Source organism: Limanda limanda, chromosome 1 (assembly GCF_963576545.1).
Source record: "Limanda limanda chromosome 1, fLimLim1.1, whole genome shotgun sequence".
NCBI classification, from domain to species: domain Eukaryota; kingdom Metazoa; phylum Chordata; class Actinopteri; order Pleuronectiformes; family Pleuronectidae; genus Limanda; species Limanda limanda.
Window position 1 is genome coordinate 22,087,258 of NC_083636.1, and position 50,763 is coordinate 22,138,020.

A 50,763-nucleotide genomic window follows, 5' to 3' on the forward strand; every position below is an offset into this window, starting at 1 on the left:
ATACATTTAGCAAATAACCCAAAAAACTGGACGACATATTGATAGATAGATAAATAAAAAGGTGGATTTAAATACAATATAAACAAGGTGAAATTTCCGGGTGGATTATGTGAGAATCATCGAGTGGTGAATACACACATGGATCAAAACATTAAATCATATGAGAGGGAACTGGTCTAAAGTATAACTCTGCTCAGATCTCACTGATTTGCTGCATTATAAAAGTTCAGTGCTTCAAAAGATTAAATTAGAAACTAATTCATTTCTGATGTATATTAACAAATGAAATGTGTAGATACCAGTGAACTTCTCTAAAGCTTCATTCACTTCTAAACACACGAGAAACTTTTATCTGAAGTTTCCAGGTCACATAAATAATTCATATGTGAACAACCTGTAGAGATGTGAGGAGGAGCGTCTTTATCAACATCACATGCAAATGAGGCTGCGCGGTTCCTCCTTCGTCATTAGCTCCATGTCTGCGTCACTCTGAGGCATATCTCAGAACATATTGTATACCTATAAAAACAATAGACTGAAAAATAAAATTGCGCTTTTATGTACAATATTTTTAACACAATTACCAGTTATTCAATAAAGTGGATGTGAAGATAATAAAGATAAATTATAATTTATTGTTGAACCTGTTTTGTATTGTGAAAAGTTTCCACATTGAAACATCAGGACTCCATGAAACATAAGAAATGAAAGATATTTGTATTAATACGTGAAAAACTATGTCTCATTTACTTTTTGTTAAATAGTAAATAGGCAAATATATAAGTATAATATTAGATTTAATTAATGAATTTACTATGACCGCCTTTGATTTAATTATATTCTAACCTTTTACCCATTTTTACATAGTAGGAACAAAAATTGATTTGTGTTTAATGACCAAATAAACCCTCTTTTCTTCTATTAGCTTTTATTATGATCAGAAATAGAAGTGGTATTAAGACATGAGGCTGTTTCTGTGCTGCATTTACTGAAGATGGAATTTACGTGAATGTTGACGTCAAAGCAAGTTTTCAAAATAAGTTTGTATTGTTAAATCTGGGAGTGAGATGATCAGGTTTTTTATTTGATCTTTATTGTTAATCAGAAATTGTGTTTATAGCAGTCTGATAGAAAGTCACTGGCTCCACCCAGTGGCCCAACAATGAACTACAAGCGCTCTCCACAGTTAAAGACACAGTTGAGTTTGTTTCAGTTTATTTCGTAAGTCTTCTGCATATATTATTAACATTTTAACAAACAGGATTCTTTTTTGTTAAAAACACAACGTAACATTAACGGGATGAGGTTTAACATGTGATACACTTCAACCACCTATACACAGAGAACGGCAGAAAAAAATTTGGCTTATTCAGACCAATTTGGCAGCGTTGTTTTGGGGACGGTGTCAGTCGAAGGGACTTGACAGACGGAGGCAGCTCGACGCACGACTCACACTCACAGGCAGCAAGTCCACTGACTCCACACAGAAGGGAAGCTACCTCCTCTACTGTTGGCAGAACACATCATCATGGGGCGGAATTCAGTCAAAACCATGCAATAAAAAAAGAAGAACTACCATAAAAAAAGAGACCAACACTTGTATGTTTTCCTACAAACACTTGCTTTTCAAGCAACTTGTTAAAATGCTGTTAAAGGTGGATTTAGTTGAGATGAACTTGTGGATCAGTTTGTGCCTTCAAGTGTTTTTCATCGATATGATTCAGTTGCAGAAAAAATAAAAACTTCAGAAGAGTTTTCCCACATTTGTGAGAACTGTGAAGACTCGTGTGTCCAGAAGACACAGAAAGTTTCTCCTGAAATGTTTTACAAACCTTCAACGAAACAAAGCAGGAAACTCTTACTGATGTTTTTCTGTTGTGTGTCAGGATCCCTTTCTCTCTTTTATCAGGACTTCTCTCTCTCACGTCTAATTAAGAACAGATGAGAGAATTTGAATGAAAAGTGACTGAGTTAATTTTTTACCTGGCAATCACAAGGAAATGAATGGTTTATGTTTCTCTTGATAATAAAGTAATCAAACTAATTAAATGCTCCACTGTCACACATCAAGGTTTGCAGTCCACACCCTTGTTAAAGTAGTTGTGACCCTTGTTTGGTTGAATGAATAAAGATTCATTTTTAAAAACCAGTAAAAATAAAGCCACTGAACTGAAAACACGACAGAAAAGTTTTGTTTTGTGAAAGCGACGATTCCCTGAAAGGCACAAACTGAGGCAAGTGAATCACTGATGCATGAAAGTGAAATCTATATGCCTGAAGAATGATTAAGTGTGTGTGTGTCTGTGTGTGTGTGTGTGAGGTATATGGAGGATGCTGATAGGACGTCAGGGATAAGGCTGGATATCTCCCATCTACACATTACATGGATTAGCAGCTTCAAGGATTCACAGAACACGATTCACAATGACAGGAAACAGGGTTGAAACAATAACATTGGAGTTACTGTAAATTCTCAAATTTATTAAATTAAATTTTTTTTATTTTATGTTACACAAATAACGTGTAACCTTGACAATCCAGGAACTGGTTCCACAGCCAGTTGATGGTAATTTATCAAGATCATGAATCTGACATCGACCGGCTCTGACACCAGACGAGTTCCGTGGGATTCACAAGTAGATCTAAAGCAGTTTTAGACGTGAGGACCACGTGAACGTTCCTGCACAGAACCGAAGCAGTTTGAAAACACATCCAGGTGAAGCTACTTCAGAAAACAAGGCACAAATCTAACGTATCTGTAGTTTCTCACTTCTTCAAAAACATCTGGATGAAAAAACAGATTTGATTGCAGCGTTGATTACACATGTCCCTGCTCGAAACAAAACAAACAGATAAGTCAATATATTATTGTGTATAAAAATAAAATAAATACTCTAATCTTTTGGTTCATGTCACTGAGCGTGAGATATGTCGATGCTAGCTACCATGTTTGTTTGGATTGGAAACAGTCACAGCTCATAAAACTTGTAAAGAATAAAAAATATATAAAAGGATAAATATTTCTAATTGTGCAACAGACGTTATATTTTTTCATCCAAATGGTTTGAAGAGGATTCTGGAAATACCTGCAGCTGTGGGAGTATTTTTTACTGATTGTCTACGTTTTTATAAAGATTGTATTTAGAATATCTGAGGGTTCGTATTTGGACTTTGGGTTTTGGAACTTGTTAATGTGTTTTCACGGTGACACATGAGGTTTAGAACAAACTGGAACCCAGTGTAAGATTCAGCAGAGCAGGCTGTAAACTCAGCAGATTAAATAGTGGAACCTTCTGGTTTGTTCATGTTTCAATTAAATACAGAATTTTCTTACATGTTTAACCTTCATGAGGACAAATCAAATGTTTGGATTTCACTTACTGACCAATTAACTACTGGTATTTTTAAATCTGTTTACTTTGTGTGTGACATTTTAATGACACATGATCATTGCTTGTCTTTTATTTGAGAATTTACAGTATTTCACCTCCCACTCACTCATCCTCTCCGACGTGCACATACGTACTCATGTCACTTCTAGTTGCTCGACTGATATGTAGGAGGAAGTACAAAATAACAGCAAGAAGAACAGGCCACACAAAGGTAGAGAAAACTAAAGACTTCAGGTTCAAGCCCCTGAACGTAACAGTAGAAACCAGAACACCGCTCGAGAAGTCCCACAGCCGAGCCGAGCCGACGAGCTTGTGGTGCGGCCCAGGGCGGAGACCCAGAATGCATCTGGCTGTTCGGCCCCTGGGGGGGTTCTGAGATAGGCTATGGCTTTGGCCTTGGTTCGAGCAGGAGGGAATGTAGTTGAGGAAAACTTAACTTGAACAAATCGTCTTTTAGCAACAACCACACGTCTTCATTCCCTTCACGTATTTTTTTTTCTCTCCCCTCATCTGACTTATTGTTTTAGAAAAATAGAAATCAGGAAAACATTGTTACAAAAATAAACCAAAAAGTTTGTCCAAAGTCTACATCCACACGACAACTCCACATAAATATCCACTGATATTGCACAGCAAGAGATTTCTTCTGATATGAAGTAAATCACTGACACTATTTGTAGAAAAAAAGAACATTTTAGGACATTAACATAATCAAAAGTTGCATGTCCTGGCTCGGTTTGATTTTTCTTTTTCTCCAGAGAGACAAAGCAGCACGACCCCAGGCCCTTGTACATCAGGCAGATTGATCCTCTGTCCTCACAAAGGAAAAAACAACAAAAGATGCAAGAAAAGAAAAAGCTTCAGAAGTATCACTGGTGAATTTTGGTTGAAGGCACAAAGTTCCAAAAGTGGGTGTTCGACGCTGCAGCAGCAGTGTGTTTGATTCCAGGGGGACGGGTCCTGTGGTGAAGTGTCCTGATGGTCGGAGGACAGGGCTTCGACTCTGAGGAGACACAAGAGACAACAGCATGAAGACCAGAGCTAGGAAGTCACTGGTACAGTTTGAAGATACTAATATATTACATGAGGAAATATGCACTTTCAGATGTAGTTCATTTATAGATCTTTTATTATCATTGAGCATCTTTGCACATCTGTTGTTTGTGATTTTATTAAATTGTGAAGTTTTCCAGCCTCGAGTGAAGACAAGCAGCTCTTGTATTAGATGAAGAGGTTCTGGTGAAATGTCTGGTTTCTGCACAGTGATAGACAGCCCCCCCCCCCCCCCCCCCCCCCCCCCCCCACCACCACCACCTTCTCTAACATCTTCCTGGAAGTTAATCCTGCTGCAGCGGCAGATGGTCCTGGGAGCATCCCTGGCTGTGCCCTCCACAGCTCCTGTAGTTATGAATGATTGCACGGTCTTAGGCATTAAGTTGGATCAGTGTAATCCACGACAGCATATGCAGCAGCAGCTCGCTGGGACAAATCCAGCAGGAAGGAGAACTTTCCCTTCTTCACTTCCCAGCCCGACACTCTCCAAGGAGCTCACATGACACCACACACACACGAGGTGAGGAAGCATGCCACGTGTAATCCCATCATCACGTCACCACACACACATTTTTCTTTATTTACTCTGTACGTTTATTCTTAACGAGATATCAAACAGGTCAAGTGGATTTTGCTCACGAGTCGTCAGCAGCAGGTTTTTTTTAAATCAGGACACGGGAGGATTTAAGGATTTCGAACCAACCAACGCAGGAGGAGGAGAAATGGGTGAAAATTACCTGAACAGGTGAACCAGTCCCAAGCTGCTTTCATATCGCCAACCTCTCAGGGGAACGAGAACCAGAGGATACAAAAGAGATTAAGCTCTCGTAGCTTTTAAGCCTTTTAGTCTGAAAGAAATGTTCATTTGAATGAACTGAGTGAACTCATCGTCCTTCTGGGAACACGCTAAACTAACGAGTGCGCTGGCTTATTTACCTCTTAAATAAATATGTATAATTGTAATTAAATCAAATAAAACGCAGCAGCAGAATAATGAACCAAATGTCCAGTGAATGAAACTGAGGAGAGAAGGTTGACGAGCTGTTGTCTCTGAATCGATCATTAACTTGTTAGCTGCTGCAGGGGCCACGTGTCGGCCATGACACCATCGACCACATGACATACATGAGGCCGTCACTCACGTTCAGTCAGGAACTTCTGCTTGTGAAAAGTGAAGAATTACTTAAATTTGGGGAAAAGATTCGATACCCCACAGGTTCTCTGTGCTTGTTGACGGGCAGCTGTGGCTGAGGGTCGGTAATTCGTTCCCCAGTCTTTCCCATCTGCATGCCGAAGTGTCCTTGGGCAAGATGCTGAACCCCGAATTGGCCCCCCATAGAACAACAAAAGTGCTGTGAATAGATGCACTGTATGAATGTGTGTGTGAATGGATGAATGAAAAAATTGTACTGTAAAGCGCTTTGAGTGGTCATCAAGACTAGAAAAGGGCTATGTAAATACAAAACCATTTACCATTTGTTTCTACGTCGGCGCGGCTCAGAACAGAATACTGTCTGATGTACTGGTTTGAAACGAGCATCCTGGTTTTTCTATATATGACCTTGACTGAGGGTTTCTCTCTGTTACTACAGAAATAATATTCATGTATAAATTCTAGGGTATTAACTCGTAAAAGAGCATTAATGTTGTTGTACTTTTAGGTCAGTAACCTGACTTGTTCCTGAACCACTGCTGGTTGAAGCACTTTATAAATACTCCACCAGGTGGCGCTGCAGGACTTCTCCTCTGAGTGAAGAAGCTTTGACAGTTTGCTCTTGTTCAGTTTTGTCCTGGAAACGACTTCATGATCAAGAATTGAGTTCCTGAACCTCCTGAGGAAAGAAGCAGCTTGTGTCAGTTCACATGGAGACGAGTGGGATTCTGGTTCCTCTGGTTCCACTGGTTCTTCTGGAACATGAACCTGTCGTGAAGCAGATTCAATGCACTTGTCTGTTCTCTTGAATTGTTTTTTGGAAACTACACAGTGAGAATATCTGCATAGAGAAAAGTGTGTGTGTTTGTGTGTGTGTGCGTGTGTGAGTGTGTGTTAGATCTGATGATTCATTGTGAAACATCACGCTAACCTTCAGTGTGTTTTTTTTCACAGAGCGAAAGATTTTCTTTTACTTGTATTTTTCCTTTGGTTTCTCGTAGAAAATAATTTATTTGTGGTTGCCATGGTTACTTTGACCTTGACTGTCAACCTTTCGAGGGTATTTTATTTAAATCTTTAGATTAAACGTCTGTTGAAGTTCACCACATCAGTTTTTATACTTTGAGATATAAATTACTGTCGAGCTTTAATTAAATATGAGGAGACGGCAGCACAATAAGTAGTCGAGGTGGTGATAACCACAGATATGAACACTAGATATCTCGGCCGCGTTGCCGGCCAACGGAGACGAACGTCACCACATGGCGGCCATCTTGTTGCGGGAGGCTCTCTCACCCATAACATTGTGTTGGTAGTGGTAAATAACCATAACTTGCTCAATTTTCAACCGATTTTGAAACGGTCTGGTTTGTTATAAACGTCAGAGATGTAGATATGACACTGTGTACTTATGAATAATTATGTTATTTTCTAAAAAAAAAATTATAATTTATGCAGTGTCATAACTACATCTCTGACGTTTATAACAAACCAGACCGTTTCAAAATCGGTTGAAAATTGAGCAAGATATGGTTATTTACAACTACCAACACAATGTTATGGGTGAGAGAGCCTCCCGCAACAAGATGGCCGCCATGTGCTGACGTCCGGCTCCGTCGAGCGAGATATCTAGTCTTTATATATATCTATGGTGATAACAGTAAATAAGAGGCAACCAGAATATTATTATACAAAAAACAATAATGTCTATTTAAATGAGAAAAGATATTAACTATAATTATAGAGAATAATGAAACAGTTTCCTCCAGATGTTGATGATAATTTGCTTTAAGACCAGTAGAATGTGAGGGAACCTGATGATGAGGAGGAGGTGTGGCTGTGGGATGTGTTTTGCAGCAGGACCCTCGCTGACCTCGGGCTGTGAGGATGGCGGCGGATCACGTAGCGCTGAGCATTATGTACTTAATGACAGACACCGCAAATCCTACAGCAGGTTCCAGCCGCAGTCAGCACGGTGCTGCAGACGACTTAGCCTGAGCCAAAGTGTTTTTGTGACCGCGGCACAGACACGAGCGCGGTTTTAAAAAGGATCTGTTCACATGTCAGACCTCAGCCGAGGAATAGAAATAACACACGTCTCAAATCTGGAGGCAGAAACTGACCGTATCCAAATGTGTTCTCACACCCAACCTACATAATCCCCGGGTCTGCCTGGTTCCTGCAGAGACGGGAATTATGGGAAATGTGACGGTGGCACTTGAGTGGAGTCCAGCTGTCACAGCGACATGTTGACAGGAGCACACGGGGCTACATGTTGGTGCCGAACGGAAACAATAACACGATGGACTGAACGTCTCTTCCTCACTTCATATCCTATCGTTTCAAGATGATCTTCACAGCTCTGTCTCCTACGCCTCCTCCCAAACGCCTTCAATCACAAGTGTCTATCATAATGAGCATAAAGAATAAAACATAAGCCCACAAACACTAAAGCCACAGACGTCATCAGGATCCCAGCTCTGAGAATCACACGTATCTGAACCAAATCTATCTTGTAAATGAATTGATTCACAGGCTGAATGTCGGCCTGCAGTTGGAGCTCGAGGAGAAATGACAGAATCATAAAAACCAAAGGGATTAATCCTCTGAACTAGATTTCATCTGTGGAGATATTTCACTCTGGAACTGTTCAGTCCCGGCCGACACATTGAACCTTTCAGGAGAAAGTCCAAATAAACAGGGAAAGTAAAGCTTTGAACTGAGTTTCATACAAAACAGATTAAAAATAGGGAAAATGTACAAACACAATCCTTCAAAATAAAAGTCTCCACTTAATCCGGAGGAATTAAAAAATGTCCTGTTCATAACTCGAAGCAACAAACTACATGAAACTAAATGTTGAGACGTATGTTTGAAGCTTGAGCTACATGTGAATCCCGCGTTCGGTTTGTGAAACAAATCTTTGGCCAGATTCGTTTTTTTGACCGTTTGAGATGAACGACGCTGACACGACTTCACAGCCTCGTCCTGCTGAGAGCGAAGTGTGAGGGAGGCGAGACGTCCTGCTGCAGAGACGTCCTGATGCAGAGACGCTCAACAGAGTCAGAGTTTGTCCAACACCAGCGACGGAGTGGCACAGACTCTGCAGCGGTTTCAGTGTTACATCACCGAAATGAGCAGATCACAGAGTCATGCCTCTGAGTTACTGGGAGCGAGGTTAGGTAACAGGACAACACTCGAGTGAAAGCACCACGGAGACAACGCTCTGTGTCTATATAGATCCAGAACCCTAACCCTAAATACATATATATTATCTTTCAAATTCAAGTTTTAATACTTTCTGTACTAACAACGGAGTTTCTCAAATGGACAAATCCTCAGAGTGCTCTGCAGCTCAAAGGCTTTTCAGCCTCTTTTAGCTTCTGGTTTGTTTTGACTTCAGAACGTGCTCGGCAGCAAACAGCAGCTCGACATTGTTTCCTCTCGTCTCCGTCGGTCTGACACACTCTGTGACCGGCCTCCACAGCCGCTGGCCTCGGGCTTTATTGGAATCCCTGTGGTTATCGGCGGGCGACAGATGAAATTCAATCAAGCAAGGCCTGCTGTGATTGGCAGCTGGGAGCATGTGACCTCCCGGGTCTGCTCTGATTACTACAAACACACTCCCTCACATTCTGTCTATTTGTGTCCCGGGTTGGACATGGTGAATATTATTACTGAGTAATTAAATCTGTGTGTTCATGCACGGCTGATGTGGCACATGCAGTCGAACGTGACGCTGAAACATCAGGAGGAGAAAGTGTTGCATGACGCAGTTGTGCCTCCTCGTCTGTGAATAATCAAACAGGATTTTCCCTCTTTAGGTTCTAAAAATAGCTGCTAAATTCAGGAGGGGGTGTTACCATCGGTCCTCTCAGCCGCGGGTCGCATCCTCAGGAACCAGAGAATGTGTCGTTGAACAGAGAATAAAACACCGGGAGAATTCACCAGTTCATGAGACGCTGCTCAACACGAGAGAGACAATGTTACTGTCTCCGGATCTTTGACAGAGATCAGGACCGACCGTGAAAAGATCCGCCTCAGCTTGACCTTTGGTCGAAGCAAATTCGTTTCGCCGCCCCGACAAACGCCGAACACCCGGTTGTCCCTGGACCACAGATCTGTGTGGACGTGGGCGCCTCGCAGAGGGGTCACCCGGGCCCCGGGGCCCCGTCAGGCTGCCATCGCTCCGAGAGGCTCCGGCCTCACGTCGCAGCTGCAGCTCTGACATCTGGTTCAGTCTCAGTCTGAGGAACCTGCTGCCTCGTTGAGAACTGGTTCTCTATCTGGGTTCTCCTGGTTCTCATGAAGCTCACGTTCTGATGGCTGAGCTGAAGTTAAACGTCCCAGTCACGTGTTCTACTGAACCATCATAACCAGCAAACGGGTCTCATTCATAGAAGTGGACCTGTCAGGTTGAAAATGGTAAAATGTTAAAATAATATCAACAAATCTCTGTGATACAATAAAGTGTTTCATTGGATCTATTTTCAGCTGCGGATTAATCTACATTTCAGCCTCTGGGGCTGAAGGAAGGTGTGAGTGGGCTCGAAGGTTTTAATGCTAATACACCATTTTCAGATTGTTAGAGATGAACTGAGTGTTATGTGTCAATGTGAATGTGTTTAATATGAACATATGTGTAATCAATCGTCTTCTTCTCTACACAGATGCAACACGTAGGTTGAGATTTAGATTAAAATTTGTTCTTAAACAGAAGAAATCAGTACTTCCCACAGAAGATGGAGCCAGAATAGATCTCGTGTCTTCTCACCTTCATAACAAAGAACAGATGCTGAAACAACGTGTGAGAATCACGACGTCTTTAACGCCGAGCAGCGAGTCCTCCCTGTTCCTCAATCTGCTGTGACCTCAACATGGAAATACTTCCATTCTGTTTCTCACGGTTTTCCTCTTCTTGTTTCCCTCCTGCTGCAGTGAAGAGAAAAGTCTCTCAGGCAATGATATGTTAGTTTGAATAAACCCACATTTACCTTTGTGCCCACGGCCCTGTCTTCTCTCCTCCTCTCTCTCCTGCCCACGTATTATTTAACAGCTCAATCTGACCTCTGATCTGTCAGACAGACGGTCTGCAGCTCGATGCTCGGCCCGGCTGCCCGACGTGTTTTCTGCACACGCTGACCTTTATGTTCCCACTGCTGCTTGGACGAATCAGCCGGCTGCGTTATGTAAACACGTCACGTTTCCACGGAGGTCTGAAGACTCATGTGCCCGTGTGATGCTCACAGCACGTTGGTCACTTCACTACAGTCAATGGATTTCCTCACTTGTTTCAGATCTACCTTCTAATACCATTCATTCATTCATTCATCACATTTTCTATATGAGTCAAAAACCTTTATTTGTGAAGTTAAATAAAAGATGTAAACAGATGTTCAATCTTTTCCTAATTGGCTCATAAATGAATCTGTGATTAGTCAACATTTCATTAACCAATCAAATATTATGTAAAATATATATTTTCAAAAGTAACTTAGGAATATATATATATATATATATGAAATTTGTACTTGACCTAATAAAACGATGCATGATTTAAAAACTAGTTTCTGAGTGACTCAGACTCCAGAGACCGAACGCTGTCTCTGGTCCAACAAAAGCTTCTGTAGCATTGCTGACATGTGATTGGCTGCTGGCAGCAGCACCCTGAGGTGTCCTCATCATCCTCCTCCTCCTCTTCATCATGTACACATTCACTAGGTGCCGTGTTGCCCGTGGCCAAGAGCTGCAGAGCTGCACTCAGAGCAGATGATGCAGAAGATGGCAGCGGCCGCTCATGTGGAAACGTTGCATTCACTCAGTCTGGTTAGATAACGCTCTTCCTCTTTGTTTGCTTGTTTTCTGCTTATTTGATTTTTCTCTTTCTGCTCGTAGAATCCCCCCCGTCAGTCTCTGTGTCCTCTGATAGAAATGTTCTTTAAAACTTGTAATTTACTGTATATTTATACCACTGACTTAATCAACCTTAAATTTACCATTTTCAAATGTTATCTTACACTTGTCCTCAGACCATGAGCATGAGGACAAGTGTTCGTGTTTCTGTCCTGGTTTTCTTCTTTTCTAATTCCAGCACTACCAGTTCACCCATGGCCTCAGGCGGAGGAGGGCGGGGACACCGAGAGGGAATAATTAGCATTTCACTGGAGTGAACATATCCTCGATGATTTCCACTGTAAAGATAACTGCTGTTCTCGCAGGCTACACAATTAGGTTATATAAGCTCCTGTGAGTCGTACATGTCACAGACCTCGAGCCATCGGAGCAGCTCATCTGAAAACCTTTAATTATCACTCGCCACTGAGGCGTCACTTCCTTTGCACACGCTGCACGAGGATCAGGTTTAAAGAACCCACACGAGGATGTGGTGACTTCACGCTGACACGTTCTGCTGCTGAGTCGTGTCACACAAAGCAAAGTGTATTGATGTGTGTTTATTATATAATATCCAGCTGTTAAACTGTGGAAAGGATGATGTCATCGTCATCACAACGAGAATCAACTTCTCACCTGAGCGTCACATGATGTCATCACCTTCATCACGAAGGAGGCTGTTGACAAACGCAGCTGCAGCTTCACTTATATCAACACAAATACAAGTATTTACAGATTTACTTTATTAAGAAGACGAGCTCAGGCCTCAGTATCGTGGTCAGTGATTGACAGATGGTTCGTCCAATCACCTGCCAAGGATCTAGAAACCTGCCCTTCTCTAAAGGAGCCGTCACAGATAAATATGTATCATACTATTTCTAAATCACTTCATTAAACATGAAGTCTATGTATTTGTAGAATCCTTTTTTAATTCATTACTTTAACGATAACTTCAGCTTAAAGTCACTGTCTTTATATACAGTCACTAACCCTGACCCTCCTCCAGTAGACACCAGATCACACCTGATGTTCCTCAGGCTCAGAAACATAATTCATCATCATAACTTTGTCAATTATAAAACCTTGGATGTGTTTTTCCCCAGAAGCTTCACATTCTGCCACAAACGCACAAACACACAATCACACGAACACACAATCACACACACGTCTCTTTGTCTTTCACATCGTCAGCCAGGACGAGCTCAGCCTCATCTTTGCTCTCTCCCTGCTCTCCAACTTTTTCGAGCAGCAGTGGCGGTTGCAGCTGAGGACTGACAGTGTGTGTGTGTGTGTGTGTGTGTGTGTGTGTGTGTGTGTGTGTGTGTGTGTGTGTGTGTGTGTGTGTGTGTGTGTGTGTGTGTGTGTGTGTGTGTGTGTGTGTGTGTGTGTGTGTGTGTGTGTGTGTGTGTGTGTGTGTGTGTGTGTGTGTTATGTAACTTCATCGCTTTGTCTCTCCTGCTTCCAGCGCTCTCCCAGCCTGTGGGAGCAGAGCAGGGTTAGAGGAGCCGTGGAAAGAAGCTCACGCTAATCACCGCTCCACGTTTTCAGATCCCAGCCTCGTCTCTGCCTCCTCGTTCAGGGACTGGAGCATTAACTCCTAAACCTTCACCCAGCTCTTTCCATCCGAGCGCCACTTATTTACTCCAGTCACGTTTTAATGGAGCTAATCATGGTCGACGGTTCAGTGGAGTGACAGCAGTGTGATTAGTTGAGCTGCAGCAGCTCCTCAGGAACATTTCTTGCATTGCTTCAATGTCACGCGAGGCGAGATGCCCCCGGATTAAATGCTTTTATGAGGGTAAAAATAGAAGCATGATAATGCATCACATGTAAATACTGTACTTCTTATGTGTGTTTATTTGTCAGAATGGTGGAGAACGCCCTGGCCCCAGATTACAGAGCAGTTTGGATTAGTCATGGATCCGCTCAGACCATCGCTCAGCTCGCAGTGAAATGAGATGTCCATCAGCGGCAGTTGGGTTCGCATGCAAAGTTGCTTTTTAATCTATTCCAAGTTTTTGAGGACAGAGCTTAAAAGTTTAGGCTCAAATCCTGCCGAGATATTTTAGGTCAGAGAAAACATGACAGAGAAATGATTTATGAATTTGACTTGAGCGAAAGAAAAACCTGCACAACAAGAAAGTGAAACGTTCAAAGTGTTTGTTGATTATCAGTAAATATGATTTGTCTTAAACCAAACGAATAGAAGAGTTTAACTCGTCCACCAATCAGGAGATTTGGGTTCTGGACTGGTTGTTGTTTTAATGACCTCTGGAAATGGACATTTAAAAATACTTGATTGAGAAGTCCGGCCTCAAACATTATGTGTCTACAACAACTGTGAGAAACATGGTGAGATGGAAAGTTAGAATTGACCCGTCGCTGCTCTGGTGACGGGGGGGCGCGAGCAGGTGGAGGTAAAAACTTCAAGATGCTACAGACGAATAAAATATACAAAGTACCAGTAGCCTCAGAAAACACAAAGCACCTCTGTCTTTAAAGGAACCAGGTCCAGTCCAATTCTGAGAAGGATTCCTCCGGAACAGGGGTCAGGGGTCAGAGGTCAGGGGTCATTAATCAACTCTCCTTTCTTCAACAGAACAACCTTCTTGATCCTCACCAGTCTGGATCAAGTCCACTCAACTGCCTCCTCCCTGTCTCCTAGCACCTTGTCTCCTCTGTCCTCATCCTTCTGGACCTTTCTGCTGCTCCCGTACTGCGAGCGACAGCTGTCAGTCAACGACGTCCCCACTGTCTGCTGTCCTGGCTCCTGGTGGGAGGAGACTCCTCAGACCACACCTCGATGAAGAAGTATCTGAGTCTAGCTCAGAGGTGGGCAAACTTTTTGACTCGCGGGCCACAATGGGTTCCAAAATTTGACAGAGGGGCCGGGCCAGGAACAGATGGATGGAGTGTTTTTGTGAACTAATATAAATGACATTTAAAAATCATTACATGAAAGGATTTTGCCTTTACCAAGTAGCATAGCACTTATTTGCAAGACCATTTAACAAAAACCCGCCTTCAGAAAAAGGCTTGCTAGCCTTTGCTATTTCGAATGCCCCCCAAAAAACATGCCTTGGTAGAATACTCTTTAATCGCAGTTTGTCTGTGAAAAAAAATGTTGCTGAGTCTGTAAATAAGTCGCCAACCTCTGAGCTGCAGCAACCCGTTCTTGCGTTGACTGACTTCGTAGCAAAGTGACGGCTGATGTTGTACTCTCTGTAAACTGCGACAGTTTCTCGGCATATCAGGCATACAGCCTTCGATTGGACTTCAGTGAAAAAATATTTTGTTGTCGACTCCGTGTTAAAGACTCGGCACTCATTGTCCACTTTTTGTTTCCTTGATCCTCTCATTTTACAGAAGGGCTCACAGGGCAAAGGGAAAAAGTGAAGGGAGATCATGTGCCCTTTCGAGCCCTATACACCACACTCCCTGGCAAATTTAATTTAGCTGACGCTTTTATCCAAAGCAACTTACAATAAGTGCATTCAACCCCGAGGGTTCAAACCCAGAACAACAAGAATCAAGAAAGTACGATTTCTTCAAAAATAAAGCAAAACTACAAAGTTCTATAAGTACGTGCCATTTAAGTGCTACAAAATTGTTAGTTTCCAAAAAAAAATTGAAAAAAAAATTTTTTTTTAAATTTTATTTTTTATTTTTTTATTTGGACAAGTTCGGCGGGCCGGATTAAAAAGCCCAACGGGCCGTATACGGCCCGCGGGCCGTACTTTGCCCATGTCTGGTCTAGCTGCACTAACACGTCGCTCTCAGGTTCCTGCAGCGGAGAGCGAGGAACCTCCTTCGTCTCCGTGGCCTGAGACCTGTCAGCTCATGATCTGTCATCAGTCTTTTCATCTGACTCTGTGTAAATGTCTGATTATTGATTGGTCGAGTTGTTTTTATGTTCTGAACGCAAAGCCTTTCAGTCTTTTGACCAGAGCTGGATATTACCCATGATCCCCTGCCTCCGATAGCAGAAGGGCTGCGGCTGTAAAAAACATTCTGATGAACATCCTGTATTAACGCTGATGTAATGTGGACATGAAGGAGCAGCTCAGGACCTCAGCAGTCCAACACCTTGAGGTTCCTCCTTCATAGAGAAGTCATAATTCAAGTCACAAGTCAGATTGGTTGTTTCCACGTTTCTGTGCCCGACGCCGAGCTGCACTCATCTGCCAGCAGCAGACGAGTTCCTCTAATTGCAGCTACAGCGCAGACACCAGTTCACCAGATTACTCGGCAGCTGAAGCTCTGCCAGAATTATTGGAGTATTGGACGGTGTCCCAGGGGCTTGTGGGTAGTCCTGTTATATCTGGCTAATTGATGCGTCCGGCAGATAACAAAGGCTGGTGAGCCGATCAGGAGGAGATTGAGCAGTAACAGCTTTACAGGGGTTAGACTGTGCGGCCAAAAGTATATGGACACCCATGTATCACAGCCATGTGTATTAATATAACACAGGACGATGCAAATCTCCATCATAGACTTCAGTGTTAAGAGAAGAGCCCAAAACAGAAACACACTCACCGTTATATAAATGTAATATAAATATAACGTTTGCATCAATATAACGTTTGCATCAAGCTGAGCCAAAAGATCTTAATGAAAAGATCTTAAGAAATGTTATTCATTTCTAAAAATTAAGATTGAGGAAAACAACTTCCCTGAGCTTCCCTGAGCTTCAAATAAACTTTAGAGGTAAACTAGAGGTTCTATGAATTTTTTAAATGTCTGTAACATCACGAGAAGTTAAGATGCAGTAAAATGCTTCATAACTGAAGCTGCTGTCACTTCCCATCTGTGCTTTGTGATTGTGAGCATTTGGCTTTGTTCATGCTCGTGTTGCCTTCAGCCTCGATTAACATCTATACACTATTCACATCCGTCACTTCGTCCGTCGCTGAGGAACGCAAACCAGGAAATACAATGGAAACAGGAACAGAGAAATAAAAACCAGAGGAATGAGCGACTCCGACCAGAGGAGAAGTGACGAGGCTGTAATTACTCAGTGAAATCATATGAAATTAATGAAAGATGCAGGCGAACAGGAACATTGTCTTTTGGTCGACTGCGTCCAGATGCTGCACCGCTGGCACCGTGTCAGCGTAGGTGAGGAAGCTGCAGGACAGATTCTCGTCCTGCAGCTTCCTGCAGCTTCCTGCTCACTGACAGATGCTAAACGACTGATTCCTTCATGGGTATAAATCCACAGTCTGTGGAGAACAAGAGGGAAATTAACAAAGAAAACATATAAACCCCCTGAAATTATTCATGATGGATGAGGAGGTCAGAAAAAGCTCCTTGTTGATGACTCGGCAAAGAAATAGAACTGAATTTGTTTTATTCTTCACATTTATTTGATCTCATCCTCATCCTTATTAATATTAATATATATCATTTATGGAATTTCTTAATTCCAGGAATCATTTATTTTCCCTCAAACCTCTTTTCTCTCACAGGAAACTTGTGCTCAAGTCCCAGATGTAAATGTTTGTCTCCACTCAGAAAAACTACACAAATATTTGACTCCTTCTCTTCTGCTTGTTTGTTCTCAAACTCAAACTCCTGCTCTGCTGTCAGAGTTCTGTGAAGTGAAGCCGTGGAAGTCCCTGAACCAACAGGAAGCAGGTGTGACTGACGCTTCTCCTCCCGACAGGAAACCAGGGAGCGCAGTTCTCTGAGGGCGTTTACGATATTAAGAGGATGAGCGAACATGAAGATACTGGAGCTCAGAGTCTCCAACATGTGACATCTAAACAGGTTCTGTAGGAATCATTGGCCTCAGATTATTATTAGACATGATTCCTCTTCTGAAACGAATGTGGTGGAGTCAACCATCAGTCTCAGCTCATGTTAAATATCAACATATAACTTCACGCTCTTTATATTTGCTTCTGTAGAGTTTTGACGATACCAGAGAACTTAGGAGCTGATGTCGTGTGACCTCGTTTTGTTTGATGATTTACCCAGTTTGTGTTGAAGGGAATTCACATTATTAGGTTGATTATGTGTAAGATGATCTGTGTGTTAATACAAATTTAATGATCATACCCTGTTTCAATCTACTTCTGCCAGGTTTGTTTCTTCAAAGGAATCTACTACTTGTTACAGGTGTGTTATATATATATATATATATATATATATATTATTGATATAGATATTTGTATTATAAGGGTTTTACATGTGGATTCTGATGTCATCACAGGGTGTGCATTTGTTGTATTGTTATAAAGTCCCTCATCCGGTCTTGACTGACTGACTGAAACCAAAGGGAACTAAACTCTAATGGAATTTGATCTCTTTCCACCTCTGGTCCTTGAAAATGCCTTCGTCCCATGTCTCCGATGTCTCTCAGGACAGACGAGCAGGACGCTGCAGCTGCTGCAGAGGAAACCGTCACAGCTGAGGAGCCTGTGACTCCCAACACCTGATAGATCTGACGTCCACGTTCACCAGTGTGAGGGGAGATCGCTGCAGGAACGCTTCACATCGGCTTTCCACCAAAGTTCACCGTGCAATGTTACTTCATTTCATTTATGCATTGCTAAAAACATATATTCACTACCCCCCCTCTGCACAGATCCAGAAGCACCCACTCGTCTGTGATGTTCGCTGCAAAGCTCATTGTAATCTGCTTTGAAAGATTTCCAACTGGTCATCCAGGCACAGAGGTCAAATACAAACTCAGCATTCATTTGTTTTCCAACAGAATCTGCTCTGCTCAGGGGCGGGGGGGGGGGGGGGGGGTGGAGGGGGGGGGGGGGGTGGAGGGGGGGTCTATTGAACAAAGTAGTTGAAGTCCAAACTCAGACTTGTTCAACATGGACACAACCACAGCTTCTTAGTCAGAGGTCACAGCGGGGTCTGGGTTCGAGGCCCAAACTACCAAGCTAAATTCAAAATCCAAACATTCACTACAAATATATTGTGTGAACGTCTATACCAATATATAAATAATACAAATCTCCTGGATGCGTTCATCCGTTTGGTTTTGTTTTGTGTAGAAACCCAGATATACTGAGTTAGACATTTTATATTGTAAATCAAGTTTGTTTAGTATTTCTACATTTCTCCAAGTTAGTGCCAAAAAGACGCATTTATGTACTTATCTGAATAATAGTTGATGTATAAAAAATATCTACAATGAGCCAATATTAACTGATGCATCAGCATTGATGTAAAGACGGCTGGTTCCAAAAAAACAAAGTGATGCTCTTCAATACAAATCAGATAAATATAAGAATAAAGCAACAGAAAATGTAAACACCAAAGTTAAAAGCTCTCATAAAGGTCATTGGTCACTTTCCATCGCTGATGACACAGTTATATAACCAGGGTTATATACAGAGGAGCTGTCCTTTCAGCACCGGTGCTGAAGTTAAGGATTAATATCAGAGACAAACTCACATATCATTCAAAGCATTTTAGAGAAACATCTCCTGGGCACTAACCTGGTGTCAGTGTGGCTTCTTCTCTCCAGGTGGTCTCTGCTCTGTCCTCCTTTCTTGGCTCATTCCTTCACTTTACTTCCACAAGGTCCTTTACTTCTCAGAAACTCCAATGATGATAAACAAGGCTGCTGTTGCTCAGCGTCTGGAATCCAGATCCTCTGAGAGCGAAGCGACTCTCAGCTGGAAAAAGGGAAAGTGTTTCACTTCTGTGACAGAACCTGAGCGAAGGAAAACAGGCGTCTGCGTCTCAAAAATATACTTGTTTCTTTTCCTTTTTTCAAAATCTGCAATAACAACGTATTCCAATTCATAACTAGTAGGCGTGTGGGATATATGTACACTTTTGCGGCAACTTTTCTTGTAAACATAATGACTAAATGTAGGGAAGGTAAGAAAAAACAAAATTTGGCTTTTTCTCGTGTTGCAGAATATGGACTGTTTCCTACATTATGTACAAAGAGTGCAAAGAGTCGACCCCTGATAACGGTCCTGCTGAGTTAAAGGGCCTCCGTGTCACGTGCTCCGTGGTTGGGTCAGAACTCTTCACTAAGGGATGTGCTCACCAGATTGAGGCGGATTAAAATGTGCTTTTTATAAATCAACCCCGTCGCTCTTAAAACTTTTCAGGATTGCGATGTGTTGATCCTCCTGCGCCATGTGCAAAGACTTAAGAGCCATTAACGGGGTTTATTCTACAGGACTAGCGGCCTCAGCGTGTCACAGTGGGGGGTCTACAGGTCCGTCTCCCGTGTGTTCAGGCAGAACGCGTACAGGGATCTCTTGAAGTCCAAGCTGCTGTTGGCCTTGATGTTCGCCTTCTCTCCGGTGGCCTCGTTGTCCTCCGCGTCCTGGGACTTGTTGGAGGATTTACTTCCTTTGCGCTTGAGCTCGGGACTCGCTCGGCCGCTGTTGGGCTCGTCCTTCAGGGAGGACTGGTCCTGGTCCGTCTCCCGGTGGTAGAAGTAGTTGAAGTTGGACACGATGACCGGCACCGGCAGCGCGATGGTGAGCACACCGGCGATGGCGCACAGGGAGCCCACGATCTTCCCCCCCACCGTCACCGGCCTCATGTCCCCGTAGCCCACCGTGGTCATGGTGACCACCGCCCACCAGAAGGCGTCCGGGATGCTGGAGAAGTGAGACTCCGGCTCGTCCGCTTCCGCGAAGAACACGGCGCTGGAGAAGAGGATGACCCCGATGAAGAGGAAGAAGATGAGCAAGCCCAGCTCCCGCATGCTGGCCTTCAGGGTCTGGCCCAGGATCTGGAGCCCCTTGGAGTGTCTGGAGAGCTTGAAGATCCTGAAGACCCGCACCAGGCGGATGACCCTCAGGATGGCCAGGGACATGGCCTGCTGCCCGTTCTGGTGCTCCTGGCCCTGCTGCTCCGCCAGCTCCGTACACACTGTGATGAAGTAAGGCATGATGGACATGATGTCGATGATGTTCATGACGGTCTTGGAGAACTCGGACTTGCTCGGGCACGCGAAGAAGCGCACGAAGAGCTCGAAGGTGAACCAGATGACGCAGGTGGTCTCGATGATGAAGAAGGGGTCGGTGAAGGTGAGGGACGGCCGCGGCGAGGTGCTGTTGTCCAGGCGGTTGGTGACCATCAGCTCCCGCTCGTCCCGGAACTCGGGCAGCGTCTCCATGCAGAAGGTGATGATGGATATGGTGATGACGAGCACGGACACGATGGCAATGCCCCGGGCCGGACTCGAGCTCTCCGGGTACTCGAAGATGAGCCAAACCTGCTTCTGGAACTCGTTCTGGGGCAGCGGCTTCTCCTCCTCCTTTATAAAGCCCTCGTCCTCTCGGAACCGCTCCATGGCCTCCTCACCCAGCTGGTAGAACCTGATCTCATCCGCAAACACGTCGATGGACACGTTCACGGGTCTCCGGACCTTCCCTCCTGACTGGTAAAAATACAAAATCCCGTCAAAACTTGGTCTGTTGCGGTCGAAGAAGTACTCGTTCCGGAGCGGGTCGAAGTACTTGATCCTCTTGGCGGGGTCTCCGAGCAAAGTGTCGGGAAACTGGTTGAGGGTCCCCAGCTGGGTCTCGTACCTCAGCCCGGCGATGTTGATGAGCACCCTCTCGTTGCTCTCCGTGTCCATGTGCATGTCCAGCATGTCCTCGTCGAACAGATGCGGACTGTGGTCCGCGCGTAAAAGCGCATCCATGGTGTTCTCTGAGCAGCTGAAGGTGCTGTTCATGTCGTTGATCTTCCACGAGCTGTGGAGCGGCTGCAGCCGCGGCTGGGGACTCCCCCGGGTGTTCAGCTCTTTGCAGAAGTCCTCCCCGAGTCCAGTCTGCACGAAGCCGGGCTGAGGGACATCCAGCGCGTTCCGGCAGCTGTCCTCCGCATCGCCTCCTCCTCCTCCTCCGCTCCCTTTGGCGCCGCCGTTCTCAAAACTCACCAAGGCGATCTCCATTCCGCAGCCATCCACGGTCACTGTGGCGGAAACACCCGAGACCTGTTGATCTGAGACGCGGACATCGTCTTTCCCAGGAGATCAAGAAGTTCAGAACCAGCTGCAGCAGGTGGAGCAGAGGGAGGAAGCGACTTGTGCGTCCTGCAGCTTCTCCTTCTCACATGGACGCACAAGTGCTGCTGCTGCTGCGTAAACCAGCGAGGGTCTGAGGAAGAGTCAATACTAAAACACAAGAGAAGAGGAGGAGGACCCGGATGAGAGAGAGAGAGGGAGAGAGAGAGAGGTGGGGGGGGGAGAGGTCAGGAAGAATCATCACAGTCTCTCTCTCTCTCTCTCTCTCTCTCTCTCTCTCTCTCTCTCTCTCTCTCTCTCTCTCATGAACGGTTCAGATTTTCATTACATTCTATAATAAGAGGAAAATGGCCTCAGCACCAAACAGCCAATCAGAGCTCACGTTTGTATTTATAAGCTTTATAATCATATTTGTTCAGAACAGGGATTTTTGTTGATTCTTGAATTTATCTGGGCTAAGTAACCATCTTCTGTTCGTACACTGTTTAGTCCAGATTTATTTTATCAGACGTCAAATGTTTCTGTACGTGATTTATGTCCAGATGACATTTGATGTGTTGTTGTGTTATGACTGCGTTATCGCCCTTGTGGACAGGAGTGGAACAGCTTGTTGAATGAATGAACAGGTGAGTCGTCTCAACTCATTGAATTAAGTTCCTAAAGCAATACAACTAGAGTAGAAATTACATATTACATATACTATTAAAAAAACAGGCACCAAATAAAACATTTATTGCAAATTTCATTATAATTTGGAGCAATTTGTTAAATGAAAACTGGACTTGGCGACTTGAGAGATTCAGAGAAGTTTCAGATTCTCCTGAGGATCATGTGATCTGATCAGAAGCTGCTGAGCTGCTATGAAACTCTTATTTTACTGCTATAATTATTTCATGTTCTCTCGTCTTATATAACTTCACTTCCTCTCTGTGTGTTTGTCGCTGCATCGTTTTCAAAACGCAGCGACGTCCTTAATGCACATGAATGCGTCTCCCTACAGTCCCAACACAAAGACCTTCCACATCATCAGGCCCATGGACGCTCTCACTGAGGGTCTTTTTGTTGTCTTTGTGTCCTCTCCTCTGTGGACGGAGGCCGGGCCCCGGGGCCACGCTCTGCTGCTGGGAGGAGATGGAAGGAGTCTTTCTCTAAAACCACACAAACTCAAACTATCTGAGCGAACAGCAGCTCTATGGTTCAGCTCAGAGACACGTTCATGAAGCCGAGTCCGTGCAGGTGCATTTTTTACTGATACTCACAGAATCTGTGTAATTAAAATAACATGTGCTTTCACAGTGATTTATACTGTGGGACCTCAGGCACTTCACGTGTCGCATGTGTGGGTCTGTGGTGAGTTTATGTCCATGGAGCGCAGGTATGACTTTTAACACACACACACACACACACAGGAAGTGGCTTTACAGCTCTGCACATGTTTGCAAATATTATCACTGCAATAATATTCCAATGTACTGAGCCTGTAACTGAGGAGCATACAACCTCCACTGGCTTCTACAAAAGGACAAGCGAACACACACACACACACACATACACACACACACACAGAGTGTGTTGGGTTCTAAAAGCAGAGAAGGTGACCTATTTAAAAGGTTAGTTTCTTCGCCCTGTGGGTGGATTAGGAAAACAAAGCACGAGCACTATATTTATCCTTTTCCTTATCTAATGCTCCAGCCTCATCATGATAAGAACTATGTGCATCTCCCCGCCCCTGGATTAGTGCACTGTCCTCAGACTACAGCCGCCATGAATAATAACTCGCCAACATCCATCTCACTCTGTGACTGGCCACTGGCAACAACGCAACGATTTCACGCACTGGATACAGCCATTAGGACCTTTTCACAATAAACTTTATGATATTTGCTGCGCGGACGCCACCGACGGCTTCTCAAGCATAAAGCTGCAGATTCCTGCAGTGAGGTTTTAGAGAAGCGTCAGAGAGGAGGAGACGAGAGCAGGAAACCAGGACATGCTAATGCTCAGTGTGTGTTCATGTGTGTGCACAGATCAGACATGTTTTCATGAAGGAAACAGGATCCTTCACATGCAGCTCCAAACAAAACAGGCATCATGGAAATGTTATATGATTTAAAACTGGATCAGTTACAATGATGTTGTTTTGTTGAAGTATTTTTCATGAATAATTTAAATTCAATAACTAAGTAATTGTCTGAAAGGTTTAAAAGATCCAGTGAAAATCAGGAGTTCATCACATCTGGACAAGAAAGGTTCATTTAAACTCGACATTAAAATCACACAGGAAACAACTCATTCTATTCCAGGGGAACATGAAGCTACTGGAGGCCGATCGAGAGTGTCAAGAGTGAGAAACCAACCTGGATCTGGATCCCGGACGAGACCCCACTTGTTACACACTGGCTCAGGTTGAAGGTCACAAAGCTCAGCAGGCGCTGTATTTATTTTACAATGAAAACTAACTTAAAGTTAAACATGGTAACCAGTTCTGTGTGTGTGTGTGTGGGGGGGGGGGGTGTATAGAAGTAAGAGCCATAAGTAAATGCCACGCTGTGATGTCCATGTGGAGGTGGACCTGGTGAGGGGGAGGTAATTCATAATTATTTTTTAACCAATCTATAGTTTGATCTTTGACCATGAACTTTTTATTTTAGAATATTAAATGTGTTTGTGTAAATAATATAATTTCCCCTCCCTGTTGAGTAGAAACTAAAGTATCAGGTGGATCATTAAAAATACTTTGTTACTTTACAAGGAATAAAGCAGTTTGTCAAGTTTGAAGGAAAACTGGTGTTTACGTAATGTGTGTGTGTGTGTGTGTGTGTGCGTGTGTGTGTGTGTGTGTGTGTGTGTGTGTGTGTGTGTGTGTGTGTGTGTGTGTGTGTGCGCGCCCCACTCTGTGGTACTTGAGGCCTTGGTGCCAGTTTGAAAGGGAAACGGTAACCATAACAACAGGTAACCGTAACAACCAGCATCTATAACAACTGCAGCTCACATATTAGCTGAGTAATTACAGAGGCAGAGTTCCGAGCTGCTGCTGATGCTGATAACAACAACAGAGACAAATCAACAGCTTCACTCCACTGAAGGTCAGACCTCACACACACCACAGACCAACAATAATCACACACTTCGTCAGTCAAACATCTCCTGTTTCCAGTTTCCAGGACAGTGTGAATGTAAATAATAGAAAACTCATGGGACTGTTCCAAATCAGCAGCAGCTAGCAGCTGTTAGCAAGTTACCACAGGAAGTGGTCATCACCTCAACGTGTGTGGACGCAGTGAAGACCAGACCAAGGGAGAAGCAAGAAGACACAAGAACTCAGCTTCACTGATGGAAAACGTCTTTTATTTTGCCTCTGATGTGTGTTTCTGTTGTTTGAAGGACGTGGACATGACGGGAGCTGGACGCATCAGATCCTGTGAACGGAGCCATGCTAGCTGTTTCCACTTGTTTCAAGTCTTTATGCTAAGCTAACCATCTGCAGAAGGAAGCTTCCTATTGACCACGCAGACACCAGCTGTGAATCAATATGAACATTGAGAGAAGAAGACCAACGTGAAGATGAAAGTCTGTTTCCTGAACCTGTCGCCGCCACTGCAGAGCGAGCGCGGGATAGCATCATTATTAGCAGGCGTTGCTACAGTAGCAGTGAAATGTCAGATTTGGTGCATGTGAGGAGACGAGTGGCGCTAGGAGGCGAACAGTAGGCCTGAGTCAGAGCCTCCAACGCCTCAGGGCGCCTCACCAACATCATCATCATCATCATCATCATCATCATCATCATCATCATCATCATCATCATCATCATCATCATCATCATCATCATCATCATCATCATCATCATCATCATCATCATCATCATCATCATCATCATCATCATCATCATCATCATCATATCTGTGTGTGTGTCCTCTCCGTGTTTGACTCTGCCTGCACTCGTCTGTGTGTGGAATGTGTGTGTGTGTGTGTGTGTTTTGGGGCTCAGGGCGGCTGCATGGAGAGAGTGGCGTGGAGGGAGAGCGGGAGAAACGCTGCGATGAGTTTAAGAAGTCTTGACAGCAGATGCCTGCATAATAACACACAGAGAGGACATGTGCAAGCAGGAAATCAAGGACACCACGTCATGCGTGCCAGTCATTTAAAGTCACAGTTTCCTCCTGCTGCTTTAATGCACGATCACAGATGCTGCTAAATGGATTTGTAAACCGGTGCCGTGGAATATAGCGGAGGAGGGATTTAAAACACTCTGTGTATTTTGATGAGGTCGAAGCGGCGTTGCCAGGGAGAGGACGTCTTTCTAAAGATTGGTGATTGGTGAGATTTGTCGGCGAGCGGTCGAACAGATGCTCGTGTGGAGGAGGAGGCCGAGTTCAGCTTCAACCCAAACAAGCGCAACGTTCATTCGATGTGAAGCTGCAGCTCGTTCACATTCACACTCGGAAAAATCTGAAACCACTTGAGTGTAAAAATAAGCGTTCTCCATGGCGGGGGGGGCGACCCGGTCACATGACGTCCTCGCTCCTCGTCCAGGCGTCTTCGGGCCGTCGTCCTGCAGAGGAACCGCCTGAGCTCTCACTCTGGAGAACCGACCACCAGAGCCAAGATGGCCGCTCTCTAAACTCCACTCCTCCTCCTCACGAGTGTGTTTCCTCTCGTTTCTATCTCTGTGAGGACCGGCAGAGACATTACTTAAAGGGTCAGTTCACACAATGTCAGACTTTAGGGAACCTGAGGGCCCAGACATCACAAGGCCCATGAACAACACACATTCAACTCCGTTGCTGTAGTTTGATTAATAATTAGTTTTACAAATTGATATATTAGTCATAACTTTGTGTTTTGAGCGTTGTGACCTCACGTGTAGTTTCACAGATGCAGACGAATGTAATTATGTGTCGTGTCGTCTCATTTGATGACATCACGTCACATTGTGTCACTTGACATGTTGTCTTATATCATATTTTCTCACGTCGTACATTCAGACACGTTTCATTTCATGTCTTATTGTGTCGTCTCTTCTCATATCATGGTGTCGTGTCACATTGTGACATAATCCAGCTCTCTGATACACAACATCAGATGTGTTACATTATGACAATAATAATAATAATGATAATAATAATAATAATAATATTAATAATAATAATACTGACAATAATAATAATAATACATCTATTGAATCATGAATCACATTTCTTTTTTGGTTTCAAACTAAATTATTTTCATATAATCATTTAATCTTTTCATATTTAACATCACCATGATTTTCCTAAAAAATAACTTCAAGGTCAAATCAACAGTTTCAACTCAACCTGAACATTTAACCTCAGGAACGTTTCTCCAGTGAATCCAAGTGGAGATTCAGGTTTGGGTTCATGTCGGCCACAGGGGATTTATCATGATGAGGGTCCTCACAACTGTAGAAGAACGTCTGTGTGTGTGTGTGTGTGTGTGTGTGTGTGTGTGTGTGTGTGTGTGTGTGTGTGTGTGTGTGTGTGTGTGTGTGTGTGTGTGTGTGTGTGTGTGTGTTTGTACTGAATGAGCACTGAACTGTAAAATAACTCTGACTGGAAGAACTGTGGGCTAATCATCGGCCTCCACTGGTCACAGTACCTTACCTCCTCTACACACACACACACACACACACACACACTCTTGAGCAGGGCTTCCCCTCCTCCATCATATCCACCTCAGTGTGTCTGCATGTGTTCAAAAGCCCTCAGGATCCCAGATCACCAGATACAAAAAGAAAATCTCTGCTTGTTCACAGCAGCATCAGAGGATATTAACAACGCTCACACACACATACACACACACACACACACACACGCGCGCGCGCGCGCACGCACACACATACACACGCACAGCTATACACACAATAACTCAACAAAGGCTGCAGGGGAAGAGAGGGGATTACAGCCTCAGAGAAATATTAACCACAGCATCAGCCTGCGTGGTTGCAACACACACACTAACATACACAAACACACACACACACACACACACACACACACACAATAACACACTCATGCATGTCATGAGAGAGGTGCAGGAGGGGGTGAGAGAGGAGTCATTATGTGTGTATTTGTATTTGTGTGTGTGTGTGTGTGTGTGTGCTGTCAGGAGTGCCGTTGAGCAGAGCGATGGTTCAGTGTGATGGGGGAGGGGGGGGGGATTGTGTCGAGGGATTTTAATTGACAGCTGTCCAAATCCCCAGACAGATCCCCCCCCTCTCACTGGGAGTGGATGTCGCTCGTCCTCCCTCCCTCTCTCTCTCAGACGAGGGTATTAAGAGTGAAACGCATTAGGAAAAGTGAGGTATTAAGAGTTTTCAGCTCTGTGCCTCACACACACACACAGACACACACACAGACACACACACACAGAGACCTATAAAGTGTGTGTGTGCAATTTTAAGCCCTAACATATTCAATCCATACACACAATGCATATTGTTGGTATGACCGGAGTAATGTACAGTGCTGTGGTCAGTTACAGTCTTCAGCCTGTTGGTGGTGCTGCTGAGGTTCTCAGCAACACGGAGGTCAGAAATCAGAATATATATTTATTAATTATAATGAAGTGTTTGACATCTGCTAATTCATTTATATGTATTGCATTGACTAGAGGGCCGGGGGTTTGATCCCCAGAAGCTGTGTGACAGTGTATGAAATTCAAAGTGTTGTTTATAGAATCTGTGTCTACACGAGTAAAAAAGAGCTTTGGTCGATATCTACACATTTATCATTTGAACATTTGTCAGGATCCTCCTCTAATTCCATCGATGCTTTATTGGGTTAAGAGCCAATAACCCGATGAGATCAATGAGTGATTGTCTGCGTTGATCAATAACTCACATTAGAGAAGCAGACACTTAAAGGATCAATATGATGAAGAGCTGACTTCCTCTTCTTCTTCGTCTCTTTACGTTTGGCTGTGGTATGGAAACCCAGAGGGACAAACACAACCACTAACCACAACATCAGAAGAGTGACTTACATCATCTCAGTGAACACAATGATACTTTATCATGTTTAAAACATCCATCTTTTATACTAAATTTCCTCTCATAGTAGAAACATTGAGCTAAAACACCTCCCCAGGGCCGGGTCTAGACAGGCATGTATGAGGGGGCAGCCACAAATCTTGAGGGGGCATTGTGCTTTATTATATTATTATTATTATAAATTGGGATTTAGTTTGAGGGGGCACAACATTTATTTGAGGGGGCCAGGCCCCCTCTTGCCCCTGCCTAGACCCGGCCCTGCCTCCCATCATTTTATACAAAAGCTCATGGGTGGTTTCTTCTTCCATGAAACCTGAGGATCAGTAGATCCTGAGTGGTGGGAAACTGGGATGAAGATGTGGTGACCTGCTCCAGAAGCTCGGACTAAAGGTTTCAACTCTGAGAACGGAAATGTTCCGAGATCAGGTGGAAGCGTGTGTAATGGTTCTGAGCATATTCAAAATCCTGTTTGATGTGTGATGATGTGTAAGTTTGAGTTTGTTAGAAACCGGACGTGATGGTCGAGTCCCCCGAGGTCCCACATGATGTGAAAGAGAAATTATATAATGACTCTGAATGCAGCCGGAACACAGTGAGAAGAAAGGGAGGCTAAACCTGGGAGTGTGTGTGTGTGTGTGTGTGTGTGTGTGTGTGTGTGTGTGTGTGTGTGTGTGTGTGTGTGTGTGTGTGTGTGTGTGTGTGTGTGTGTGTGTGTGTGTGTGTGTGTGTGTGTGTGTGTGTGTGTGTGCGTGTGTGCGTGTGTGTGTGTGTTTGTGTGTGTGTGTGTTCTCGCTCTGGTTATGAATTAAATTTGCAGGCCAATGTTTCCTCATGCACAAAAAATCTGTGCTTCCTTTTCTTGTTTCTCTCTTGGGGTGTGTGTGTTTACATATATGTCAGTGTGTGTGTGTGTGTGTGTGTGTGTGTGTGTGCCTATGTGTGCCTGTGTGTGCCTGTGGTTGTGTGTGTGTGTGTGTGTGTGTGTGTGTGTGTGTGTGTGTGTGTGTGTTTGTGTGTATGTGTGTGTCTGTGTGTGTGTGTGTGTGTGTGTGTGTGTGTGTGTGTCTCTGGAGTCATCTGCCTAAACGGACGCTTTACTTTCACATTTGTTGCAATATGTAGATATTTATAATTTTAGAGTCTAAATAAGGTCATTAATAAAATTGTGAAGTTGAATTACAGATTTTAACAACACACACACACAACAGAGAGTGTGAACAAAGATGGATGACATCATGGCTCCCAGAGGGAATCCAAAGTGCCTGTATCGCCCCCTGGTGTCTGGCTGCAGTACAGGTCATAAACCCTGCCTCCTCCATGTCAGCAGATCATATAAAAACGTTCAGGATCAATTCAGATCATCTTTGTAAACATAGAGTCGGGCGCGTGTCTTCATTTGATGTTGTGTATACGTCGTGTTCCCTCATTGAGCAAAATGCCGTCTGCCCCTGCAGAGGTCAGAGGTCAGGAGTCCTGGTTTGATTTTTGTGGGCGGGAGCTGAATTAGTTTGAGAGGAGCCAGCAGGAGAAGACTGTCCTACTTTCTGTCTCATTAAACAGGTCAAACATCCGGGACGTGACTCAGCTCGGCGGAGGGACAGCGAGACGAAGACAGAACAAGTGAATTTCACTCAAACGGCCGCGGCACCAAACTCGGCCTGGAGGATTTTCTTGGCCTTATTTTCAACGACCAGCGTCTTTGTGTTTTTATCAGATTGTATTTTTCTTATCGTCTATAAATAATCACTAACACCGGAGGGGATTTCTCTCTTCCCTCATTTAATTTCCTCTCTCATCCCTTGTTTCTTCACTGTTCGTTATTTTTCCTCCCTCGGTTTTTGACATCGCCTCTCGTCCTCTCACCGGTTGGAGGGTTACCATGGCAACCCACAGTGGCGTTCGCCTGTTGCCAGGGCTCGTCTCCATGTGAACACACAACCCTCCCACCGTGATGTGAAGGGTTGTGTGTTCCAGAAGGTCTCTCAATTTTTTCATAGAAAACGTCAAGGTGTGGTGACGAGCAGCGGCCACAGGGAGGCGCCGGAGGGTTTCTGCCACAGGCTGTGGACATAAAGAAGAACAGTGACGTCTATGAGTCATGTGACAGTGAAAGTGCTTTTTGTGTCTTGTAAATGCAGATTTTGTTAAACACAGACATATCATTACATTTTATATAAAATAATAAAACTATGTAAATGATAATATGATAAGTAATGTTTCATGTTTGTGTTTATTTAAGATCAGACTTTAACTGTAAAAAAAGATCAGTTTGACATTTTGGAGAATATTAGTGTTTGTCTTTGGTCAAATATTCAGATTGTGTTTGATGTAAAATAAATATTCTTGTGCTGTTTTCAGACATGAACTCCTGACATGTTCCTCACATGTTCCTCACATGTTCCTGACGTGTTCCTTGTTCCATTATTTTGAAAAGTGAAGCGTCTCATTTGGACGCCCTTCCTCAGCCTCTGAGTCAGTCCTGTTCTCTGCTGACGTTGAGGTGACACCAGCTCATTCAGCTATTCTGTCCTCTGAAGGAAGTCCTCCAAACTGTGCTTTTGTCCTGAAGACCATTGTTTTGACGTATTATTCATAGCACCTATTTTTAGACTTCTGTCTCCGGCCTTAAAAGGCAGTCAGATTCTTACAGTATGTGCACTTACACAAGCACAAAGCCAGTAACCGCTGTCAGTGCGAGTTAAAGACACGTCGCCCTGTCCCGTGGACGGCCTCGCTGCAGGGCGGTGAGACAACGCCAAGCAAACCAGAGACAGAGGGTAAAGAGGACAGGCTCGTGTCCAGGACCTGGAGGCCGGACGGCCAGAGGACGAGGTGGACGCACCTCAATACACGTTTCATAAAGTGGTCGTTAGAAACTCAGGAATCAACATCATCTCCAGCAACTTGGATTTCTCACCTCACTGTAATAACCTCAATCCTGCTCTTGTCTCCATGTTTACTTCAGATTGTGAATCTGGATTTTCTCCATGCAGGGAATATTTGTGCCTCATCTGCCCCCTAGTGGACGAACATGTTTGCGCAACTCCAACAGTAAATTCCTCTCTTTATCTCCTCAGACACAGTTTGTTAAATGTTATTCTGCAGAAAACGTTATTCATACCTTTTATATGTTGGTGCTCAAGCTCATGTTAGTGTTGGACTGTTGTTGCTTAGTAAGCAGCTCTGAGTTTGTTGTGTAACTGTGTCGCACCAAACACACAAACACACAACACACAGTCTCAAGTGACTAAATCAGCTGTTAGGTTTTGCACTTTGCACTTTGCACCTTGTAACTCGAGTGGGTGTGTGTGTGTGTGTGTGTGTGTGTGTGTGTGTGTGTGTGTGTGTGTGTGTGTGTGTGTGTGTGTGTGTGTGTCTGTGTGTGTGTGTTTGTGTGTGTGTGTGTGTTTGTGTGTGTGTGTGTATGTGTGTGTGTGCACTGCAGATCTGTATCATCCATCATTTAAAGGCCTGATTTATAGAGCTTTGTTTGGTATCAATCACTCAGCGACTCCCTGATCACTGCTGAGGTGTAAAACCACAAACACACAACACACAAGGAGGCAGCGTCTCCACACGTGTGTGGGTCTGTCAGCAGGATTACACAAAAAGTCCTAAAGCAAATCTCTGATCAACCTGATGGATGAGACGGAGCTCGGAGATAAACTCCTTGAGCAGCTGCAATAAATGTCTCGGTGTAAAAATAAGTTTGTCCAGCTAGATGCAAATCATCGGCCTCCTTCGTTTGTGTGAAGTGAACAAGCTGATGACCGGTTGTGAGTGTGAGAGACTGGAGGAGACTGGTGGAGACTGGTGGAGACTGGTGGAGAAAGGAGGAGACTGGTGGAGACTGTTGGAGACTGGAGGAGACTGATGGAGACGACTGACAGGCAGGAGAACCTGCTGCTGGGGATGAATCTCAGGTGAAGAGGATCTGGTGGAAGCAGGTAACAGATGAAACATCAGCTTCACCTGTTTGTATCTGTTATTATTAAAGCATCTTCACTTCCTCTCTGTCTTTGTTTGTGTCCAGAAATCACTGAACTCTCACAAAAAAGAAATCTGAGCCAGGAATCAGAACCCGGAGCTGAGAGGCTGGTTGGGGTCGGGACGTCCAATTGGCTGGAGGTCAGAGGTCGGAGGTCGCGACCCTCTGATACGTCTCCTCTTTCTCTGCTGGTGCAGTCCAGGACTCAAGAAAGTGCAGATGTGAATATTTAATGAGTTCATATGATCCATGACAGGAACAGGACACCAGCAGCTCCGTCACCAGGCTGCCCGCTGACTGCAGCAGGGGCTCCTCCGCTCGGGGGTCCTCTCTCCGAGGGGGGGTCCTGTCCACTTGAGTTGCTTCTGTTTGTCTGCACACACTTTTGTTCCTGTCGTCTTGTGTTAACGTCACAGAGGGAGGGATGGAAATACAAATACTCCCTGTGCTCCTTCGTGAATCAACTCGTTTCAGTCTGTGTTTTTAAAACAAGGTTAAAATGAGAGGATCTGGTTTGACGTGAGGAAGAGGAGACGCGTCGTCCATCCCACTGAAAACCCTCATACAGCCACTAGAGGGCCTCGTCTTCTCAATGTGAACATGTGTTTTTTAACAATGGATTAATGATGTCATATTAATATGTGCTGTTATCATCACTGCTGCTAATAACACAGTGAAACTATGTGTATCATCGAGTGTAGATGAATAACTGTTCCTGCCCTCCCTTCTCTCTCTCTCTCTCTCTCTCTCTCTCTCTCTCTCTCTCTCTCTCTCTCTCTCTCTCTCTCTCTCTCTTCTCTCTCTCTCCCTCTCCCTCTTCTCCCTCTTCTCTTCTCCCTCTTCTCTCTCTCTCTTCTCCCTCCTCTTCTCTCTCCCTCTTCTCTCTCACTCTCTCCCTCTTCTCTCTCCCTCTTCTCTCTCTTCTCTCTCCCTCTTCTCTTTCTTCTCCCTCCTCTTCTCTCTCCCTCTTCTCTTTCTTCTCTCTCCTCTTCTCTCTCCCTCTTCTCTCTCCCTCTTCTCTCCCTCTTCTCTCTCTCTCCCTCTCCCCCAGTTCTCTCTCTCTCTGGCCGTGGCCTCTTCACGCTGTGAGTCCATATGGATCAGGCGTTGCTGCTCAGAGCCCAACGAGCCTCCTGCTTGTTCTCTGCTGTCTGGTGACGCCCGGGCCAACCGCCCCCCCGCCTCCTCTCTCTTGAACACAGGGACTCAGGTGAGAGCTGGAACACTGCAGTGGAAAATGAAACTGGAGGAGACGGCCGGGCCGTGAGGTTAGACTGTATGAGCGAGATGGAGGATGATGCCGTGCACGTGGGCGGGTGAGTGGGTGTTAGCAGCTTGTGCCAATGATGCATCACCTGAACCCATGAAACGATTTCCAGCTTCACAAACTCACGTGATGTCGCTGAGCTTTGAGCAACACACACATTCCACATGTGTTACCATACAAATTACGTTTGTTTGTTAGTCAGCAGCATCACACAAAAACTACAACAGGTTTCTACAGAGCTGCTGGAAGATGTGACACAGGTCGAAAAAGAGACACGGTCTCAGACATTTGTTCTAACGTACAGAACCTCCAGAACACGTCAGAGCCCGAACATGTCAGGAACATGTCAGGAACACGTCAGGAACATGTCAGGAACAGCCTCTCTTCCCGTTTTCCTGATCTTTCTGTGTGTTGTGTTTTCGCTCGTCCACCCACACTCACCCAACATGCTCTCTGCCCTGGGCTGCCTCTCTCCTGAGTCTCACTAACATCTACTGTAGCACTGCAGTGCTGCAGCAGCCTCTCTATGATTCATACAAACAAAAATCCTCCTTGTGAAAAACATACAAATCAACAGGATTCAGATGCAGCGGAGTTGCTGAGGAGAGAACTGAGAGCAGCTTCACACTTAGATTAGAAAGTTCTGTGCAACATGTGCAACAGAGAAGCCGTGATGCGTGACGCTGCTCATACGTGTGCAGCCTCTTTCTTTAAAGCCGGATCTCCACACGGGGAGAAGCCCTGGAGCCTCAGCGTGCTGCAGAGTCTGTGGGCTGCAGAGAACTAACTGAGTCACACAGCAGATTCTCCACTGAGCTAAGAATACGACGGAAACAGCTTCAACAGACACAAGAGATGCTCAACAACACTGAGAGGCCTCACGCTGCCTCGCCACTCTGCAGCGGAGAACCGGAGAACTGGAGAACCAGAGAACCGGCCCCTCACCACACTCTACCTGGGGTCCACTGAAACTCACCTGTATACACACGTCACATGACCTCACATGTTGCTCTGGAGCACATCCTTGACCCCGCCCCCCTTCTACTTCTTCTGTTCTTTACTTCTCTACTTCCTCCTCATCAAACAGGGACGTGTTGAGGACGACTCAGCTTCTGAATAATTGATGGTGGAAGCTTAAAGAATCATTAATGAGTTCTTGGTTCTTTGACTGGATCAGAAACCGATATATGTATTTTCCACGTGAGAGTCTGTGGCGTGTCAGTGATCATGTCGGTGCAGTCGGCCCGGATCAGCGCGTCCTGACACGGAGCTGCTTCACATGCCAGACTATTTCAGTAAGGTCACATTTACACGTGCTGCTGTTGTGCTCCAGCGTCTGTTTGTTCCTGGACTCGACTTTGTGTCGTCCTGAAGTGTTTCTGCACGAATGAGAGGAAATTAGAATCTTCTGCTTGGTTTCTGTGAAACACGTTTTCTAACCTGCTCAGATCATCAAGGTCTTTGTCCTGGACTGAAACAAGACGACTGTTGTTGCACCTGCATGAAGAATGTCATTGGATGGTTGTTGACCACATGACAGTTCAGGTGAAAACACACAGAACCACAACAGAGGGAACCAGATGACCAATCAGAGCAGGGCTTTTTAGGAGGCGGGGTCTTAAAGAGACAGAGGCTGAAGAGAGGAGCTGCAGGGACAGTCTGAGGAAATGTTTGATTAGAGCATGAAAACAGTTTACAGTTACAACAGCTTCCACCTTGAACCTTAATAATCAACAAACAGCAGAGTCATATCTTTCAAAATTTATTGAAACTGTTGTAATATGATGACGTCAGAATGGACATAGCTTGTCGACGAACCTTGCATAGGTTACAGACCAGGGCCGGGTCTAGGCAGGGGCAAGAGGGGGCCTGGCCCCCTCAAATAAATGTTGTGCCCTCTCAAACTAAATCCCAATTTATAATAATAATAATATAATAAAGCACAATGCCCCCTCAAGATTTGTGGCTGCCCCCTCATACATGCCTGTCTAGACCCGGCCCTGTTACAGACTATGATGCCTCAGCAACAGATGACAGACACTGCGTACGGCAGCGAGAACCATGAATAAAGAGAGTGGACGTTCTGCAGAGTGAGCGACTCCGGGGTTTTAAACAACCCAGTGATGAGCACATTTCATTTTTTACATATTCATTTATTCTCTTTTCTTGTTTCAGTCGTCGTGGTCAGGACGAGACTTTGGCTTCTCACTGTGAGTCAGGACAAGAGGGAACAGACAAGCTGAACCGACGAGTCCCCGAAATAAACCTCTGGCTAAAAATAGAGCCTTAAAAAAAACATGTTCTGAAGAGAGAAACCATTAAGCAACGATAAGACTGATGAAGACGTCTCGTCGGAGCAGCATTCATTTGTTTTAATGATCATGTCCCTCGTGCATGATGAGACGTCCGTTTGTATTTGCACTTGAAGACTATTTTCATACCTGAAATTCGTCTGTGCATCATCATCATCATCATCATCATCATCATCATCATCATCATCATCATCATCATCATCATCATCATCATCATCATCATCATCATCATCATCATCATCATCATCATCATCATCATCATCATCCTCAGCATCATCATCAGTGTTGTGACATTTTAAAAAACTTCCCTTGAAAACTTGTGAAACGTGATACAGAGTTTTTCTCTGTTTCTGAATTTCTTTGAAAAGCTGAAATAAAAGTGTCAGTTAAAGCCGTACTAATCTTTTTTACTTTTTTACTTAATACAGCTATAAGTGATTTAAGTGATTCCTACAATCTTTTCCTAAACTTTACATTGATCACACATGTCAACAATGAAAAATGATTTTCCACATATCCTGTGAACAGAACACATGTCGGAGAAGTGGTTGATATGCAGCCGATCAGAGATAAATCACATGAGAAGAAACTGATTCAGCAGTTGACACTTGGCAGTTGAAAGCTTGTAAAATGATTATATTCTGTGTAGATATAAATCCTGGACTTCATTTTGAATGGGGCAGTGATTTCCCTGTTTGCTGCATATCAAACAACATGATTTTCTAAAAAAGAAATGACACACGAGCGTCCATCTACAAAACGGTACTTGTTTTGTGAATCTTCATCCGTTGAGCTGCTCTGATGATAAGAAACGACTAGAAAACATTATTTGGTCCCTTCAGTGTTCTACGGTAAAAACACCACGAATGTGAACAAACAGAAATTAAAACCACAAGACGACCGACTACCCTGATATGGATCTGAGTCACGAATTTGAAAGAGTTGTCAAGAAAAAGAGTTTCTAATTCCCTCTCCTGTGGAACGTGTTGAACACGCAGCACCTGTTTTACTTTTTTACTTCTTTGATTAAAGGGATTTGTTTCATCACACGTTCAACAGCAGTTTGTAAAATGGGCCTTTTCCACAGGTTGATGACACACAGCTGGTTCTCAATGCACTGACCAGTAAAACCAGTAAAACCACAGTTTCCAGTTGAGCTGAACATGCACGATGATGTCAATCACTCACAGCAGCTTCACAGGAATGTGTTTGTTTCCATGGTTACATGTAAACTATCGCTCTATGGAAATGAATCAGTTTTGTTTTGAGCCATCGATCGACACTGACCCAACACAAACTTTATCTTTACACGATGTCACCTGACTTCTCTCTTTGCTCCTGTCATAACAACTGCAGCCATTAGGGGTCACCAAACAAAATACAACCATTGTTCGTAATAAGCCTCCGCACAGACAAGCTGCAGGACGGATCCAGAGAGAAGTGGTCATCGAGATCTTATGGATCCTCTACATAAGGTCATATGATAACAGTTCTGTTACGGAACAATTCAAAGCCTCAGTTTGTATCAACTTCATCACAGAAAAAACTGCAGAACTTCAAGGAGCAATAAATAATTAGAGCTCATCTTCTTACTAATCCGATAGATTAGGAAGTAATGATGTCCTCTCTGCCAACAGATCCCCGACTGAGTCAGAGAAGTCAGAGGTGAATTAAAAGGTAACGCTGATGAACGTGAACACCATGAAGATGTGGAACATTCAGGACGAACACGTATGAGACAGTTTCACTCCAGCAGTGATTTGCACAAAATGGAAATGTAAGACAATAAAGCACATCGAATTGTGATTCCTTTAGATCACATCCGACTCAGTGAGCACTGAGTGTTTCAGCAGCTTCAAGGTCAGTGGTTCCATCGTCTGGTCCTCAGGAAACTCCCTCACACAGACACGTGCTCTGCTCTCACTGCAAAACAACACAGCAGCAGCAGCAGCGCCATTTTGCAGGCGTGTGGAGTGACTAGCGCTTGTGGTGATGTTCAGCAGCTCTGCAGAAGAAACACCGACCCTAAAGGCCATCACATCTCTGCTCAGCAGCAGCAGCATCCTTCACATCTCTTATTGTGTCAGTGCTTCAGCCTCCGATCCCTGAGCTGCAGAACGAGATCACACGTCACGAACACTGCAGCTCTTTCTGAGGAGCAGCAGCCGTGAAGGAGATGATCCACAAAACAGCCCGTGACTCAAGACTCGTATTTGTGACCCACACGTAGTCACATGTGTCCAGATGATTCTACACAGAGCAGATCTAATATTCAGCAGAAGATATTGGTCCCAGTAACCAGAGAGTGGCAGTGTTGAGAGCAGCCAGGGGGCGCTGTTCAGCTCAGCTCACAGCCGCCTCCAGCAGCGAGAGCAGGAGAAGCTGCTGCTGCTGATTAAGCTGCAGATCTGAGTTCGTCTCTAAGTCGGTTGAGCTGAGGTCATGTACAAGTTTTTGCAACTGACAAAATCTAAAACTGTTGACATTTCAAAACATTTCTAACATTTAAAATGTCGTTATCAGAGTGAAATCCAGTAATAAATATCAGAAACACAGATCAGTTCCTTCATCACCATGAAAACACACAATGCTGCTGCAAATCCATCCACCACTGAAGATAGTCCCGAGCACCACCAGCAGAATGACGTACTGGGCCGAGGTCTCCAGAGCTTTCCAAATAAACTCCCATTAGTAAATTCAAATTGTCCAAGTTAAGTAAACACAGTAATTAGGAGCCTAAATTAGCTTCAGAACATGATCTGAACCATGTTAATCCAAACAGCTCCAAGGACCAAACACTCAGCTGCTGTCACAAACCACACAAAACCTCTTAAGACTTCTAGATTATGAGTTTTACTTCTGTTCAAACACATATCTGCTGCCAACCAAATGTTGATCATGTTAAAAGCTACCGGCCCAAATTAGCTTCTGGTTCAGGAGCTAATTTCGGTTTCTGCTTTGGCCTGAATTCAGTGTCAAGAGTTTAAATTGGTAAATTGCCAGATGGCTAATAACAGAGCTAGCTTCATTAGCCAATAACCAGATCTCTCCGTAAATTGCTTCCCAGTTAGCATCTGTCAACATGTCGTTAGCTACCGCAGCTGATCCAGCCACTGACTCGTGTGTCGACTTCAGTTCGGACGACACGATTCATGTGAAGTTTGAAGTTGAAACTATTCGGAGGCTCCTGGTGTTTGTGACTTTGCTTCACTACAGTTGTGTTTACGATGTCTCTACCGCGGTGATGGTCACAATTATAATACTGAAGGAAATAAACAGGACTCTAAGAATCTCCAACTCACACATGTGAGAAAAAAACCTTTGTCTTTTCAACTTCCTGATTTGAAAGGATCTGTTTTGATAATCCTGCTCTGCAGCCGTGTGTCATCAACCAGGAGTTAGGTCCAATAACTGTGGCCCATGAATAAGGAATATTCTCATTGTGTTCATGGACCCTCTTGTTTTCCAGGTGTGCAGGGAGTAGTGCATCTTGATGGCAGGAGAAGTGAAGCTGCACATTGTAAGCTCTTTGTCTTCTGTTGTAACGGGAGGCACTTTAGTCAATTCAATAATGAGACGGGGTTGAAGGCACTAGAAACTAATTTTAGATAAGATCTCTACTGCTTTCCTTCTTGAAACTTTTTAAACAAAAGATCAGATGGCAAACGAGGTCACAAATCACATCCCATGATCCCATGCACTTCCTCGTCAAAGATCAGAGCTTTAAACAAACCGAAGAGGACAATGTCACTTCTGAAATGTCTTCTTTAAAAGAGATCTGTCTCTTGTGATTTTTTTTGTGTTGTTTTTGTCTTTTGTGTCCCGTCAGGCCTTCAGCTCCGTCATGCACCATATCCTGTTGTTAGCTTGACACTAGTGAGGAGCAGCGTCGTCCAGCAGCTCCGAGCTCCCTCCACAACTGCAAGCAATTAAATACTAACATCATGCATTGAGTATACGCTGCTATACCATAGCTAATTAGGCCATAATGCTTTAGTATTCTGACATGCCGTGATCTTCGAAAAAGAAGTGTTCCTGTTCCCATAATGATTTTTAACATTCAACACTTAAATGCTTTGAAATAAATTAAACAATAATAAATAGCAGTGCACTTTGGTGAAAACAGATGAGAGAAAACATCCGAAAGGAGAAGATGAAGGTCAAAGAAGAAAGGACTGTAAAAATAAAAATGAGGTAACATCTTGTGCATGCCGATATAAGAGAGAAGAGAGTCTCCACATGCTTTTATATAAAGGAGCGTTGCATGGCATCGTACAGGGAACCTGCAGCCGACCTGTAGCAGCAGTGCAGATGATCCTCCACAAGGCTCGGCACACGTCTTCTCTGTGTCTCATAAGGTGCCTGAAGAACTTCAATCAACATCTGGCATCAAGTTAAAAGTTCCCTGGATGTGCTGCAGAAAAACACGTGTCCACTGTAATCCACTGAAACGTGTTTCCTCAGGGAGCCGTCCCCCCCGACGTGTTCTTCACTCTCAGCCGGGCCTGGTTTCATTAGCACATCTTTTTATCCTAAAGCTTGAGTCTGTGGTGCAAAGCCAGGAAGGTGTGGAGGAGATTTACTGATAAATTATTGTGTTCAACAGTGAATAAACTGAAGAATCAGACTCTGAATAGATTCTCTTGCTCACTTTGGTCATTCAAACATTAAGTCTTTCTCTGTCTGTTCTAAATCACACAAACTTGCTTTTATCTTCTATTTTCCTGTTGTTAAACCCTGTTTGTGTGTTTTTATGTCACTTTGTCTCTTGTATCTGCTCTTTATGCCTTTTTGTCACACGTAAAGCACTTTGAAATAATTGTCTTCATGTTAAGAGGCCGTGCAGATATACACTCCCATTATCTTGTCTGAATTGGTTCCTTCAAGTTTACTAGCGCTTGTTTCTTAAATGATTTATTCTGCTCCTTTTGGTGCATCTATCTGTTTCCACAAATAGCTGCAGAGAAAAGGAAATTGAGACTTTGACGCTAACACCAGGTTGTGTTCAAACACTGTAACTTTAAAGTAAGTCCACGTGCAACATGGCCAAAAATACCCTGTCCCTGGTCAAGGTCACATGACGTCATCAGGGTTCTTTCCTTAAGACTGACCTCTGGAGATCATGAAAACTAACAAACTGGTCGTTCCTGTGCAAAATACGTTGTTCAGCTTTAATTCTTTTTGCAGAATAAAGGATTTCAAAGGTAAAAGCAACTAAATAAATAGAATTATTTATCAAAAATCTTCCCTGACACCTGCCGATCTTTGTCCTATTGCCAAACTAATCCCTTGTTAGTTTTTTTTGGATGAAATTACTTGTACAAATTTACCATGTGAGCCTGGAAACTATGAGTCTTCACACATGATTGAATGTATCTATGCAAAAGAAGAGAATAAAATGCACCAATGGAGATAAAGCATCCAGATATTTCTACAATATTTACACTGGTGCGACAGACGCGGCCTCACACGTCGGTGAGAAGTTTCCCCTTGTTCACATGGTTCTGGCTTGGAGCCGTGCAGTTGGCAGTTCTAAGGTTCGCTTCCCTAAAGTTATCGATGCTGTTGTTCATGTCCTCGTCTATCTCCATATACTCCGACTTGCTGACCGCCGACGAGCTGCGGCGGCTGGAGTTGGTGTCCGACGCCAGGTTCTGGTTGCTAACGTTGAGCAGCTGGGCCTGTTCCTCGCCTTCCGTCTCCCGGTGGTAGAAGTAGTTGAAGTTGGACACGATGACCGGCACCGGCAGTGCGATGGTTAACACGCCAGCGATGGCGCACAGCGAGCCCACGATCTTCCCTCCGATGGTCACGGGGTACATGTCCCCGTAGCCGACGGTCGTCATGGACACCACCGCCCACCAGAAGGCGTCTGGGATGCTGGTGAAGAACGACTCCTTCTCCTCGGCCTCTGCGAAGTACACAGCGCTGGAGAACAAAATCACTCCGATGAAGAGGAAGAAGATAAGCAGGCCCAGCTCCCGCATGCTGGCCTTCAGAGTTTGCCCAAGAATCTGGAGCCCCTTGGAGTGCCGGGACAGTTTAAAGATCCTGAACACCCTCACCAGGCGGATCACCCTGAGAATGGCCAGAGACGTGGCCTGCTCCCCTCCTCCTTTACCCTCCTTGTTGTTCTCCTGATCGTCCGCCAGCTCTGTGCCCAGTGTGATGAAGTACGGGATTATAGCCACAATGTCGATAGAGTTCATCATGTTTTTAAAGAACGCCGCTTTGCTAGGGCAAGCGAAAAAGCGAACTATCAACTCAAAGGAAAACCAGATGATGCACAGCGTCTCCACCACGAAGAAAGGGTCCGTGAGGACGTTGGGTTTATAAAATACAGTCGTGTTTCCTACCACGCGCATGCGGCCACTGGCGTCCTCCTTCAGCTCAGGTAGTGTCTCCAAACAAAATATGACTATTGAAATAAGAATAACCATCACAGAGACGATGGCAATCCCCCGCGCCGGGCCAGAACTCTCCGGATGCTCGAAGAGGAGCCAGATCTGCCGCTGGAACTCCTTCTCCGGCAGGGGGCGCTCCTCTTCCCGAATAAACCCCTCGTCCTCACGAAATTTCTCCATAGCCTCTGCGCCGAGTTCGTAGAATTTTATCTCCTCTGAGAACATATCCAGAGGCACATTGACTGGTCTCCTCAGCCGTCCCCCGGATTGGTAATAATACAAGATGGCGTCAAAGCTTGGTCGGTTCCGGTCAAAGAAATACTCGTTTCGTAAAGGGTCGAAGTAGCGCATCCTCTTCTTAGGGTTCCCAAGGAGCGTCTCCGGGAACTGGGCAAGGGTTTTGAGCTGGGTCTCGAAGCGCAGCCCCGAGATGTTGATGACGACCCGCTCGCAGCAGTCGTGGTCATCGTGGTCGTCATCAGGCGGGTAGAGGTCCTGTGGATGACCCGGGAGGGTGGAGGTCTCATCCATGTTGTCTGTGGACACCACAGTCATCCTTCCTGGGGGGGTTGGGCAGACAGGAAGAGGAAGTGTTGTGAGGAAGTGGGGAGGGAGGTGGGGCAGGTTGGAGGGCAGAAGCTCCTAAAGAGACCAGGAGCTGTGCAAAGCCTCCCTCTCCATCACCATCATCACCATCATCTCCATCTTCTCCGAGCTGAACATCTCCCCTCACAGCTTCATCTGACCTGTAACAAACAAACCATCAGTCTGCTGCTTCTCACTCATTCTCCTGCTTCTCCTCTGCAGAGCTTCCTGTTTGTCAGCAGCAGAATCACGCAGCAGCTTCATCTGCTGTGTTTTTACCGCATACATCAAGTTTGCGGGGCCGCTGCTGCGCGCACGTCAGGTTTCACTCACGCATCAGGTTCAGACACATGAAGGTTTCACACATGAACACATGAATTCAGTCTAAACACAACATCCGAGGCTCAAAGATGGAGACGTCAAATAAAAGCGTACCTGCGCTGAGGTGGAGAAGAGGAGGTGGAGAAGAGGAGGTGGAGAACAGGAGGTGTAGAACAGGAAGTGGAGAACAGGAGGTGGAGAACAGGAGGTGGGGAACAGGAGGTGCAGCGTCCTCACCGCAACTTGGCTTTAATTCTAATATCGCTTTACAGTATCTCTGAAATATTAATAGACTATGTTGTCTTGGTCAACATCCGTATCCTCTTGGTGTTGGTTTTCAGCGACGACCGGAGCAGCCCGCAGGAGGAGGAGGTGAAGGAGGAGGAGGTGAAGAAGGAGGAGGAGGAGGAGGAGGAGGAGGAAGATCCGCGGCTCCGCAGCAAAAACCCGCACTGACAGCTTTTAATGAAAATCATTCTGGAGAGAAGGAGGACTTGGAGAGAGAGAGGGAGCGAGAGGAGCAGGATTGAGGGAGCGAGAGGAGCAGGATTGAGGGAGCGAGAGGAGCAGGATGGTGGAGCAGCGAGGAGGAGCGGACTCTGCAGCATCAGCACAAACAGCACAGCGGCTCCGGGGGGTTCTACTCAAAACACCGAGAACCGGGGGATAGGAGGCGGACGCGTCTGCGATCATTTAGAAGCATATTGCAGGAGGAGAGGAGGGAAGGAGTGAAGGAGGGAGCGAGGGAGGGAGGGAAGGAGGGAGGGGTTAGAGAGAGAGAGAGACAGAGAGCGAGAGAGAGGGAGGAGGAGATGGGGGGTTCGACGCAATGCAGACAGACTGTAACACAGTCACTTCTCCAGTCGCTTATATATGCGTGTGTATGTAGGTGTGTGTGTGTGTGTGTGTGTGTGTGTGTGTGTGTGTGTGTGTGTGTGTGTGTGTGTGGAGCAGGTGGTGCACGATAAAGAAGCTTCATGGTCACAAACATGATTCCTCTGCATCATGTTATATAACCACGAGTTTAATATGTTCCTGCCGCTTCTGGATCTGGTTCCCTAGTTCCTCTGGTTCCCTGGTTCCCTGGTTCATCTGGTTCCCTGGTTCTCTGTTCTCTGGTTCTGATTGGCTGACTCTCTGACTCCTGGAATCTGCAGCAGGAAGTGGCTCAAACTCTCTGTAATTGGCTGCTGAACCACTTCGCCTGTTGGTCTAACGCTCTCCATGTTGCCATGGTAACGGGTAGAAAACAGCAGGTCCATCTTTCATTTTTTTCAAAGCATCAATTTGTTTCTCTGCTGTCAAAGTACGTGACGGAGGATGGAAGTGAGCGTCAGACTGAAGGTGGATCAGTAAGGTTCATTATCAGCTCAAACAAGGTTCAAGGTACGGAGACCCGATGCTGCCACAACAAGGGAAATAGGAAGGAAACGTAAAGAGGGACTAAGTTAAAATAAAAAGTAAAATCGACAACAGAGCCTCAATCAAACTCACTCATAGATATCCGTCCTCCAGATTTCCTATTTCTATAATTAGGATGTATTCTTCAGAAATCAAGCAAATCAAACTAAGGCCACAGATTTACTTCCTGTTTCATAAACGAGCAGAAGCATAATGAGCGTGATGTTCAAGTACCGTCTACACATGTTACAGGAGTAGTCCACAAGAGGGCGCACCACACAACTCGGAGCAGGATGTGCAGTTTGTGACTAAAAACAGTGGAAATGTACGTCCGCTCCTACACTGCCCCCTATTGTATCTGTCTGTATTGCATTTTGCTGATGCGTAGCATTAATTAATCGGCGTCCACTGTCATCGACAGGATTTTACTTCATTATAAAACTCAAACCTGGAGACGCTGCGAAGCTTCAACTTTATCTGAGCTTCTGAATTCACAGGACGTTAATCTCACCTCTATTGTGAGTCAGGCCGGACGAGTGAGAGCAGCTCTGTGATGTGACACTCAAGTCGGAGACGCTCTGTTCACGAGAGATATGTCTTTTACTGGCAGAGGATTTATCAATCGTCTTCAAAATTCAGATACGGAAAACGCGTGTGTTCACAAGGCTTAAAATAGAAATAAAGACGTCAGAGGAAAATCAGCAGGTTTTAGTCAGAAGCTTGACTTTCAGTTAAGAACTCTCCTCTGCATTCAGTGCAGCTCTTAAGCACCTGGAGAGAACGAGTCTGAAGAATCAATCACGTCCATTGATTCCTATCTATTGATCCTAAAGACAGTTTTTGCATGGCAGCTCTAAATAAAATTAAAATTCAACATCATCATCATTAAACCTGGAGACGAGTTGAATTTGAGGATGAGGTACATTCCCTGTTTCACTGTCCGTTTGTGACATGAAGTGAATTCATGATGAATCCTGATGAAACGCTGCTGAATGGAGCTCAAAGGGTTAAAGCAGATAATTAACATAAGAGCTTATTGATCCGCGGTTCACTGAAGGTTTGAACTTTGTGTTGAGCTCCAAAATAAAAGCAACACAATCTGTCAAAGAGTTTATTTTATTGTTTTTTCTTTTATTGGTCTTTTACAGAAAATCATTTTGTTTTCCCTGTCAAAATAAATCGGTGATGACAGAAGGAAGCTTCAGGAGACCTTTGACATTCAGCACCTCGGACAGCTCCTCCTCCGACATCTCGTCTCCTGTTGGTTTTCAGTGATTCTTCAGTTTTCTGTTGTGGTTGAATCCTGGTTCTTCAGTGCAGTTGTACATCAGCAGGTCGGAGCTGTTTGTTGGCAGTAGGACTGAAGCTCAGCAGACGGACGAGCGGTCGGCAGGAAGTCGGGAGATCAGCGGGAACGTGCCAGTTTTATTAATAACACAGAAACAAAGATGAATGATGAAATAACATCTTTACACCAAATGACAGATGATTTTAATTAACTTCTGGAGTTTTATCAACTCTTAAGTATGTCAGGTTTAATGAGGCTTTTCAAAATGTGTTAAAGTTCTTTTTCTTTTTTTTTTTGATGTATTGATTCTTTTAATAAAGTCAAAGTGCCTCCATCGCCCCCTGGTGGCTGGCTGCATTATAGGTCATAAACCCCTCCTCCTCCATTTTAGCAGATGGAACATGGACCAAAGAATCTCAGGCCCAAGCAGCCGTCTGAATAAAGGTTGAATGATTTCTAGTTTCTTTTCTTTTCCCTGAATCGTGTGTTAAACCTCCAACTACTAGTTTGTCAACATTTCAAACCAAAAGTTCTTCTTCAAATTAAAAGTATCTAGCAGGAAAGGAACAGAAAAGGTACATATGTGTTGAAGTCTGTTTTGTGTAACAGGAGTGTGTCCTTGTGTGTGAGTCTGTGGTGCAGATGAAGGTTGTGACTGAACTCTATTTGTAGTTCCAGTGTTCGTTTGTCAGTGTGACTGTCCGACAGCTGGGAGACGTTCTGCTGCACGGCTGCTCAAAGCATGAAGTGGTGAATTCCTCAAAACTAAATTTAGTCCTAAGAGACGCCAGTGGAACAGAACTCATCTCTGAGTGACAACACACAAATAAAAGTCATGGATGATCCTCAGTGTTGGAGACATGTGGAGTTCCAGCCGTACCTGTGAGTGAATAATCCTCCACACGTTTGACTCCCGGCTCCAAAGCATTGTGTAGTGAAACAAACAGCTCGGTGTTCGCTCAGCATGCAGCCAATCTGCAGACAGCAAAGAGGAATGAGGAGCTTCAGTCCATATGTTTTTCATCAACTTTGACCCCAGAGGCTTAATGTGCAGGCTTATAATCCACTTTGACTTTAGATGAAGCCAATGTCTTTGTCAGGAATCCCACAGATCAGGTTCAGGCTGAAGAGACGATGTAGAATCTGTTCTTTTACCAAAGGTCACGAGTTTTGACCACAGAGTCGCGTTAGTTCATCAGACGACTGGTTCTGTGTCTGAGGATGTGGAGGAGAAATGAATATCCTGAAACTCTGCATCACTGTCGTCTGGAGATCTAAAGAGAAAAGATGCGGCTCCGCTGCATTATGGGAAATGTAGGTTTTTGGACTTTTGACCCATTTTAGATATAAAATGTCCTGATATCTTGACCTCTGCTGCCGGATTCTTGCTTGTTGAGTTCACAAACTTCATATCATCATCACCTTTGTCAGGGAGCTCGTGTCAGTTGCTTGTTTGTCAGCATGATTGCACAAAAACTACAAACTGGATCAAAGTGTGGATTCAAGACCATTTTGTCTCTTCTTCTACATCGTGTGATAAGATGTTTTTAACAGATTTCTTCATTTCAGTTCTTAAATTGATGGATTTTGAGGAGAACAATCAGACACATTGAGAGGACTGGTGTTTAAGAGTGTGTGATTTGGTGAAGATCCAGTGGATTTCCATGTGGTTTCATCAGGACACTTGGTGAAGGTGTGAGTGGCCCTGAGTGATGTTCTACTTGTGCCACTGTTGTATCCTGTGTTTGTTAGAAGAGTCACATCTGTAATCGACTGTCCACAGGTCAGAGTCCACAGTGAGTCCAGAGGGATTAGAGCAGCTGGACGACGTGTTGTAAACAAATGAAAACGTGGAAACGACTGAGACTCAGGAAACACGGCGGTGACGTGGACAAACAGCTGACGTCGTGCTGAACACATACATTCACCCATGGGTTCATCCCTGTGGTGTTCCCTGGAACACAGCGCTGCGGGGCCCGTGTGTTATCTCATGTTAGTTGATCTGTGCAGACCGCTGCGGCACAAAGGACGAGAAGCTGCCGCCGCCGCCGCTGCTGCTATAACCGGACGGGTGTCCGATTACAGCTGCTGCTTCACCAACCCTGAAACTGAAGATGGAAGACAGAGCTGTACCTAAAGTCCAAGTGGAAAGTTTAATGTGCACTTGAACCTTTGAGAGCGCTCTTAGCCCCTGTCCTCTCGGCCAATCAGCAGCTGACGCTGGCAGTGACTAAGCTCCTGAAGGCCTCAGCTTCCTCTGCTGGGAACCAGTGATTGGCACCGATGGGCGGTGGATTAGTTTCTTAATTTACACTGCGAGGGCCAGAGCAGTGTTTTGAATTCCAGCTTGTTAGCCGGTCACTGAGAGTCGCTCTGTGAACTTCACCTGCTCACACCGATCCACTGCTGATCACAGGGAGACAAAGCTTTGAGGTCAATCGACCAATCAGAACGACTTTAAAGTTCTTATCCCAGACAAATCAAATCAACATCCTCTTAAAAACGATCACGTGTTGTGGTTCATGAGGTTCAAAAACTCTGACGTCAAGATTCACATGAATAATTAGTTTATCCCCAAAGACCCTAAGCACTCGTCCTCACTCTGTCTGTTTCGTATCGGTCAACACGGAACATGAATGCGTTGCTCATTAAACTCAGACCTTTTATTAAAGAGTAGATTGAGTTAGTTTACATTCAGCTTCTTTGTGAGAGTTTGATTAGAAACATGGAGAAACCCTTAATGTAACTTGAGGAAAAAGGTGAAACCACTTTACAACGGCAGCTTCCAGGATATTTTAAGTTCATTAATGTCCGGTGTTAATTTGGCACAAGGATCAATCCTTTATCTCATGTCGTCATGGAGCCGATAACTGACGCCATGTTTGAGACGCCTCATGACGTCCAACACAAAGACAAGCATGTCCAGCATTGACCAATAGGAGCAGCTGACAACGCTCGGTCAGAAGAATCTGTTTCCTCTGGCGGTGTCGTGCTCCTCGTAGAAGACGGGAAGCAGTGATTGGTTGGAGGACATCATGATGTCACCGGATCACAACACAACAATTCATATCTGTTTATTCTAAACAACTTTACTGAGGACTGGTCCTTATGCATCGGGGGACGAGGAGGAGGAGGGAGAGGAGGAGGAGGGGGACGAGGAGGAGGAGGAGGCGGAGGAGGAGGGGGACGAGGAGGAGGAGGAGGAGGAGGAGGAGGAGGGAGAGGGGGACGAGGAGGGATGCCTTCTTCATGCAGACCGACGCTCCATCCCCCACGGCAACACGCCGTCCTGTCATCTCCTGCTTCGTGCTCGTGCCAGAATCAGGGGCAACGTACTCATTAAGCCTTCCTCCTTTCCACGGGGCTCTTCTTCTCTCTCTCTCCCTCCTCCCCCTCTCCCCCTTTACTCTCTCCACAGCCACCATCTCGTCCTACATCCCTCTCATCTCCTCGCTCTCCACCTCACAGAGAAATCCTCAGGAGATGAAGAGAGAGAGGGAGGAAGGTGAAGATGGAGAAAATCTAATGTAACCACATGAAATATTAATCAGATAAACCCGCTGCTCCAGAACAAAATACTGGGACAGGATTCAAACATCACGCACCTTCAGATCAGATGTAGCTCACACAGAGGATTCATCAGATCCTCTATTAATGTTCCTTCAGGTAAACTGCTTTGTTTTCTGTGGAATTAAATATAAAAATCGAATCACTTTCTGCAAAGAAAGAAAATGAACCTCAGTCATACAGTCGACAACAAAGCAGGTTCTTGGGTCCGAACTTGTTTACACCAACATGAGAACATCCAGGTGAGGGGCGGAGCCTGTAGAGCAGCAGGAGGCGGAGTCTGTAGAGCAGCAGGATGCCGGACATGACGTATAAACTCTGCTTTGGAAAGATCAGTGTTGTTGTTTACAGCTCATCCACACCGGCGTCAGCCCTCATCACCAAAAGATCTGGAATCTCCTCGTGTTTCCAAGTTGACGTCTTTGTCTTCTACGTGTTCGGCTCCTCTTCTTCATCCTGAGATGTTTATATAGACATTTTACGAAATAAATACGTTAGGGATAATCTGCGAGAAAACAACAAAGTTCGTCTGAAGAGCTAAACAATGTTGTCCTTCATATTCAGAGTTTATATCTATATTTAAAAACCAACATCTCAAGTCGTGTGGATTCAAACTGATTTAGCTATTCTCTCTCATGATGTCAGAGCTCAAGTTGTTTCTGATGTGATGAAATGAGAGAATAGTATTTTCTGTTCTTCATATTCACACGTGGATGAGTGTGTGGGGGGGGTGTTTACAGCAGCAGCTGCAGGACTTATGAAGGGACCCGGCAGCCCCCCCATTCATGAACTCAAAGGATGCTTATATAACGCCTATGCAGATCCCCCTTCTTTCTCCACAGCTTTTTATAAGCCTTGTAGCATGCAGGGGAAAGAGCGTGGCCGATTCACGCAGCGCCCTTCAAGACCACCACACGGCCCTCGGGGGCCCGACTTCAGGGAGCTATTATTAGAGTCACGTCATGGGAGAGCCGGCGAGGAGAAGAGGGAGTGACAGATGGGGGAGGGAAGAGCTAACGGAGCCGAGCGACGCTGCTGATGATGGAGGGAATGTGAAAGTAAAGGCCGAGAAAACACTGATGTCACGCTTCAGGAATGGAGGTTTGAGCTGTGACCAATGAGGGAGTTCCAAACGCTTCACCTCATGATAACCCTTATGAAATAAAA

General features: G+C 44.8%; 2 protein-coding genes across 2 annotated transcripts; both read right to left on the reverse strand.

The window, feature by feature from the left end:
• Positions 1–19,681: 19,681 nt before the first annotated feature.
• LOC133006580 (potassium voltage-gated channel subfamily A member 1) lies at positions 19,682–21,382 on the reverse strand. Its single transcript, XM_061075675.1, has one exon. It carries the CDS (start codon positions 21,380–21,382, stop codon positions 19,682–19,684), a length of 1,701 nt encoding a protein of 566 aa, XP_060931658.1.
• A 20,113-nt stretch (positions 21,383–41,495) lies between these two features.
• kcna1b (potassium voltage-gated channel, shaker-related subfamily, member 1b) lies at positions 41,496–42,989 on the reverse strand. Its single transcript, XM_061075667.1, has one exon. The coding sequence runs from the start codon at positions 42,987–42,989 to the stop codon at positions 41,496–41,498; it is 1,494 nt and encodes a 497-aa protein (XP_060931650.1).
• Between the last annotated feature and the right edge of the window lie 7,774 nt (positions 42,990–50,763).

Bases quoted from the DNA above. Each gene is read 5' to 3' on its own strand.
- LOC133006580 (XM_061075675.1), bottom strand. From the start codon at position 21,382: ATGGAGATCGCCTTGGTGAGTTTTGAGAACGGCGGCGCCAAAGGGAGC.
- kcna1b (XM_061075667.1), bottom strand. From the start codon at position 42,989: ATGACTGTGGTGTCCACAGACAACATGGATGAGACCTCCACCCTCCCG.